Source organism: Nuphar pumila, chromosome 2 (genome assembly GCF_984573655.1).
Source record: "Nuphar pumila chromosome 2, dmNupPumi1.hap1.1, whole genome shotgun sequence".
NCBI lineage: Eukaryota > Viridiplantae > Streptophyta > Magnoliopsida > Nymphaeales > Nymphaeaceae > Nuphar > Nuphar pumila.
Genome location: NC_143250.1, coordinates 91667118 through 91728065, shown reverse-complemented (window position 1 = coordinate 91728065; position 60948 = coordinate 91667118). Strand labels below are relative to the sequence as shown.

Here is a 60948-nt window from a genome sequence, read left to right as displayed (position 1 = left end):
TGAAGAGGCTAGAAACTGGAAGATCCTTGTTTCGAGGTTCGCCAGCCCACCGCACAATTGAACCAACCTTTTTCTTTTAACAATACGATACACATTTGCTGTAAATGCAGTAAAGATGCAGAATTGCACCTCACTCACAAAATAAATTGATCCGGATGTGCTTGTCTTTGTCTTATATGGAGAAGTGGCTTTTACATTGCAGTAATTTGGGACCATTTTCAAAGGTGTGTTTGCTTTGGTCACAGATGGGGATGAACAATTACAGCTGAGAAAGCAGATGTGATTGATGGACACAGGTCAGTCTTGTGATCAATTTTCACGACCAAACAGTTACATTAGGCGATTACAATAATAAGTTGTAACTTTTTCATGTTTTCACTAACCTTGAGAAAGGTGACTGTGAAAAAAAATCAAGAAACCATAGGGCATTAATGCAAACATAATCTAAAATCGCATCGTGTGAAGTTTGTCGGTAGCATTGGCATGGCGATTTTCGAGTGAAGGATTTGACATGAGGCAACTGGGGTGCCACAAAGTGTAATAGAAGGGGGGGGGGGACCGACAATTGACATAACCATAGCGGAATGCGATTGCTTTTAGTTTCAATGCAAAGTCTTCCTTTTACACTATGATTGATACACAAGTAAATGAGCCTTCTCGCTGGAAGTTGATAATTTAACATGCATGGAGGACTGCCCTCCTCTGAGGAGCCAAGTCTGGATCTGAATGAGATTGGTGAGGTATGGTTGCATTGGGATCCGAGGAGTTGGATCAGCGCGTTAATGTGGTGGTTAGTCGTTTAACGCCCCTTCACATTCCAGAGTTCAAGGATCCAACCCCACTTATAAAAAAATAATGCCAAGGTGAATCCCAACGTACAGTCTCAATAAAAGGTTTAGAGCATCATTAAGACATCAATTACTTGAGATATATGACGAAACGTTGTAAATACGGAGTGGCTTTTTAACATTAAAAATAACAACACTACGTTATCAATTGGATTACACCAAGTCGTTTCTTAAAAAACAGATTGAATCCGTTGGGGCCACCGCTTTCGTCATCAATTTGACCATTCCCACTGGGCAATTTATTAAATGGGCACCGCGTTCACGTACCTCGATGAGGGGAAATTTTGGCGGTCGGATTAAGAACACCTAACGGTGGCGATCTCTTGCCGTCCGTATTCTTTCCTTCTTTTTTTAAGCACCAAACTCAGACGAGTTTTTATAAAATATTTTCTTTTGTATCTTGGAAAGTTGGATTCTCGTGACGCAGGCAAGAAGCCGAAAAGGCATCTAGCCAAGCCGATCCCATCCAACTGAGGCCGTGCCATCTCTCAGTTTAGGACAAAGCGACAAGTGAACACTAAGAACAAAGCCGACTTCAGGCAGCAGCACACTGTGAAGCCAAGCTGAGGTGACCAAATAGTGAAAGCACCCCACACACACACACACACACACGAAAAAAAAAAAAAACACGTATAAAGGTCTTGGTTCAAAAACTTGAAAGCTGAGAAGAAAAGGGCGACCCAAAGAAACGGCAATCTCCCTACCCCTTAATCTAAAATTCTTAGAACTGGAAATGACAAGAGGGCCCTCGGGCAACCTGTAGTAAAGACCTAAAGGTGGAAGTGCAACACAATTGACTGTGGTGTGTCTCTGAAGCTTGACAGCTTTCATTTTCTTGCTTTTTTTTTCTTTTCTTCCCGTTTCATTGTCTGGTCCCCTTCGCCTCCTCTCTCTCTCTCTCTCTAGGATTAAAGAGGGTAAAGATTCAACATAATTTCGTCAAAGGGTAAGAAGGAAGGATGGTTCACTCTGAGGTACCTTCTCTTTCTTCCAACTCTGTGCTTCTGGATCCATCTCAGATTCGAGGCTGATGTTTGATAGCGTTGATTTTTCCGCTGTTCACCTGTAAATTTCATGTCTTTTTGCCTCGATCAGGAAAATGTGTGATACATGTGATCTTTCTGTACAAACTTTTTTGAAGGTACGTTTTCTTCTTCATCATCTTATTTCTGCGCGGGTATTGGTCTAAAGATTCTTGGTTAAAGATTTGATCTTTGAGCCTTGCAGCTTTGCGTTGAGTTAACGCTTCTTAGGTTCAAGATTTCAAGAAAAAAAGAAAGAAAAGGTCCTTTTTTTTTCCTCTCCGCGTTCCTCCTCCTCCTTTTCGTTGGCCTGTTTGATTTGGAGATTAGAATGGTAGAGTGGGGGCACCCAAATTTTTTCTCTGCAATTTTAGCGTGAAAATTGTTGAAAATGTGATGGATGTGATTTTTTCATTTCACTTGATTTCGGTTGGGGGTAGTCACTGAACCTCGCCCTCCTCCTTCCTTATGGAATTCATAAATGTTTTCTTTTAATGGGATCCATTTTATTCCCATGATGATTTGAGCTGCAGATCTGAATTCATCTTTTGTTTCTTAATTTTGAAGCAAGTATCTTTCCGACAACCAACCATTGATTCTGACGGTTCTTGAGCTTGTCATGAATTATGGATTTAAGCAGGAAAAATGCTGTTAGTCGTCGGTGATTTATTATACACTTATCCAGCAATTGTTATTTTAACAAGTGTCTTTCATCTGCAAAGTTATAACGGTTTGCTTAATCTTTTCTGTTTACAGCATTCCGAATCAGCTTCTACTTTTATATAGACCAACTTCTACTTTCATATTGACAAACAAGCCCTACTCTTCTTTTCCTATAACAAGAAATAAGGGTCGAAACATCCGGATCTTTCTCTTTCCCACCCTAACATTGTCTCGTGTCTTTCTTTGAGTTTAGCACAAGAATGAGACAGCTTGTTATCAACGTTTCTTCCCAACTGATGCCTGCTTTTTTCATGAAAACAGAAGCATTGTTGACATTGATGCTTTTGACGCTTACTGGTGTTGATGTTCATGCTCACCAGTGTCATGTAATGCACACGTATCTGCTGTGAGATTGCCTGACAATGCTCTCGTGGTTGTGAGAGGAGTTACTCTTGGAGCAAATTGTTAGGCTAAGCAATATTGCAAATGGAAGCATCGACTGGTGTCAATGGGCCTCTGGATTACGTTGCTTTTAAAATTTTGCCACAAAACAATAGGTTCGTGCTACTGTTATTGTCACGAATATTGATGTTACTGTTATTATTTCCTTATTGTTGTCCTTGGAATAAGTCTCGAATTTGATTGTGGTTAAAATTATGTCCCCTTCCTGTCCTTTGAATTGGCAGCTGCGAGGTATTTCTATGTCACCAAGGGAAGGCAGAGAGGTTGGCATTAGGGCGTCTAGAACAGATAACCTCGCATATACCATCCGCAAAAGATCACTTTGACCATACAAATGAGATTTTTAAGCTGCAACCCACTCAAGGCCCCAAGCTTGCCCGTTGGTTTACTAAAGAGACATTGGACAGGTATGACTTGATTTCTCTTAGGAAGTTGCATAATTCTGTCAACCATAGCAATGTGCCCATTATTATCCATTTGACCAATTGAATTGCATTTTCATAGGTTTTTCCGTATTGTTGGTGCATCCGAATTATTGGAACATGCCTGCGAACTTGAGAATGAGATATCCCTGTTGGAGGAAGCTAGGAGGTTTCATCTTCCTCTTTATTCTGAGGTAGAGTTGCTTATGTGATTTCATTTTTACGTGTTCCTCACCCCAAGTAAAACATACTTGATGATCAGAGCATGTACTTTGTCAGGGTGATGGGGACCGTTCCTTGAGAGGATCTGCAGGTATGTTTCTTATCTCACTGCAAATGTTTGCAATTGTTTTGTGTCAATTGAATGAACCCAACGGAATCGCTTCTTTAAGTAACTTACTCGCATATACACTCTTCATCGCCATTATGTTTCCTAATAACCATGAATCCCTTTATGATGGTTTATCCATCTCATTGGAGAACAATGGTGAAACATAGGAAAACCTGGGGCAGGAGAAGTGCAGAATTGCCTATGCTTTTGTTTTGGTGGGTTTCACATGAATCGGTATTCCTGTCGTAAAAAACTTTGGTTTGTGTCAACATTATTGTTGTTTTTGTGATCCTTATTTAGAGATGGCTATGAATTAATAATATAATAGGTATACTGGAACACTTATGTTTACTTGGATATAGTTGTGTACCTCATTTATTCCTTTAATTCATAGGCATGGTAAGTGGGCTCATACATTTGAAATGAACTGCATTTTTTTGACATGTTCATCCTTTATTATAAGGAAGTTTGTAAAAGTAGCATCACAAACTGTTATCAACTTGATGCCAACAGAGCAGAAATGCCATTATAGGTGATTATGCTTCCAGTGATGATGAGAGTATGCCACATTAAGGATGGAAACATATTGTAGTCAAGATGAGAAAGCAAGCTACATCTGTTCCTCGTAAGTCTGTGGAACTGTGGATCAGAAGTATTTCAGATTGATAGCCGACTTTGCTATCAAGGTCGAAGTAGGTGCCTATGTTTGGGTTATATATGCGTCGTGAATTTGAATGACATGGTTGATTGGAACAGTTGCAGCATATTCTATTCTGAATCATGAATTGCAAACAACATGTAGTCTTACCTTTTCTGGTTCTCCATATATGCAGCAGGCATGTGTGTGTGTGTGTGTGTGTGTGTGTGTGTGTGTGTGTGTGTGTGTGTGTGTGTGATTCTTAATTTTCAATCCCATTGATTGGTTGCTGGTTAACACTTTTGAGGGATCATGCACCCAAAAGAATAGGAGGGTGCCCCCAATAGTTCACATTTAATCATAGTCCATAACCAACACAAGTATTTGTCTTTTTGGATGCATAGCTTTGGAAGTACAGAAAGACAAGGATGAAATTCCTTTCAAGGAAGGAACTGTATGTCACAAGCCATGAGTTTATGTGTTGATTAATTTAAGCTAAAGGTCTATGAGATTGTGCGTCCTACATATGTCCATGGTTGAGAGCTAGATTGTTATGACTGAAGAAACCCTTTCATGCATTCCACAAGGATGCAAACATGAAAATGGGTGTTGGTTTACAAGTGAAAAGTTTTTCATGTCCGTTTCAGCTACCCTGTCTTTGCTCTATTATATCCTTGTGTGCTTCTGCTGCAGAATTAGAGCTTAGTTTTGTTTTGTTTTGTTTTTCCATGTTCTAACAGATAGCAGCTACTTAGAAGGATTGGGGCTAACAGACAAGGTAATGTCATTTGCTTATCGCAATTATTATTATTTGCACCCTCATCTACATAGCGTCAAATTACCCGATTGATTGACATATACATGTGGTCTCGCTTACAGTCCAACATCCTGGGAGCATCTTGTGATGCAACAAAGTAAGTGCTTAAACCAGAATGTCTCAGATTTTGGCCTCACTGCTTATGCTAATCTACAAAATCAACAATGCCAGGAATGAGCTGTTGTGTGCGATGGATGTGAGACTAACAACACTGAGAGAGGAGTTAACCAGCACACTAGATCGAGCTGTGGGTGGCCCTTGCTCATTTCAGGAACTTGCTGATTTACTTAAATTCACTGAGACATTTGGGTCAACAAATCTGAAGTAACTTACCTGAACTCTCTTGAATTTTCTTATACATTTAGAGCATATTTCCTGCTAGTATTTGTTAATATCGAGATCTTTGTAATTGTGAATGTTCTCATAGTTGTGTTCCATTTTTCATTCAGTGCCACATTTCTGTGCCTCTTGTCTTCAGTCTGAACGACTTTGTCATGGACCAAACTGACTAATGTTCTACCCTTAGCGTGGTCAAATTGATGTTAGCATGTGGTAGATCTCTGCTGCACAGCTTTGGCTAATTTTACATACCAAAATATAGGCATTTATCAAGAAAATTCTTTCAGCACTTGTACCTCTCTCTCTCTCTCTCTTTTACCTGCAATGATCCAGTTGACTTGAACATTCATAGTGTTTTGAGAATTTCCCTCTAAAGGAAACCTTAAACTATGTTGGAAACTCTAAAAATGTGTTGTGTGTATCTGTGCAGTTATGCATGCTCATGACAATGGGTGTACATGTATCTATCTGTTGATTTGCCAAGTATTCCCTCAATGGCAAGATGAGGCCTTAGGTAGACAAATCTTTTTGTTTGTGTGTGTTGTAATGGAACATGGTTGCATGTGCAAGTGGATGGTTGTGTGCATGTTTCCTGCTAAATGTTGATGATCAATGAATTCTGATTTCCAGGTGCTTCCAGTATATGACAGCTTATCTTTCAACTGTATTATATAATGCTTTATGTGATTTAAGTATCCACGAGTCTAAAATTGTCAAGGACATCATTAGGATTTGCAATATTGTCTTTCATTTGTAAGCACTTACATTATGGTAATATACCAGGAATTTGTTTTCGAAGTACTTTGCTATGAGCCAACATAGTCAAGCAGCAGATGTATCAGATAACAAGCATTCAACCTCTGATGTAACGTCTGAAAGTAATGATGGAACCAGCATAAACAAAGTTCCAGATGCCAGTCTTTCAGCTTTAAGTTGCCTCAACGGAGGAAAATGCTCAAGAAATACAGTCTCTCCTGCAAAAATTGCTCAAGCTGAAAGGCAAACACCAATTGACAGTGAGGAATCATCTGATTCAAGCGATGAAAGACAAAATCCTACTGAAAGAAGTCGGTCTCTGATAAGATCAGCTTCACCAAGGAGGTCAGCATCCCCAATGCGTCGGATCCAGATTGGTAGATCTGGCTCACGCAGATCAACAACACTGACCATTAAGAGTCTAGGTTTCTATCCTGCAAGAGAAAGGATACCAGCTATAAATAGAGAAACTGAAAACAGTAGCGAGGATGTAGACCCAACAGAGGCACCTAAAAAAACTGAAAGTTCTGTGAGGAGTATGAGTGTTCAGGATGCGATAAACCTCTTTGAAAGCAAACAGAAAGACTTAAGTTTGGACTTTCAGAAAAGAAGAGCTTCTGCTGAGACAGGGGCTTCTTTTATCAACACAAAGAAGTCAGTTCTGAGGAGATGGAGTGCAGGTATGGAAGATAATTCCTTAAAATGTATGCAGGAAGGTACTTCTGACAATGCTGCTCAGAAAGTCACAGAGATTTCTGTTCAAAAGATCTTGGAAGATAAGACAGAAGGAAATCCTCCAGATTCATCCGAGATGCATTATGGTGCTGAAAATCTAAATACAGATAATGCTGTTGAGAGAGATAAGAAGGAATCTGCCAAAAATGGTGCTACTGAATTAGTTACACCCAAAGTGGATGAAACTTGTGAACATGAACTAACAGCAGCTGAATGGAATCAACAGCAGGATGCTGAGTTGAATCAAATGTTGCTTAAAATGATGGACAACAAGCCTACCAGGTACCAAAATCAACCACAAAATGGTGCAAACCAGGCAATCCTTGATTTATCAAATGCACCGAAGGGTGGCTTCTATGAACAGTACAAAGAGAAGAGGGATGCAAGGCTGCGAGGAGCAAATGCTGGAAAAAGGGCTGAGAAAGACGCCAAATTCAAGGCAATGCAGGATGATCTTGAGCGAAGGAAAGCAGAAATGTCCAGCAAGTCCAGCGGTGCTAATGTCAAACAAGATCAACTGGGGCCATCTCAAAAGGCTCTAAGAAATTCATCTCCATCAGGGTTACCAAAACGTGAAAATTCAAAACCAGTCACTTCAAAAAAAGCCCCAACCAAATCTTCACCAGTGTCTGCAACACGTAGCTCTTTTTCATCAGCAGCATCACCAAGGACCTCCACTACACCCACTAAAACTTCTGCCACTCCCACGTTCACTTCAAATGAAGTCACTCGCAAGAAACACCAACCAGCTCCCTCCCCAACCCGAACAAACCCAAGAACGGAAAGATCACAAACACAGCAGGTTAAAAACACAAAGAAAGGAGTTCAAAGTGAAGGAAAGCCTAGCTTAAAGAGCAAGGATGACAAGAAGCATAATATGATAAGAAAAAGCAGCAATGGTCCATGTGGTGCAAAAACTGGTGTTACTGCAGCCACCGATGATTCAGCAATGACTGCAGCCAAGCCAAGCTTCTACAGCAAGGTAACAAAGAAAAGCAGTGTGGTGCCATTGGAATCAAAGCCTTTCCTGCGTAAGGGGACAGGAATTGGACCTGGTGTTGGTCCTGTTGTTAAAACAAAAGCAGCACAGCTTGATGACTCATCTAAGGACGAGACAAACCTTACCCAAACCCAAGAATTGGAGACAGCCACTATAATGGTGGATGCTCCTCAGTTGCCAGAAAGCAATGAAGTGGATCAGGTGAAACTGGATGTAAAAGAATCAAGGCACTGTGAGAACTTCCCTGAGAAGCTTGGAGATGACATTGTTGAACCTGACAAGAACGATATCCCAGAGCAGTTGCATTCTAACACAGATGAGTGCTTTAAAACTGAAGCCTTATTTCCTGTAGAATCTCCTATAGATATTGGTCAAATGCATGCACAGGAGGACGTGACAGATTTGATATGGGCTGAGAAGGATCAGCAAGAGAAGCAAGTGGGGCATGAAAACACACTACTACAAGCAACAATTCCAACAGTTGCTCCAGAATTGTCTATTCAGAGTCCCCGCGTCCGCCAGTCTTTGTCACAGATGCTTCAGGCTGATAGTGGTGATGGTGAATCTGAGATAACAAGTGAGTGGGGAAATGCAGAGAATCCTCCAGCATTGGTTTATCAGAAAGATTCACCAAAGGGATTTAAAAGGCTTCTAAAGTTTGCTAGGAAGAACCGAGGTGGTGATAGTATGACAGGATGGTCCAGCTCACCAGTCTTGTCAGAAGGTGAGGATGACAACGAGGAACAAAAAGGTTTTAGCAAAAGGAATATAGATGCTCTGCTGAGGAAGTCTGCACCACATGTGAAAGGTTTTGGACAGCAGAAGACTATGCTTGGAGAAAGCTATGATGGAGGGAACTCAAGCAAAAGAAGCGTGGAGTACAATGCCCTTCATGACCACTTACCAAGTACGTATGTCACCATTTATGATTATTTAGTGCAAAAAAGGCAGCAGCAAATGTGAAAAATATGAGTCATTCAACCAATGACATATATAATAATATCAAGGTCCTCAGGCTATTCTTAAAAAGTCAATTATCTGAAGTTACTCTTTATCATTTTTGCCAAATTTATGCAATTTTTTCAATGCAATCAATTTCTGTCTCAGATCTCCCAAATGCTTTGTACAATTCTTGCAGTGTACATCAAATTATACCTAGCAGTTTTTATTACTGAACACCAAAGGAATCCAGATAGTTTCTTATTCTCATTACTTGAAACTCTGGACTCAGATTTAGGGCTATTATTTGAATGACAACATGCTTTGACTGACACAGGATCCTAAACAGTGAAACTTTTGCCATAAAAGTTGCTTTATCCTCTTCTCTTTTCTACTTTTTCCTGTTCTTTCTTTATACTTTTTCTTTCAAGATATTGCTGTGCCCTATAATTGGCTCTGAATTGATAAGGCCTTTATAGGTGTTGAATAGAACAGTTGTGTAGTATAATTCTGAGCTCTTTCAGGGTAAAAAAAAAACTTCAGGTTAGGAAAAGCTTACAATGTCCACATAGTTCATCTGGGATGGGATCCGTCTCATATGGGTTATATTCATCTCTTGATTCTTAGCTGTACAAGGTTTAGCCCATGCCTTCCCTCTGGTGATCGATCGCCTTGAGATCATCCTGCACTTCTTGGGGTTCCCAGTTTCCTTCTTTCTTGGCATTTTTGCCGATATTTTCCTAGTTTTAATTGGTAGGGTAATGAATTGATTGTGAAGTCTCTGTTCATTAATATTAGCATCTTCTTGCTGACAGATATGAGATAACCTGTGGAATCCAAAGTGTGACACTGACAATCCTGAAAGAGAATGCCCATCACTCCAACCATGAATGCTTTTACAAATGCATGGTGTTATTTTGTCCTTGATAGCCCTAACAAGGCCATAGACTAAGTGAAAATGCAGTCATTCACCATGATTGTAGATGGCCTTTTCATTCAGTTTATGTTTAACCATAATGTTTAACTACTAGTTTCCTTTCTATCTTTTTCCTATACGAAGTGTTTAGCTACTGTGTTCCTTTTATTCCGATTTCCGTAGGAAGTGTTAACACCACACTTAGCCAGCATGTAGTATTTGTGGTTTCTAAATAGGTTCCCAAAATCCTCCACTGCTGGCATTCTTTTCTCGTGTTTCTTATTTGTTTTTGTAAGCTTATGAATTTGATTGCAGGTACATTGGTCGTTATTTCCTTCTTGCTTGCTTATCTTCTTCCTGATGATTTCATTTCCCAACCCTCTCATCACTTTTCAGTGTCATTTAGAGGTGCAGGATTCTATCCATCCTTTCCTGTTTCTCTCTCTATAGTCCAGTGACAGCTGGAGAAGCACGATTTATGTTTCCGGACGAGCTGTGTATTTGGGCCTCACTGCATTAGAGCAGAGTGTGTGTATATATATATATATATATATATATATATATATATATATATATATATATATATATATATATATATATATATATATATGTGTGTGTGTGAACACCCCAAATTTTTCAAAGATTTACAAAATGACCCTTTTGCCCCTGATTCCATTTTCTGAGAAAATCAAAACAATTTCAAAGCTAAATTTCAGTCATTCTTCAGATTTTCTGAATTAAATTTCATATTAATGTATTCAAAATCAATTCCGGATCCGAATCCAGCATTTTAAACCCAAATTTCCTCAAAACCCGGATCCAAACCCATTTTTGAAGAAATTTCCTCAAAATAGCTTTAAAACTCTCAGAAAAATTCTCTTTTGTAAATATTTTACAAAAACACAAAAAAAATTAGTTTTAAATCTTTGATTTCTCGAATTTTATTCTAAAAGTATAAAAAATAGAAAAATAACATAAAAACCAAAAAAAAAAAAATCGAGAAAAGCTACAAAGAAAACAGATGATTTTCGAGCTTTTTGAAGCCATTTTTACCAAAAACCTCGCTCCTTAACCATTTTTCAGAAAATTCTTAAAAAGGGAACCACCCTTTTGAAATAGTGAAAACTGGCAACGGCCGCAGGCTCGCTCTCTCCCTCACGCAGACCTTCTTCCAGAACCATCCACCATCGCTCAACTGTCACCCCCTTTCTCAATCATCCATCGCCAACCAAATCTCCATCAGCCATTGGATCATACCCTTCATCTCTTCTCGAACTCTCCATTCCCCCTTTAAGAAGAGGCGTGCCCCTGTCTTCAAGGACCCATTACTTTTTTTTTCTGGAGATCGATCTTTCTGCAAGAGCACCTCCTCTTTACCCATTATCGATCGAGTTTTCTCGGCAAGAGTCCATTACAATCCATCTTCATCTAGTTCTCGGCTAATCCATCTTCAACATTCTCCTTTCGATCCGTTATCAACCCCCATTCTCTACCCCACGGCATCAAGGTTCCTTCAAAATCCATTATCGACTTCATTCCTCGTCCTTGAGCTTCAGCCGAACCGCAGAATCCAAACAGGCCAGATTCACTCTTTCATCTATCGGAGAAGGCAAATCCCTATAACGGAAACTTCACCAAGGTAAGCATTTCTGCTCATCCCCGTATTTTCTCCTTTTATCTTCTTCTTAAGTTCTCTTTTGAGGATTCTATAGTTTCGATTTGTCATTTTTTTTTAGCAAAAGCACCCCTGCAACATCGATTTGCTGATAGCAAAATCGATCTGTAGCTATGCAACATCAATGGAATGATTTCATTCCAACAATTTTTTTTTCTTCCTCTTTATTCTTTTCTTTCTTTCTCTCTTTTCGTTTGTTTTACCCTCTGATCCGCGGTTGATCTTATTTTCCGAGCTTACTCTGTTGCCTCAATTCTCCATTTATGCAAGAATTTTGCTTTGCTCATAGTGAATCGACCTGCATTTTTTTTCTTATTTTCTGCTAAATAATGGTAATCTATATGCATTAGACGTCATATTTTGGCAACATTGAATCTCCTACGGTCATTTTTTTTACTTATTCACCTGTCCCAATTCACATTGGGTTCTCTGTCTGTATCTTGCCCATAATATCATCATCGGCATTTTATAAAAGTTCTACATATACCCACTGCGCTAAAAGGAGAAGGGATGGAAATCGAGCAGGAGGTAAGCAACGGATATAAAGCTGGATCGTTAAGCAGTTGATTCAATGGATAGAGTGTTTTTGCAGGAAGCACATGCATGCATAGGGAAATTATTGGGATAACGAGAGTGGTTTCTCTCATAAAAGAAACCTAACTGAGGGCCAGAGGAATTCTAACAAGGATGAATCTCGAGTTGGTTGATCGAGTGAGCTTCACTGCATTCGTGTTTGGGTTATTGTACTTCTCAAGGTAAGGGATCTCATTGCGTCACGAATAGGAATTTCTGCTAGGATGCGGTTGCCAAATTAATGGAGCGCCAAGCTGCTGAGCATCATTTCATTTTTCTTTCTTTCTTTTTTTTAGCTTGTATCTCTTATGTCATCTTCATTTGTAGAAATTGGATTTTTAACTTCCTAATTTTTTTTCCTGAGGCAGCATTACATTACCTGTATTCAATACATTCCTCCATTTCCTGTTTATTGTTGCATTCTTTTTTTTTTTTTATTCTATGTATTTCTTGTTCATGGCCTGTGATTTGAGCTTTTCTGAAAAGGTTATATCTGAATTCCTGTTTTAGTTAGAGTGTAGAGGATGACTGATCAGATCTCCCATTCCATCGATATGATAACCCGATATATCTCATAAGCTTTGAATTGAGTCCCTGTATTGGGCTCATGTTCCTCAAAATGTTCGTATGCTTTGGTGTTATATGACACTCTTACCAGGGGATTCATTTTAGGTGCATTTACAAATATCCTCCAGCAACATATGACAGCAACTCTCATGCTTTGTAACTCACTAAAGTTTTCCTGTAATTGTTTCAGTCATTCTGGATTTCAGTCCATGTGCCTCTACATCGTTATTCCTGTGTGAATTTTTTTTTTACTTCCACATATTATCTTAAGGCTTTGTCATTGTTTGCAATTGCTATTTATACAAAGTAGTTTCGGGATAACCTGATACATATTTGATGCCCCTTTGACTAGCATCTCTGATTTTAGTATGGCATTCACTGTTCAAAGACCATATGATGTCTTGTTTTCATCTTACAGTAATGTCTTAGTTGCAGATGAACTCATCTTATACATTGTTTGCTATATATTCAAACCCACGTTGATGTTTTCTGTATATGGACCTCAGTCTATTCACACCACCATTCCTTTACCTATCAAACCGATACACACATCATATCTCAGCACCATTCCTGTATCATCTGCCCAGCTGTCATCCTCTCGTGTTTTCTTGCAAAAGCCCCTACAGTATCACTCGCCATTGCTGGCTTTCACTTACCTGTTGGAGGCCACAACTGTATTTATAGTGGTACCACTTGCTAAAATCCATGGTGCCACTCGCTGTAAGTAGAATGAAGATGGGATCATACAGTAACCTGGCCTTAATCCCTTCATGCAGCCCTCCTTTCACAGCCTTCCATCTTCATTCTATTCCCATCCCCATCAGGACTACAATTACTGCCTAGCAATATCTCCATCTCAACACCATTTTTTTTTTTGCATATATCTTCAGCACAGTTTTCATTCATTCACAGTATTGCACTTCTCACAAGCACCCACGTTGTCCATGCTCATAGCATAGTCTGTCTTGCCAAAGCTGGATCGACAGAGCCAGGATGTGCCATCACAGTGAATGGCAAAAGGGGGCCAGGAAGCTCACGAGATATTCAGTTGGAGGCACAGAATCCAAGCACGTTGGGCTTAAATATGTTAAGAAACAGACATGCTCTGCCAGTCTAGAGGTAGTTATAGGAGATACTGCAGGAACACTTATTAATGCTCCTTTCTTGATCAAACAACCTTAGAAAAGTGTTAGTTGAGTGCCTAAGCATTACATTATAAAACATGATACTGGAATCAAGCTTGAAGGCATCTGCACATATATACCCTGTTCACCATAGTCCATTCTTCAGCCGCCTAAGCACTGGTAACACAATATTCTCTGCTGCTGTAAGTACTTATAACAGATATCTTGTGTTGTTGTGAACACTCATAGCAAGTAGTGAGTGTTCCCAACACACATCTTTTTAGCCATACCCCCCCTGCACCTCCATTATGTATTTTCCACAAACATCATTGTGCTTACAACACCATAGCTCTCATCCACCTGTATTGAATGTATACATATATATATATATATATGACATTTCCCAATCTTTTTCATCATGTATATCTTGATATATGAGCATTTCATCATTGATATCCATATGATATATACAATTTTTTTTTTCTATGTTCATACTAATCAAGTGTTTTGCAGGGGATACATGGAAAATGTCATTACTCAAAGTTGTAAATTCAATTTTATGTATTGTAATAAGTTAGGTTTTAATGAGAATTTACATTTCCTGCTTTAGGTAGAATGAATGAGCATTGTAAATATTATGAATTACTTGTTTTTCATGCACTTTTGCTTTTATTTTTCGAATTCTCACGAATGGGAACACGAATGGCACGTGTACCATTTCGTAAGAGGTAAGTTAATTCTAAGTTGACGATTTACATCAACGGCCATAGTCGGGGTGTGAACAAAACTTAGAATTCTTATCTTTTACGAAATAACATTGGATCCACTTTCAAAATTCATAATATTTTCTCAAAATATTTTCTTTCTTTTATCAGAATTTAACTTAGGATTAACTCAAAATATATACCAATGGCCATAGTCAGGGTATATTGAGGGTTAATTTCATTTTAAATTCTATAAAAGCACAAAAAAATGTATTTTATTCTTCACTTGAATTTAAATGTGGTTATTATATAATATATTCAATGACCATAGTCAGAGATATATTATATCTTCAACCTCATTCTTAATTCATTTTAAAGAATGAAATAACTTTTCAAAAATTCAATTTCAAATTCTTCAAATTCATTCATCATATAGGGTAGAATTGCATCATATTTTCAAAAACTTCCTTTTCAAAATTCCAAGTGTTTCTTCTTCCTCATCAGATCTTATTCAAATACAATTCTATCTCATTTTTTCAAAATTCCAAGTTCAAAGCCCAATTTGACTTTGAAATTTCCAAATTCAACCTTTATATTCTTGATTCATTCCAAATTTAAAGCTTCAAATTCAAAGTCCAATTTGACTTTGAAAACTCCAAAATCACTTTATATTCAAAACCCAATTTCAAAGTTCAATTTAACTTTGAAATTATCTTCTGATTTCAAAATCAAGTTCATCCCCTTATCTTCAATCGAGGTTTGGATTTGAATCTCTAGTTTAAATTTGGGTTTCTAAAAAAACCCAGATCCATCTTTAAAGGACCTATTTGGACTTCTCAAAACCCAAATCCAAAATCAAATCCTAGTCTCAACTTGGATCCAGATTTCCAAGTATAAAACTCCATTCCACTTTGGATCTCCAATTACAGACCCAAATTCCATTTAGGATTCAAATCCTTATTCCATTTTGAATCTCCAGTTACAGATCCAAATTCCATTTAGGATCCAGATCCTCATTCCACTTTGGGTCTCAGATTCAGATCCAAATTCCAATTCTTAGGATCCAGAACCCAATCCTACATTGGATCTCAGACTTCAGATCCAAATCCATTCTAGGATCCAGATCCTCATTCTACCATTGGATCTCAGATTCGGATCTAAATTCCAATTCTTAGGATCCAGAATCCAACCCTACTTTGGGTCTCAGATTCAGATCCAAATTCCAATTCTTAGGATCCAGAACCCAATTCTACATTGGATTTCAGACTTCAGATCCAAATCCATCTTAGGATCCAGAATCCAATTCTACTTTGGATCTCAGACTTCAGATCTAATTCTATCTTAGGATCCAGAGTCCAACCCTATCTCGGATCTCAGATTTCAGATCCAAATACCATCTTGGATTCCAAATCTTGAATCCAATTCCATTCAAAATTCTGAATCCAATTCCATTCAAAATTCTGAATCCAAATTCCACTTTAATTCCAATTCTTAAAACCAATTCCATTTTCATCTCAGATTTCAAATCCAATCCCTATTTCCAAATTCTGAATCCAAAATTCAACTTCGAACTCTATTTAGAATCTAGACTTTGGATTCAAATTCCATCTTGAATTCTAAACTTTCAAATCAATTCTATTTAGATTTCCTACACTTCATTCGGATTCAATTCCATTTCATTTCTATTCTGATTCAAAGTCCATTTATGATTTTGAAAATCCCTTTTATCTCAAAACTTCAAAATCATTTTCCAAAATCCAGACTTATTTTCCCAAGCTCTTGACTATTCTAAAAACTTAGAACTTCAATCTTAACTTCTAAGTTAGAAATCATTTCTTCACTTTATCAGATTCGCTTGGAAATTCTTCAAAACATTTTTTTAAAAAAGAGCATACATCTTTGCATTTGCACAAGCATGATTCATTGTGCATTTAGACTTAGGATAAACACTTAGATAATTTCTTAGCAAAGCAAAAGGCATTAATTCGACCCTTGGTTCGATTACCCCTGGTAAAGGTGCTAGGAACGGTCGAACCTCGTACCGACGAGCGGATCCCGTCTCCCAGTTTTCTCGCAAATATTTCAAAATCGGAGGCGAGTTATTTAAAAAAATTTCAAAATTAAGGTCAAGTGAAACCCGCAAAAGAATTCCTCTTCTCTTCTCCTCTTTCTTTTCTCTTCTCTCTTTCTTTTTATATTTTATCTTTCTCCCTTCAAAAAGGAGGAAAATAAAAGGTTGGAAAGGAAAAAAGGAAGAGAGGGAATATTAAGAGAGGAAAAATTTTGCGATGATCACAATGTGTGTGTGTGTGTGTGTCATTTTACTGCAGCATCATAATTTGTAGAACCTTATCTAATGGAAAGCCAAAACGTGATGATCCTGAATTTAGTAGATAGTAGGTAGGGATACTACTTTGTGACCATGAATGCTCTTACAAATGTGTAGTTATTTTTAAACCTTGATAACTGCACAAACTTCATATAGCCAAGCAAAATGTGGTCACTGCACCTTGCTCATACATGGTGTCTTGATTCATCTTATTTAATCATGGTTCTTCTCTGACGCTCTCAAGGCCTGTAAATCAGGGGTCTTAGTGTATGTTTGCTTTGGTCTAACATACCACAACGACACGATCAGCTATTAAGATCTTGTCAAAATTCTGAAGCCCTCAAGATTCATGTCCTTGCCTTGGAGCTTGTTTCAAATTCCATTTATTTATGACATTATTTTCTTGTCGTGAGAAAAGAAGGCCATCTTTCAAGAAAACTCGGAGGATTTGGATGTTTGCTTGTATAACCTTTACTATTATATTGCAATCCCGATATCTGAGCTGCTTCATGGACCTGCCATGGTTTCCTAATCCTAATTGCACCATTCAAAGTCTACCTTTTGTATGTGCATGAAAAGTTCTCCTTAAGTTTATCTATGATTGTTGGGTACATGATGCCTGCCTTATGTTCACAAACGCATCAACAATTTTATGTCATGAATCAGTCATTTTTGCTGTGTGATTCTCATGCTTTCACTGTTTCGCTTTTCAGAACATTCAAATCTCGGCAATCTTGCTCAGTCTTCTTCCCCAAAATTAAGAGAGGACCAAGTCTCTGCAACTTCCACCTCTACCAAAGGTTAGCTTGCCAGTTGCCATAACTGCAGAAATTTGATGCTTATTCGGGCTAATTTACTTTCTGCATCAGCTTCCTTGAAAGAATCTGTTTTCACCATACTTTTACTGTTTCTTTACAGCAACAAGGTCATTCTTCTCTCTGTCTACGTTTAGGAGCAAAGGAAGCGAGACAAAGATACGTTGATGCTAGTTTTGGTGCTGAGACAGTTGCCATTTGTTGCATGAACATGAACGGGAAAGTCTTTCAACATTTGTCCTAATTTACATTTATTAGTAGCAAAAATGGTGTTTTGTGTCTTTGTAAGAGTTGTATCTGTACATACAATGTGATTATCACTGTAATATGTTGTTCCTCGAACTAAAGCTGAATGATTGCATAAAAATAGGGAAAGAAGAAGCTCTTTTACTTTGTTATGAATAGCAAAGTTGTCATTCCTAAAGTGTTTGGAGTCAAATTGCGGAGGAAATGATGCCATAACAATTTAAGGACCTTCTTTCACTGTTACTAAACAACAAAGCAATTCATGCTGGCGAAGGGAAATAGTCGTCACCCCAAGCCATTTCTTCTTTTCTAATCGGGTTGTCCCAGAGATAAATTTTCAGATCATGTACACATTCTGGTTGCATCTGCGCCAACACATACAAAGAAATGCAAACTCGGGAGGGGACTGCAAACCTTCTTCCCGTGTAAGTGATGCAGATGACAGCAGCACACTCTCCCCTCTTGTCGAAAAGCTGCATCGTTTTGTGCCATGACTGATGTCTTTTCCCTTACATTAATTGTCGCACTGGAACATTATCCTGACCTTGACGAGCTGGAAGAAGACCCGATCTTTTCCTTTCCAGGCTTAAGAATCTGAAAGGAGCAGAGGAGGTTTGTGTCGACAAGCATCATGGCTCCTGCATTATTGAATTCTCCACAGTAATTGGGAGCAGAAAATATGGTGACAAGCTGTCTATCTGCAAAGAACTCGTACCCGTCTTCCACAACCTGAACGCAGAATGTTGTTAGAATGAAACACAGATGCCTATAACTGGTATCATATCATGTATGATTTGAGAAGCACTAAAAAAGTCACCTGGTGCGCCCTACAGACGAGATCCAAGTCATGTTTCTTTAGAATCTCGGCCACCTTGTCTGCTCCAAAGGTGAAAGAGACCCCTCTGTCATTCTCCCTCCATCCTTTAATGTCTCTATCTGGATCTGCCCATAGAAGATCGCACAGCAGCCCTTGTTCCGGCACATCTATTGGCCGTTCGATCGTCTTTATCTGCTCCAGGCTATCCAATTCTGGTGATAACCCACCGTGCATGCAGATAATCTTATCGTCTATGATGGCTGCAACAGGTAAACAATTGAAGCAATCCGTGAAAGTCCTCCAGAGTCGGACGCTAAACCTGCGCTTGCATTCATCATAGAAGCCATAGATTCGGTTAATTGATGCACATTCATGGTTTCCTCGCAAGAGGAAGAAGTTCTCGGGGTACTTGATCTTGAATGCTAACAGTAGGCAAATAGTTTCTATGCTCTGTTTGCCTCTGTCTACATAGTCACCCAGGAACAGGTAGTTGGCCCGCGGAGGGTAGCCACCATACTCGAACAAGCGTAGGAGGTCTGCATACTGACCGTGGATGTCACCTGCAAGGAACACAAAAGGATCATCAGAGAGCCGCTATTCAATGCAATCCTGTAAAAGGATAACGGCATTTTGGGGAATCCTGTTAATGCTTCTGACAGCATCCATCACTTGTTCAGTAGAGGAGTTCCAAGTGTTGAGGACTATCACCTTGGGGCACTTCAAACCTGAGTGACCAATCCCTGTGGAGAGCGTCCCACAACCAACGCTCTCCATGGATTGATTGGTCAGGTGCCCGAAGTGAGTCTCCAGCACCTGATCTTTAAAAAAATTATGGTGGAAAAACCACAACCAAAAATAATATGCATCAAACCACAATCATTTACATCGGTGAAACCGATACACCTCCGAGATGGATAATAGCAGAAGCATCCCTTGCGACCAAATATGTAGCCATAATCCATACTTCAAATCTAGCATAGAAGCATTCCACAGATTCAATAGAAATATATTGCCACCGGACCCACAATGAGGATTAAAAAGGAAAAAGAGGCAAGCAACCAAGCATTGTACAGATACTGAATTCCTGAATACACTTATAGTGGGCGACATTTTGGCAGTGCAGAGGGGAACATTAATCAACTAAACTGGGTGGCATACATGCTTGGCTAGGTGGCAAAGGAATATGAGACTTGATCCTCATTCCCATTTTTCCGAAACAATCGTTGGATTTAGGCAAGATCGTGGTCCTTAACCTCCGATTGGAGATGGGCTTCCCAGTCTGTCACTTCATCGGACTTCTCGTAAAAGACTAACCATGAAAAATGTGCACAAGATTTTCTAGAAAAGAAGAGATAATCAGTGGCACAAACTGCTAAAAATAGAACCAAAGGCATGCTAAATCTACAGCAAGAGGATGAGTGTGGATGGAATATCGATACAGGGCTTGGTCTCTCATTTATTTTTTTATTGCCCAGCAATCACACAGGCCCCTATCTGAAATATGACTGCTGATGCATGCATACCATGACTATCTGATATTATAATATTTCAGAGATGCAAAAACTAAAGAGCACTTTTAGAAAGTCCGCTTTTATAGTGGTGTTAACTTTGGGATGAAAACGAAACCCATGTTGTGGATGCACTCATTCTGTCGAGGACCACCAAAACAAGAACGCACCAAGAATACCTAGATGAACACAGTTTTGTTTGAAACAGGTTAACCAGCCAACTACTTGGTCATTTTCGACGCAGCTTAATCCAAAGTGTTATATTTTCATATTTGTTCATACCTAAGCAAGCGCATGCTTCACAATTATAGAAAACACAAAAGAACTATGATGGAAACTCATGGGTCAGTCGCAATTTTTTGTGCATCTCTGTAATTTGAAAGGACTAACAAGAGTAATCAAATGTTGATAACTATGTTGGAAAAATACCAAATGAACCTTGTCGGAATCCAATGATCTAAATGCATGCAGATGTTGATATTCCACTCTTATCTGTTTTAAAGCAAATTTCCTAGAGGATCTTGAACTTCATCAAACAACAATCTTATGTTTTGAAAAAGAAGTGAAAACTTACCCTAAGATAAGAAGCCACTTAAAATAGGACATTGTGGTTTGCTTTACCGTTATGTAATCCAGAAAGCACACTTACTAATGGAAAATGTGCTTCTCAAAGACATTCCTATGTATGGAAGCCGCAATGCAAATGTCCTTGCAAATATGTGTGTGTTCAATGTTTTGCAGGCATTCTTCTTCTTCTTGGAAAAGCAGCATTCCACAATTTTCTTAAAATTTCTGCTAGTCTAAAAATCTTCATCACAATTTCCCAAAATGTAGGAGAGCAGGTCAGGTGATCTGTCAAATCATTGTTCTTCACCGTTCATTGCTTCATCACACAAAGACCTCATTGTCCTTGTGTACATTGTGGACCTTGAGGATGTCAAATCACTTTTTTCCCTATCACTTGATCTGCTCTCGACTAACACGCTTTCATAGTACCAGATGTAATCATGATCCTAAGTTAAAGGAAACGCAATAATGCGCCTGGACTAAATCGAGATAACCACGAACACACAGATGAGAAAAGGCATTAGAAATTATGTATGCATGATATTCCTTACCGTATATATGACGAACCTCCAAAACAAAAGAAAAAGAAGAAAAAAATAGGCTGAAAAGATCAAGGAATCAAAACCGCAAACAAAGTTGGAGGCAGCAGCACTTTATCAAGAATAGAGATTTCCTTCCCATCGAAATGCCGCAAAATTACGATGGCGATGGGTGTCAAAAACTTTTAAGTTTCTTTTCTTCTCAACCTTATTTTTTGTGGCCATAGCCATATTTCGCCCCCATCAATTAGGGTATTCAAAACCCAACAATGGTGATGTTATCAAGGAATAGATTTTTCAATTGGGGTGAAAAGATCATCAAGAAGGAAATTGGTTAGAGAGCCGAGAGTGACCGCAGATGTTGATGGGTGCCTCAAGCTCCAGGAGGTTGGGTTGGCTGAGGAAGATTTCCTTGGAAGCGTAGCAGAGCTGCATTATCTCCGAGTCCATCAGCTGCACCCGCTTCACCCCCGACTTGTCGTTGTTGTTGCTGATGGTGGTGTTTTTCCTGGCCTCTAACAACCGGTTTATCAATTCGTCCAACAACTTCTCCTGCATCCCCATCGCCATCCTCGTAGATCTCTCTCTCTCTCTGAATGTGGGTATATCCGTCGACTCTAGACGACGAAGAGGGGAGCTCCGTTCGTTGTTAGAGGCTCTTCCGCTGGTGTCGTGCCGCCGTCCACGCTTCCCGCCGTTTACGGAGATTTTGCCTTTTCAAAGGGAGGTGATGATATAGGTGTGTGTGTGTGTGATGGGTTCATTTGACGATCCCTTCTCTCTTACAACCAGCATTGGCAAGTGGATAGCTTCTAATTTTCGGATCTCCAACCCACCCAAGTATTGAAATACAGGGAATAAAAAACAAAATTAGGAGGAAGAGAGATGGTTGCAAAGTCAAATGGACGTGCCATCACATTCATTCGTTTTTTTTTTTTGTGGCCCAGTTTGTTACGCTAAAAAAGACATCCCACAACCACCTAGGTGGTATCCCCTGTGGTAAGCTGAAGGCCCAGGTTCGAATCCCTCTTCCACGTGGGGCTTAAGAGATATCTGGTAGGGGGTGGCTCCGCGTGGTTGCACGCCTCCCTGTTGTGGGACGTTGCAGGTTCAAAACCCCCCGTGTTACATTGAATAATAACTGGTGGGGTCTGCCTAACCCCATGTTGCCTTTAAAAAAAAAAAGCCATCCCACGTAGTTGACACGTTGTCCCGACAGTTGAGACATTCCGAAATTACTCGCATATCAAATCCAGCTACCAATCGATAAATGCCAACGAGGGCAATGACCTCATTTTCAAAGAAATTTTTTTGTCTTATTACGTCCTTGCATACCCTGTGCTTGTACCCTCATTTTGTTTTCTCATTCCTTGCATTTCAAACTTGCACGAACGAACCAACCAACTGCAAATTCTGATGATATGAAGTGATGGACATATCAGCATTTTTGTCGTCCAAGAAGCTCCTGATTGTTATGGCTTAATCTCTAACGGAGAAAACAACAAATGCCATCATCTCCAATACATAGAATATTTAACTGCATATCACTTCAATTACTTCTAAAGGGCAACCAAATTGCCACTGTCGACAACCAAATGGACGTTTTCTGGAATTTTGAATTTCAGACATCATGTAACATCACATTTTTTCGTGGGTTATTGGCAAAATATAAACAGTACTTAAGAAACCATGGCCCAGAGAGAAAAAAAGAAAAAACTTGGCAGCTATTTATAAATAACCATCAAAATTTTCAGTATTACATCTGCATGGTTGAAATTTATTTAATTAACAAGCGGTTGAAGAGCAAAAAAAGTGAACAATTTTTATGGACGGAGCGAACAAATAACTTCATACTTTAAGCAAATATTTGAAATGCATTAAAGAAAAAAGCGATTGAATCTAATAACTGAAAGGTTTTTATTCAAAGGGCTACAACAACTATACCAATGGGTTTTGAACCTGCCAACATAATGTGACTTGCACTAGCTGCCAACAACAGACAAGCGGAGCCTCCATTGGTAATAATAATTGAAAAGTTACATATAAATGACTAATCAAGTTACACATAAATGACTAATCAGTGTGTGTTTTTGGTGATTTACCCAAAAGTATATTAGTCCTACATAACAAGTCAGTATGCAAAAAGCACCAGCCTCGGACCTTATTTGCTAGTGATTGCAATACTTCCACAAGAAAGTTGCATAGTTTATCAAGTAAGAAAATAGCATCGTCCATAAGTCTCTTCAGAGTTTCAAACTCTTTCACACGAAGGAACAGTGTGAAACCATGGTTTTAGTTTAAGACATTTCAAGGTACAAGGCATACCTTTCAAAACAGACTAGATTTATTTTTTAACAAGACCGGGAAAGTGAAAATTACTTCACAGAAGAACGCATGAAGAACACAGATGCTCAAAGGTCCACAGAAACAGATACGTTACAAAGTATCCAGTCCAAGACCATCGAGAGAGGTATCCAGGTCTCCAATACACAGCATTCTGATGGTAAAAGAAAAATGATCAAGTAGCAGCAGTAGAAGAAGAATTCACGGAAGATGATTTTGACATATTAACATCAGCCTGATTATCAAGAGCACTAGCAGCCGACTCCACATGCTGAATCAGGAATCCATAAATCTTCCTTTTCAACTGATCTGTCTTCTTAGACAAGGAATCCTCAACTTTATTTGAGAATACCAGATCCAACCATGCAAAAACACGTTTCAACTGTGACAAGATAACAGCAACCTCACTGCCTTCATGTTGGAAGCTTTTCCTATGACCATGGTTTTCCCCAAACACTCGAAAACCAGCCTCTAGTGCATCCTCTACAAACTGCAGAAACCAAAGCTGCATCTCCCGCCTCAAGTCCCTTGCAAAATCAGTAGTCTCTTTCACTCCACTACCCCTAGTCCATACTCCAAATGACTGGGTAGAATTACTCTTGGAAGCCGTACATGTGGAGAGCCTCTTCATGGTGCCAGACTTCGGTGGAGAGGGAGGTTTTGAATTAACCTTGTCAGAATTTCCTGCCTGATGCTTTTCTACAGAAGCTTGGTTAAATGCTGAAAGCAAGTGGGTTGCTACTTCATTCTGCTCGTTTAACAATGTGATGGACTCAAGATCAACAGCCAATGCAGTTTCAACCCAAGCAGATATTGACTTTGATCTATCACTATACACCAAACTCAGCTTGTGTGGTGATGCATCTGGGGCATTATCATTACTACGACAAACGGAAAGACCTTCTGCAATTGTTACCGACTTTGCAGCAATGTCATACACTTCAAAAAACTGATCAAGGGAAGGAAGTGGATCAACAGCATTGGCAGAAGCGCATAACTCAGAAAACATGCTGCACAAAGCAACAGATCAGGAAGATCAATGTACCAAAGAAGGGCGAAAGTTCATCTTCCAGAAAGAGACTTTGCAGCTGAATGCATCAGCAATTAGGGGGCATTTGTCTTTCGCGTAAAGCTGGGGCTTTCCACGGAAACGTGTGCCCGTCGATGTGTTTCCGTGGGGCCCCACAGCGGCAACACAAACGCTGGGTTCCCTTTCATAGGGAACCCCGAAATCAACGCTGGACCTGCCCCACCTTACCCCACCCCTTTCAGCAGAAAGGTTTCCTGTTGGGGGATGGGTGTCCGATTCCTTTTCAGTGGAAGACGAGTCCGTGGAAGAAGCGCACCGGCACCTTCTTCCGTGACAAGCAAACGCCCGCTTAGGAGGCGTTTGTGTGTCGCAGAAAGCTGGGACTTTACACGGAAGCACACGCCCATCGATGAGTTTCTGAGGGGCCAACAGGGGCAACATAAACGTCGGGTTCCCTTTGCGAGAAAGTGTGAAGCTTTACTCAAATACTAAAACATCACCATACATTGAAAGCAGAAAAATGTCTTAAGGAAAACCAAATGCACTAGACAAAACTAAATGAAAGAAAAAGAGAAGGATCATAGGACTATAATAATGAAAACACATTGACAACGAACGAGATAGCTGGAAGTTTAGGTTGCACTATCATAACCAAGGGGTATCAGGCTCGAATCACACAGGGGTTATCCCCCAGCTTGTTTATCAGAAAAAAAAAACTTATTACTGGCAAAAACCATCAGCAGACAAGTAGAGGGAACAACTATGAAGGGGGAAGTATACCTTAGGCTTCTAATCAAGGATTCATTAACACATGCCTCTTCTAGAGCTTCGGCAGCAGCCATGGATGCCATAAATCTCCTTCGTGCAGCCTCCTAGCAGTGCAGAACGAGAAAATCATCAGCACGTCCGGTAATGGACCCTTAAAGCAGGTGGAAAGGAAAAAGGGGGGAAAAGTAAGGAAAGGTTGAACCACCTTTCCACACTTTGCCAGATTAGGATGAACAGAATCCAAGGAAATGCTACCGTCAGTCCACTTCCGATCATGCACAATGATTCTTGGAACAACATGGCCCGGCTTCTCCACCACCGAGTAAGAATCATTCTTCCAAGCTAACTTTGGTTTCTCAAAGGAAGCAGAATCATCATCATGCAGCACATTAGCATCACTCAATCTCCGGGACATCGCTTCCTGCAGTCTCATCAGGGTGAATCACAAAAGATAACAAGCCTAACATTCGGAATTAAAAAAACTAGAAGCTCCAATAACTGCCATATAAAACCAAATGCAATGATTTGAGGAGGAAAAGCTGTATAAATAACACTGAAGATTAATCATGAAAGGATATAATTGGTCAAAAGAAAAAAAAATGAACATAATTTGGTCCCATAATCCAAAACGTGTTGGATAATAACATCAAAGAAGTTGGAAATCAAGAGGGGTGGCCCAAAGGATAGCATAGAGGAATGGTCAATCATCTCTACACAACTGATGGTTTCTAATTACCAAGAAAGAAAACATACCTGAGTTCGCAAGATCGCTTTCGCGTCTGGCTTGTTTTTGGGGACGCCCTTCTCTTTCTTCTCCATTCCAGGAAGAGGTTCCTCCCAACTCTTCCTTAGCGCTCTCCCAGAAGCCGAATCCCCGTCCGAAGCTTTAGAGATTCCCACGCCAGCCAACTTCTTCTTTGCCGATTCGACAGCCGCCAGCGCCGCTGAAACCTTGAGTCCACCAGAAAGCCTTCGCCCTGGCGACAATGAGCAACGCCTAGACGACGCCGATGCTTGCACAGTCCTTCGGCCTGGGGAGCACTGCACCGTCCTCCGGTTACTTGGTGAAGGTTGCCTATACCTTGACGGGACGACGATCGCCAGCTCCCTGCTCGTCTTCTTGTTCTCTTCTTCTGCAGCGACCAAGCTCGGCACGACGCACTTGGAAGGCACGGGCGACGCGGACCGCGAGTTCGCTTTCCCGGACGCCGACCTCCTCCCGGCCACCGGCGATGGGAGCCGCTTCTCAGTCTTAGGCTCATCCCTTTTCCCGACGGAAGGTGTCGGAGAGGGAGCCCGTTTTCTGGCATCTTCAGGTTTCCCGGAAGGCAGATTCTCCTGGGCCGCGAAGACGGGGCGGGAAACCCCACCGTTCTCTGACTGAAGCGGCTCTGATTTCTTCAAGGAAGAGACGTAGGCGAGGATCGGTTCCATGGACTGTTTTGGGTCGGAAACCGGTTGGATGACGAAGCCGGTCTTGGAGATCCTGGCTATGAGGGGCTCCGGGTTGCCTATGCAGGGGTGGCGGCCAGGGATAGGTCGGATTCCGGCGACCCGGGGAACGGGCGAGGCGAAATCGAGCTTTTCGACGTAGGCGAACTGGCCGAGCTGCAACTTGTTGGTGAGGATGAGGTCGTTGTCCCGGTCGGAGAGGGAGACGTAGGTGGAGTGGGAGGAGTCGGAGACCTGGAGGTAGTAGCCATGGTTGGGCCAGAGGTCGGCTCCGGTGAGAGCAGGGACGATGCTGATCACCTGGAGGAGCACGGAACGGTGCTCCCCGGCAACCTTCACGTCGGAGTTTATGGATTGCAGGAGCTTCAGCAGGGTTCCCGGCGTGAGAGAAGCCATGGTAGGCCGTCGGAATCACTGGATTTTTTCTTCTATTTTTTAATCTTCTCTTCTCAGTTTGATTGATCTCTCCCTCTCCTTTTTTTTTGGTTAGGGTTGGTTTTTTGGTAAAGAGAAGAGAGAAAACAGTGAATACTGGTGGTGGTGTGGTCAAGGATGAATGGTTAAGGGAGTTGGTTTGATCGTGGGGGTTCGAAATTTGAATTTCTCCCGCCCACTGAGCGTGGGAGACGGACATGAATTGACGTGGTCACGTGAGCCGTTGGATGAAGAGCGGACGGAGGAGTGGGCTGAGACTGAGAAGCGTAAGCGAGCTTTTTCCCGTTGGTTCGTTGTAGTAGAGTCATTGTCACCGGCAGCACCTCCGCCGCAGCCCTGCTCCTCGTCGTCGTCAGTTCACCAATCAGCATGGCAGTAAGAAAGGCGGTCATGCCAACTTTGAGGTCTCCAAATCTGACAGAGTGATCACGTCTGTATGTTTCATGGTGGACCACCCGTCCGCTAGCGTCTCGTCAATCACCGGCTCCCTCGGCCAAACAGCCACTGCCGGAGCTAGCCCTTTTTCTTTCTCTTCTCCCACCACAGGAGCTGGCTAAACAGTCGTCAGATGGAGGTTGCACCCTCACCGGATTTGTCATCACTGGGGGTGGATGGTGATGGTGAGATGTGCTGAGATGGGTTGTGAGGAATGTGTAAAATAAATTTTCTCTTGTCCTCCACCCCCCTCTCCCAATGGAGAATGTTTCCTATCAAAAATTATATTTTTTTTTAGAAAAACTCACTCAGAGAAAAAGTCACTCTTTTGAAAGGGCTGAAATTTTTGTATTAATTTTTTTTTGTTTTGTATCACTTTTCCTAAGTATTTCTTGCTTTCAAACATACCCTTAATGTTGTGTCCATATGAAAACCCATCGGGTTTAAAATAATGACTTCATACCCTAATAGTTTTCAATAAACAGTCTCGATATTTGAAGTCAAACCCTAATGTCTATTTTTCTACTTTTCAATTCTATATGGGCATGATCTCCCTCGAAAGATCTCACAGTGGTCACCATTTGTCTAACACCCCAAATTTTTTGACTTTAAAAATGTAAAATTTTAACCTTTTTTATTTTTTGAAATAGTGCAACAGATATAATTTGCTTATAGAAATGAAATAATTGTATGAGGCTAGACTTTGTTCTTTTTAGAATTTGGTTCATCCCTAACTCACAAAATTGGAAGAAATGATTTTCATTCTATCTTTCTCACATAGTTTGGAATATTAAAATTATAATTTATCAAATAACATCAAAACATCTCATTTAAAATGAGACTCAAAAGTTTGTCCAAGGATCGCCAAGACTATTAGGAAAGGATAGTTCATGGTTTTGCCGCACACCGCACTTTTACACCTATATATCTTCATTCATCACCTACGCCCCATGAAACTGGGTCAAAACTCTTGCGAGTTGATAAATAAATCCATATAATATGCATCATGACAATTAATCAAACATCTATCATAGATATCATAACATGATTCATAAAAATCATATAATTACAGATAATTCATCATGTAAATCTAAACTTTATAGCATAGAATCTCAAGTAAATAAACATCATGGATAACATGAAGAAGCAATAACTATGTTAGTCAGTTAGCTGTGTTAGTAACTTTAGTTTTGATAGGCTTACACTTTCGGGTACACAGAAGTAATTGTCATTGTGCCAGCTAGAGTATATTACGGTGTTCATTATGCAAATTATATATTTGTCGTAGTACCTACTCGCCAGATAAACAAACCTAAGCCTGTGGTCCATAACCGAGAGATCTTCGGTGCAAGGGCAAACCAGATTGCAATCTCCTACTACTGCAGTAGCTGAGGTATACCACTTTTGGGCAACCTTGACCTCCCTAACTCCGAGTAACTGAAGGTCCAAGAATGCCTTTGGTCCTTAATTCAAGTCGGTATGATATGTAATTCAAACTTACATGCAACATCATCACTCGGGGTTATACCATTTCACCCTCTCTAAGGTAAACCATGGTGTGAATGGATTACGTGGGTGATTTCATCTTTATTAGGGTAGTTAGTATTCAATGTTCTTGCTTCATGAGGCAAATAAGCTTAATAGCCCGCATACTTCCCTCAAGACAGTATAGATGTCATGATATGGTTTTGTCCAACCCAATTCACGTGCTCGGGCGCCTTTAACCCATATGAGCATCGCACCGGTGAAGGCAACAACAAAGATCTTTAATGTACGATTTTTTTCATATAAAGTGAGATTTTCTCTTACAATTGTGGGGTCACAACCTATCCAAGCTCACAAGAGAGCATCATTCAGCAATACATTTCAACAATTAATTCATTTTTCAGACAATATTCATGCACACAAGTCCAATGATGTTCATACATGCCTCAATGTGTCATAACATAGCATAGCAAAACATATCATTTAAATGCATATAGATATATCCCTACAACATGCTATGTACGTCATTAATGTGTGAGCATCATAAACAATTCGTGAGGCAACTATTTATGTCAGAAACAAGAACATCATTATCACATGCTTCTATGCATCATATGCTACTTATGTGAGCTTATGCAAATTCTTTGAAACAAGTATAGCATTCATGTTATATGTATATTTTTCTTCTTGTATTTTTCGCATAGCCTTAGAATTTCATAGGCAATTTGCATTTAGCATAAACATGAACAATTATTGTCATAAGGCACTCAACACTAGCATAGACATTCCTTATGCATTTTTGACACATTGCATTTGTCTTAAGCATAAGCATATTTATTTCATATACAATATCAAATTGCATTTATTACAAGCATAAGCATAGGTAACATGATTTTTCCATGTGCAATATCATATTGCAATTATCATAAATAATAGCATAGACAAACATATTGATTTCATATGCAATGTCATATTGCATTGATTATAAATGTATGCATAGGCAAAATATGTTGATTCCATGTTCAATGTCATATTGCATTGATCATAAATGTATGCATAGGAAAAACATGTTGATTCCATTTGCAATGTCATATTGCATGGGTCAAACACATGCAAAGACAAATATAATTATTCCGTGTGCAATGTCATATTGCATTTATCATGAACACATGCATAGGCAAACATGTTGATCATGTGCAATGTCATATTGCATTGATCATAACCATACGCAAAAATATAATAATTGTTATAAGACATTCAAATTGTCATTTTCGAACACTCATGTGTATGAGCATTTAGTACCCTAGCCCACTAAGCACTCACATGATAATATTCCAACATTTCACGTGTGGAAATTTAAACCTATGCATAATTTTTTCAAGTATGTGTGTAAGCGTATTTTGGCTAAGTCGTTTGCTTAGGTAGCATATTTAATAATTAGACAAACGGGCATGTATTTGTAGCTATAGGAATTCATCTTACCTGTTGTAACAAAAATTAATTTAAAATGATTTAAATCTTCTTCTTCTCTCTTTTTTTTCATTGTTTTCTTTCTTCTTCTTCTTTTCTTTGTTGTCATTATGATTGACGGCTGGTCTGCCCAACCAGCTTAGACTAGGTCTGGGTCATACTAGTTGATAAGGCCTAGGTTCAGACCTTGGTTGGACCAAGCCACTCGATACAGTCGGTCTGAACCAGCCCAGCACAGACCACCCGAACCGATCAGCTTAGTTCAAGGTTGGTCTGGGCCGACCCACCTGAACCAGGTATGAGGCATGGTCCAGACCTGGTTTGGACCGTGACTGGGTCTGTCCAGCCAATGAGCACATTTTTTTTTTGTTCTTTCTTTTAATAAGGCATGTAAAGTTGTGGTATTTGAAACTTGAGAATAAATCAGTGTCTCAAGCTTTCAAAGAATTAAGTCTCAAGGATTAAGAAGAATTGAAAGACTATATGTATATGTATATGTATATGTATATATATATATATATATATATATATATATATATATATATATATATATATATATATATATATAATTTTTCCTTTTAGAATAAAACTTCTTTTCTACCACGTACTTCCGTGTGAGACCATTTTTTTTTCTTTGCGTGCTTTTTCATTTCTTTATTCCTCAAAATTTAAATATTACATATGAAATACCTTTGGGACCACGGATGCTTTTGCAAAATTGCCAACACTTGAGGTTTTTATGTTTTCTATCCACAAGACATTTTGAACTATATGAACTAGACATAAGGATCCTTTTTTTCTTGTAACTTGTGAAATACATATCTTAAATGTGAAATTTATCATGTTCACACGAGTTTTTCTAAAATATTACATACATGGAAAAATTGTATATTCACTTTGTAAAAATTTCATAAAAAATGAGAAATCTTATTTTCAAATATGAATGTGTCAGAGGAAGAAAATATAATTCATGAAATACACATTTATTACTTCAAAAATGATAAATAACTCAACCATGAAATTGCTAATCACTTAACTTAATTGAAGTATGGTATAAAGTGATGAAATACCGTTAGAGTTGGTGAACATCATTTTTTACCATGGATTTTTGTCAAATTTGTATGTGAGTCAAGAGAGTGTACACATATATGCAAAAATCATTGTTCAAACCATAAAAATTTCTTCTCCATGCCCACATGCATTATGAAATGCATGTTTGTACGGTTGGAAAGAAAGAGAGAAGAGAAGAGTTTGAACAATAAAAAATGCATAAAATAAAGATTAATTTACCTCTTTTGTTTTTGCAAAGAGGTTTGAATCGATTTACACCTTGTTCTTCAACCACAAAGTGGTATATAATAGAGTTCCTGAAGGGCACCCTACACTACACTCAAGTTGAAGAAGAGAGAGAGACACCAAAATCATGGATGAGGGAGAGAGAAAAGACTCTTTAATGCATATCTTCTACTTTTTGAGTGGTATTTAGAGACAAAAATTCATGAGTAGATGAGATGTGTGGTTTAGATTACATGTAAGATGATGGATGGTTGAGATTGGTCTAACCCTTTTTTCATTTTTTTTTTCAAATATGACCCTTGACTTTCATTAGTCATGTGAAGACTTTCACCAATTTTGTAATCTACAAGAATGTTATGGTTTCTGGCCTTTTCCATGAAGATTTTTCTTAATTTAAATTCATAGTTTAGAGAATAATTAAATTATAATTATTCACTTAAGGTTAATTAAACATAGTTTCTAATTAATTGTGATTAATTAATAATTAAACACTACTTTAATTATTTTGGATAATTAATACTTTAATTTCTAATTCTAAAAATATGAGTAATCTTAATTTGCTAAGATAAAAATTAAATCAATATTTTCACAACTTAATTTTTTTACATTAAAATTTCTTTTTTTTTATTAAGATCTCAAAAATTTTGTGGGTATTACAATAAATTCAAACATGCACTCTAGGGCCTCTTTATTGATAAAAGTTTGTCGTAACTAGGGGTGGGCATCAGGCTGGCCCGAGCCCGTTTAGAGCTCGGGCCGTCGGGCTTTAAGTGCAACTTGGCCTGGAGATGTTCCGACCCATTTACTAACGGGTCGGGCTTTGGCCCAATTCTTAACGGGGTCGAGTTTGAAGAGCAGCCCATAGCCTAACCCACTGGTATAGTGGGCCCAGCCCAAACCCAACTAATTAGTGCAACTAATTAGGTAAATAATAAATAATTAATAAGTTCCAATGAATCCAACTAATTATCATTCTAGTTTTCATAAAATTAGTGCAACTAATCACATAAATAATAATAGTTACCAAGTTACTATGCAAATGATTATTTTTTAAAATTTTATATTATTAAAATTTAATAAATATTTTTTTATTTAAGTTTAAGCTCTTGATACATTCTCTCTAATGCTGTCTATTTTTAATCTTTGATTGTAACTTTTCATTTTGAGTGCTTGAAATTGTTCTTCAATTATTCATTTTCTCTCACTTTTACAAAATCCATGGTCCTTTTGGAGATAGTGTTGTACTTAGGTGCAACAAGGAATTGTATATCTGAATTTTTAGATGTTGAAACTAGATTTTTCTTTAAGTTGCTCCTGATACATTTTCTCTAATGCTGTTTATTTTTAATCTTTGATTGTAAGTTTTCATTTTCAGTGCTTGAAATCGGTCCTCTTCAATTATTCATTTGCTCTCACTTTTACAAAATCCATGGTCCTTTTGGAGATAGTGTTGTACTTAGGTGCAGCAGGGAATTGTATATCTGAATTTTTAGATGCTGAAACTAGGATTCCTCAGTGCTAAATATTTAGCAACCACAAGGAAATTCTAGAAGTGCCTATAAGTTCAATTTTTAAACTTGCAGTCTATAACAAGGAGAAGCTAGTAAAGTTCCAAAGGGAAAAAAAAAATCCTTGTGAACAACCAAAAAAATCATGACATTGTCATAACAAAACCAGACACACATCACTCCTGGTGATAAATAAATTTCTGACAAACTACTGTGTTAACAATGACTATCAAACATAAAACAAAAAAACCACATTAACATCATACAACTGTGATAAACATTACAAAAGAAAGTAACAAAATTATTACAAGTGGCAATGTTAATGCCTACATGCATGGATGCTGAATACAAATCCAATTGTGTTCAGACAATCAAATAATTCACATACTAACAAACTATTTCTTACAAAAAACAAACCAATTATCAATAGATCAAATATTGAAATACTCTAAATAGATTGAAAAAAATAAGGTACCTCATAGCGGTCCATGGTGACATACATTCAGCCCCCACCAAATGCAATCTGTGCATCAATTACACCTTTCTCTGATAATTTTAGCAAGTTCATTCTCAACAGTTTCTATGAAACAAACACTTGTCCCATGCAACACGTCACGACCATCAGTGAGAATGTGGACATGGATTCTTTTAGCACCATGCTCACTAGCTAGTACCTTTCAGGAATGTTTGTAACAATACCATACCAACGACATGCATCCTTCAAATTCAAGCGTTAACAAATGACGCACCAAGCAAACAGTCTAAACTTGGAAAATGATATATCTTAGGTTTAGAGGTAGGGATGGTAATAAACAAACCTAGCAGCTTGGGACTCCGGCTCGATTCAACTCATCGTGAATTCGTTTGTGATCGGTTCTTATAGCAGATGAGCTGAGCCATGAGCAGTTCATTTAGCTTAAATGAGTCGAGCCCGAATCCAAGGTGTTTGGTTCGGATTGGAAGAGTTTGAATAGAAAGAATATATCTATTATATATGCGTACTATATATATATATATATTTTAAGTGTATTATATAAATAAAATGCATAAAATATAAATACAAAAAGAAATATACATAAAATATATATGAACTATTAAGTGTAATATATAAAAAAATGCATAAAATGTATATATAAAGAGAAATATACATAAAAATATGAACTATTAAGTGTAATATATAATATATAAATTTCATGTAGGGATAACATAAAATGTGTTTAATTACACGAGCCAGCTCATGTTCTGATCGACTAAACATGAACACGAGCCGATCCCAAACATGCCATGTTCGGTTCGTTCAGACCACCCTGCTTAGAGGTCAAAATGTCAAAAGCCATAGGAGTTTATCCAAATCCTTATAACTGGAATGGATTGACTGATGGCTCAAAAGTTCAACATGCAGCTTAAGAGGTGCCCATAGGCCATCGTGCCTCATACGGTTAACTACTTTGTGCCTGTCTGAGTCAATGAGGATGCAGTTGGTTTTACCTTATGCTTGGCCCAGCCTTACCAGTCAAGGGTTGATTACAATGAGCATGCGACTAGCTAGGATAACTCCCGAGCCTACATAAGACCCATGTTTGCCGGCAATCATCCATGGATGCTAACCAGTCGCACATGGCTGAAGCCTCGTGATAACATGAGTGTACTTTGGCTTGTAAATCTCTAAGTACGACATTTATTGGCGTCCCCGTCAAAGATGTATTAGGATAAAGAAACTAAATTTTATAAAGACTATCCGCTTGGGGATGTAGCTCAGATGGTAGAGCGCTCGCTTAGCATGCGAGAGGTACGGGGATCGATACCCCGCATCTCCAAGTCTACTTAATTAATTTTTGCTTTTTTAACTGTCCTACACCATCCGAATGATCAGCGAGCCGTTGGGGAGCTGTAGCTAGCGGATATATTATATATATGATTTTGTCTACTTAATTAAACATCAGAATTGTGTTATCTCAAGAGACCGTTCAGGGATTGTTTAATAACTCCCTCTCTCGCCCCGACCTCAACTCCCATCTTGCCTCTCTCCCAAATGGGAAGTCCTCTCTCTAGCTCACACTAGAAGGAGCTGGAAGGATCATAAAAGCTTATTTTCTATAAAAGGATAAAAAAAATAAGAAAGAGAGAAAAAAAGAGAAAGAGAGAGGAAAAAAGAGAAAAAGAGAGAAGGAAAGGAGGAGAGAGAAGGAGAAAGAAGAAGAGGAGATCCTCTTCCTCTCCAACCATCCCATGTTTTATCCATCTCCCTTTTCGAACGTCAAAAGGTATGGGTTTGTTCTTTTGATTCAAATAGGAAAAAAGAGTCTAAATCTGGTTCAGGCGATATTTTTGAACGAAACCATGAACCTGGTTCATTTTTCCATGCTCGAATTAGGGAAAAAATAATATATGTGCATGGTATGGATGTATATTTTCAGATTTAGGATTTTGTTTCGTCTAAATGTGCCTTATTTACCATTTGCACACTTAAAGAACATAGCAAATTGTCATTTGTATATTAGAATGATCAGTGATTACCATTTTTTTTCTGTTGGCCAGCTATTGTGTGATAGCAAATTTTTTTCCTTCTGCTTTATCAAATGTTAATATTTATCCAGGTGTTGTTATCATCGATATTGATTTCCAGCATTTCTCCCCTGAAAATTTTCTGTAAGAGCTTGTGATCTTATTTATTTGGGACCTCTGTGTGCTGCATAGGTTTGCTTTCTCTTTGTTGTGTTTATGAATTTTTCTGCCTTCACTCTCTAGGCCACAACCTTCTGTTTGAGTGGGTATTTTGGCATTTTTATCGAATTATTGGTTGTCCATAAGATCTGTTTTTAAAATTATGATGTTTGTAATTTATGATATATTTTTTCATTGAAATGGTTTGGACTAGATTCAACATCAATCAACACCGACTTTTATAAAAAACACCCAATTCACCAGATTTAAGGCGAAAAAGGAAAAGCCTGTGTCATGCATGAATGAACTTCAAGAAATATACCTCATACCACATCCCTGCATAAGACAAAGATGCTGCCGCTAAAAAATGGCTGCTGGGAAAATTTTGTTTTCTTTTTCTATTTTGGCAACTTCTGAGGTGATGAATACGTCCTGATATTAGTGTAACTGAGACCACCTCTGCTGGGATCATATACTACAGTGAAGATCAAATGATTGAGATACTAGAATACTCAGGTCTTAGGGGTATTGTTTCTTTTTTTTAGTGCAGATACCATATAATGTATGAGCATGAGAATGAAATTAAATTTGAACTGTGAAATGAGGAATACCATGCTTTTATACATATTAAGAATTCAAAAAGATTAAAAGGCAAAAATTTCTATAGAAAATGAATATCTACAAATGCATGGGACACAGCACATATATTAACATGTAAAATAGGCAAGAAATAAAATGTAAACATAGCTACATGATCATTAATGAAATGCGGGAGAATACCTTCCTAAATTATATACAAGAATAGAAAATTATGTAAGTAATGATACACTCATTTTCTTCTTTTTGATCTAATATTTATGCTAGTGATGATTGTGGCAAATTTCTGTAAGATGAGAATTTTGTCATTTTTCAAGCATCACAATTTTATCATGATGTTTTTAATATTTCAATTTAAAAGGTTTTTCTTTTTTTTAATGGATAAGCTACACCAAGCTTCTTACACGATTTAAAATCCAGGTGACAATAGTCCTTTCTCTGTGTCTTATTTGTTGATATTTTTTGTACTGTAATTGAAGTTCGAAAACATGAATAAATGAATACAGTCCTCTTGAATTTGATATGCATACATTCACACAGTTTCACTTGCACATGTGCACTGCACACTTATTCTTCAGTAATAAGGTGAACACAGTTATATGTTTTTGTAGGTTCAATATGAACAAGGGTGGTAGCGGAGTTGGTCTTGGAGGTGTCGGTAGTGGTGCGCTTGCTGCAGGCCCTACTACAGCAGCAGCTCAGAAGCAAAAGAATTTGTTGCAGCGTTTGGAGGCTGACATTGCTAATATTGTTGACAATTTCAGTGTCTTGGTAAATGTGGCACTGGTAATTCACTTTTTTCTTTCTTGTGTAAATAGATTAAATTGACACTGCTTATTGTTTGCATCTATAAAATTTTCTCTTGCTAAATGTTCTGTTGGTTGTCTGTAATATTTTCTCTTTGTATGTATTACTTGATAAATTGACTTCTATATTTTGATTTTTGACCATGACATAAGCCAACCAAGATACAGATGAATCATTGTGGGGAAGAATGAGGCTGGGGAGTAGTTCTTGTCCCATGGCAAGGCTGAAACAAGGACTTCATTTTGTCTGTCTAGGATCCCAACACCATAGTTAAATGCTAGTGTCTTGTTGCTTAGTCCGTAGGGAGTTGCCTGGCCTAGTCCCTGTCAAGGATAGATAATAGGCTGTTGCTACTCAAACCAGGCGAGGGCCAAGTTCAGCTAGGAGATGTGTTTCCTTGCTCACCTAAAGCCTGACACTACAGAATGAGTCTGAAATATGGATGGTTCTCTCTCTCTCTCTCTCTCTCTCTCTCTCTCTCTGCATAGTTTGTGAGAAACTCCCTCAAAAAAGAAATGTTCCCCATTGAGACATAATAACAAATGAATGCAGTGCCTCTTGTACTCATTTAATGCAATCAACATTGCTAATCAATTTCCCTCACAATGCTCCCAGTATTTTAGGCCATGGGGACATGTAAAAAGATGAGAGAGAGAGAGAGCGCACATTCATTTGCACAGGAAGTATATGATTGTGGCTTTAACAAACAGAAAACACTGTCCTTGTTTCAGTGTATTAATTTCAAAAGACTAGAAATGTTCTAAAAGAAATTGAGTTTTATGGAACAAATGTCAGTGTTCCAAAGTTTGTTGATATGATTGCATATTATGATAGAAAATCTATGGTTGGTTGACTCCATGTCGTTAGGACAAGGGAAAATCTATTGTTGGTTGACTCGATGTAGTTGGGACAAGGCTTGATTACGACAATGACATTTTTTTCTGGGGGTACTGATTATTAATCATACAATGTTGAAAAAAAAAATATTGTACTGATTGCCTCATATCTGCTCCTCGTTTTGGTCAAGTGGCATCCCCTTGGCTTTAGCCATTGCAATGTCCAAACAACTTCTGAATATCTTGTGTGTCTTTCAAAAGGGAGTAGTTTTACCTTGGAGATTTAGAGTCTTGGCATTGATATTACTTCGGGTTCTTGTTATAGTCTTGTTGAAAGTGAAGTCTATCTTCCTGTAGGTCAATGACCCACCCTACAGGAACTCACAGGAAGCATTCCAGATGGAGGTCCGCGCAGCTAGAGTGGTAATACCAGAATGCATTTTTTTATCAGATTAATTCAATCTTTGTACTTGTTTTGGCCTAGTTCTATCGGTCTGCTATATTTAATTATTTCTGCTAGTTTTGGTCTAGTTTATTGAGTCTACTGTATTTTTCTATAGGGTTCACTTAGATGACACTGCTTTCGGCTTATCTGTATATGTTGCATTAGTTTTTATGCGTTTGATCCGTTTGCTGCAAGCAGGTTCAAGCAGCCGACTCACTACTAAAATTAATTTCAGAACTGAAGCAGACAGCGATCTTCTCAGGCTTTGCATCTCTGAGTGACCATGTCAAGCAACGCAAGCATGAACTTGGCCAACAATCAGAAAGAACAGAGCGTTTACTGGCAACATTTAGTGAGCAAGTAACTGCGAGTTTGAAAGAAATCGAATCTCATTATTATTCCTCTGTTGTAAAGACCGATCAACCACAAGTATGAACACTGGGTTCCTGTAAACGCATATGATGGCTTTGTCTTGATGGTGTTATTATCATCACGTTCATCTTCTGCTTCGTCTTCATCTTTTCTGAATAAGAAAGTTAAAAGGTCGCGATTGCTGAATGGTTGGCAGAAGATTCTCTCAAGGCTGATGATGGAACTGTTTGTTGCATTGCTTTTGCAGCTGTTGGAAGTTTGCAATGTTGTTGGGAACAAATAATTTTTCAGCTCCACATATATTGATTTTTTGACTAATTTACTATGATGATTTTTGTGCGTTTGCAATCGGGTCTGAGTCGAGCCAGGATCAGGTGAAGAGTGCTGCTGCACCTGATGCCCTCCATCTTTGGCTGAGAGTATGTCAGTTGTGGGGCCCAAAAGTAGATGGAGGGCAGCCAGGTGCAGCGGCACACTCAAAGTGTGCCATGTGATGGCACCTGATCCTCGCTCGTCTGAGTTCGGTGCTTTTGAATTTGTCTGGCTTTCACGTGTACAAAATATTTTACAAAGCTAGAACGACAGCAAAAAAATAAATTCCCTTGGACAGGTTCAACCGGGACCAGTAGCTTTATTTGACCAGTTATGTGTGATCCAGTTGGTTTTGGGCATATGAGTTCCAACTTATGTATGAACCAGAACATTTCACCACGACTTAGCCCTTTCAAGACGTTTGAGATGTTGCAAACCTTGCTTCAAGATACTTGGATATAAGATTGATAATAATTGAGACTCCAAGGGGTTGCCCACGTTGTCTGGGGCATGTGGATAAGAAGGTATCCTCCTATCTCGAGTTCGAACTCCTTGCGGTAGCGGTAAGTGAAGCAGGAGGCTCCCTAGGGTTGAAGGAGACGACGCCATGGTTTCATGCCGATCCTGAAGCTGGGTGAACTACCCAGTGGGCAGATGGGACCTCAAGGGTTTTTTCTTTTTTTACCAACCATAGGCCAGAAAATGTATGGTGGGTGATGGGATAGTTTTTCCTTGGCCTGAAAAAGAAGAAGAAGAATAAGAGGTTGCGTCGTGGCACAGCACCTGTGTGCGTCGGATTCCAAATCCTACTCTGAACGGGCCGACTGATGCTTCAAGAGTTCACCATGCACCTCCCCTTCGTCTCCCATGCATGGAGCTGGTTAAGAGGTGCCATATATAGGCGCCATACCTCCAACCGTTGACTATACATAGGTCTGTCTGAGTCAATGAGGACATAGTTGGTCTCAGGTTATGCTTGATCCAGCCCAACCAGTCAAGTCAAGGGTTGAGTACCGCGAACATGCGACTAGGATAACTCATCCACGTGTTGTGATGCCCGTGAAATAACCAACTTATCAAAATAATTGATTCTTATTTAATCTTCAAGTTCGGGGATGTAGCTCAGATGGTAGAGCGCTCGCTTAGCATGCGAGAGGTACGGGGATCGATACCCCGCATCTCCATCTTTAGTTTTTTGTATTATCCTTTTTTTTTTCCTCTAAGGCCTTTTCAACATCACCATCCGAATGAGAAGCGAGCCATCGGAGCACTGTAGCCTATAGGCCTAGACGATATTTTTTGAGGACCTGGTCATCAGCAAGTGATCACGTTACACGTAGTCTCTGAGTTTTCTTTTAAAGTTCAAATAAAGTTGACGAACAACATTGGGTTTTCTTCGTTACCTGAATCATGGGACTTTTGTTTGCACGATGAACGGTGGTGATGAAGGAACGTATTTGACCATCTCAGACCACCAACAATTGATGATTTGGCAGATCAGTCGCAAAAAAAAAAAGAGATGTCATTTTTCTTCAAATCCATTGGCCATCCATCCAATCATTTCGATCTAAAATATCGACCTATTTAGAAAAACATGCGCAGCGATTTTACATTTACATGGGCTCCGGTCCGGATCTATCCATTCCGTGGACACTAAAACGGGGAACAATTTCGAGGATCCTGATTTACCATTGGTTCAATCAAAGATTTGTTCCCTTCGTTAGCATGAATGGATGCATGTACGCAATTCGTGCATAAAGATCTTTGTTTTTTTTCTTTCTTTCTTTCTTTTTTTTAAAATTATCGATGCAACACCAGAGATCAGAGAGAATTATACGAGGGAAGATTGGCTTGATCATTCTCCTCCCCTTGCCTTGATTAGTCTTTTAACTTCATGAATCACGATTCTCTGTCTCCTCCTCTACTAAAGTTACGATTGCTTTGTGGAAACCGCAAAGAGAAACATCTTTTCAGTTTTCCTTTCAACTTACGAAACACAATAAAGTGAAATTCTAAATAAGTGATCCCCGAAAGCATTTTTTATTGGCTCCCAACTTGGATTATACATTGTTTCTATGTAGCTTGCCAATGAATAATACCAGTGGCCTCACTCAACATCCTTCACTTGTGCTTGACGAAAACGATTCGTGGCACAGGGACACATCTTTAGGTACACATAAACTACAGCAATAAATAAATACATAAATGGATGGAACGTAGGAAAAAAAACTTGATCAAATGGACTTTGACACATGCGGTCAGAGTAGTGGATATATCGAGGAGTGCATTTTCCATTAGAACGGCCAAGTTCATTCATAGGCCATGGATTGGTGGCTCATGAGACTGTGATGCAGACCTGAAAATCTTGTAAAACCGCATCCATTTTGTTTGTCAGCCCTTTGATAGGGGTGGGTTGCTTGATTATTAAGTAAAATCGGCACCATGAAAGAAAGATGTGGATGGTCAATCTCACCAATGTAATCCCATCGTTAGCACCATGATCTTTTAGCACTACACACACACACACGGTCCTATCATTCACATAGCCTTGAGAATTGACCTTTGGTCTATTGTTCCGGTGATCCGTACGAATACGAATAAAAATGGAATGCTGTATTTGTTTTAGATGGACAATTTCGCTTCCCTTTTTTTTTTTCTTTTCTTTTTTGCCTTTTTTCCAACATCCGTTTCTGTTGCTGGCCAATACGCCAACCTTCCAACTCTTCCAACCATAACTGGTATCGTTCGTTTGTCGGTCGGTAATATAAAAAATCAAATCAATTTCTAATGGTAGATGGTGGATCAACAAAATTTCTCACAAGTTAATTTTGTAAAGTAGCAGCAATTTGAACGATCTAATCATCCATGAATAGAGAGAAGAAAAAAGATTCATTCGTGATTCTTTAAATGTCAAATCTTTATATATACAAAAGGAACCAAATCTTCCTTGTCAAGCATGCTTAACCAGACCTCAAGGGGCAAGAAAGCAAGAAATTAAATCCTACCAAAACTTGATCGAGAGAGCCCTAGAGTGCTAAACCAAAAACAAACAGCACCACAAGAAGAAATCAAGGAAAGTGCAAAATGTGGGGAGACAAAAAAAAAAGGAAAAAGAAAGACGCCACCAGATCCTCTGTCGTCTCGTCACCGAATACATGAGAGAAGCACCCTTATTCCCTCAAGGAGATCATCTCAACCCTGTATGAGGCTGAAGCCACCAACTCGTCTCTGATGATGAACACACACACATATATATATATATATACTCGCATGATATATACGAGCCACCATCACCATCGTCATAAACACATTGTTGATAAGTTTCTTCATGATCATCTTCGTTGCGTGTAGGTGTAAAGAAAGATAAAGATCAGGGAGAGGAGGAGGACCATCTGGAGGAGAACATCTGGTCGAGCAGGAGCACAAAGGCCATGGCGTCGGCGGTGTCCATCTCTGGCTCAACGATAAGCCGGAAGACGTCTGCTCCGAAGGCCACCCCTCCGGACGAGGCCTCCTTCCGTTTGATCTCCGCCACCTTTCTCCGGTTCACGTCGTAGACGGAGCAGGACCGCTGGGAGTAGGAGCCTTGGATCTCGTAGAGGGCAGCCTTGGAGGAGCAGGAGCAGACGTAGGCAATGGTCTTCGACCCCAGGAAGTTGCCGTGCTTCTTCACGGTGAACTTGGGCCGCCTCGTCGGCGACCCTCCTCCTGATGCCACCTCCCCCTCGTACACCATCCACTGGTCCCCCAGGCTCAGCCTCTGCTCATCAATAAGTCACTCAGTCAGTCAGTTTCGGAAAATGATGATTGAGAGAGAGAAGGAAAAGGTCGAGTGAGTCCGTCTGTCTAACCTTTCGGCGGAGGGTGAGGAGTGGTTTGCCGGAGGCGTCCATGAGAACGATCTCACCCTTGTGTTCCGAGGCGTAGTTGTCCACCCGGAATAGCAGGTTCCCCTTTGAATCGAACACCGTGAAGCCGCTGCAATTGAAGAGCAGCGACTTCCTCCACACGGTCAGCGTCGTTGACTCCGATCGACCCGAGTAGGAGGAGGAGATGGCTTCTCTCACCACCTCGGCTGCATTCGGGTGCACCTTCGTCATGGCTATCACCTCTTGCTTGATCTATTTCGCTGATTCTTCGGTTACTCTTCAGTCTCTCTCTTCCCCGTGTGACGATTGACATGGTTTGGTTGGGGGAATATTTATAGTTCCCTCGCACGTACCTCATATCTCGACGCGTGCCAAGGGCTCTTTAATTTCTTTACTTCAAATGTAAACAGAACTTGTGGTTGTGCTTTGATTGACACGCGTCCAACTACAGAGCGCACCCTCGCATTATAAAATCAGGATAATCATCCTTATTCTTGTCTTTGGAGGGGCCCCAAACCAATAGTAATATGCTCTAAGTCCAATTAATTAACTACGCAATTATTTCTATTTTATTCATCTAATTAATCTCTTTTTTTTAATTTTATTCAATGATGAAAGCGACTAAAAGCGCTCTTGTGACATTTATGACAATCATGCGATTATAATAAGCATTGTTCTGACGGAGTGTTGCGAAATAAAACCTTTTTTCTTAAGCATTTAGAAACCCACGATTTCCTGTTTCCCATTGACATAATTAAATTACTTAATTTTTTTAGTTGTCTTAAAATAATTATAAGACACAAACGAACAATATCATCCTTTTGATTATATGCGTTCTCATTCGAAAGCAAAACATTAAATGAAAAGAAATGCACGCTCCGCATCACTCCTTAATTTATAAGTCGTTGCATCCTAAACAAAGAGAGTCGTCCACCTGTATTAACTAAATCGGGGCTGCTGCTTTGTTCGATCGATAATGGTGGTTAACTTTTTAGTATTATTTTTTGTTTTTTTGCACCTTATATGATATTATATTTTCCGTTTCAAGATTGGCAACTAAAAGGGTATAATGGATTTACTCCAGTCATCTTAATTAGTCTATTGAATGAGTAACACAAAAATAATATTACGGTTCTGGGAATGACTGAACCCCACCCCCACCCCCACCCCCCATCGGTATGATACACGTAAACAACTAAAGCCCAAGAAGGTGTTGGCTTTCAAGAATCATTTATTTACTTGGCAATTCTAAACAGCAATATTCCAAAGATATCATGTTCATCCACCATGTGCTATTGGTATCATCCTCTTCGGCAACCGTTGGATTCTTGCAGCCTCTATTACAAAAAAAATATCGTCCTACCTTGAAATGAAGCAAAGGAATCCATCAGCAGACTCATGGTCCAGGCAAGAGGGACCATATGCCATCACTCATGATGCATATACTCCAAGTTGATGTAGGGCCAACGAAGGGGTCTTTTGCATTAAGAAGCGGAGATTGATGGGAGCTTCTGGTTTATGGCATGAATCGAATCAATCATCTGCTGGGACGTCGACAGCCTATAATGATTCGGACATCTGTTTTGCTATCGGGTTGACATGTATTTCGGTATTCGATCGACCAAAGCCAACAAATTAAATGGAGTCCAGGCCTAGCGTTTCCATATATATCCACCAACATATGGGTAACAGTTTTGTAAAACCCAAACCACGACCCGCATTCAAAGGAGAAAAGAATTTTCATTGCAAGTCTCCTAAAATGAGTTTTATGGTGCAGTGGCTACTGTTTATAAGTGGGGGGTGGGCCTTGGCAGTTTAGATACTGGTCCCAGTTTTAGATATTTATGCTGCCGGTAGTTTTGACAAGCTGAACCAGCGTGATCAGGTCTTCGTTGCAGGGTGCGGTTTCTTCGGGTTATAAATAAAAAAAAAAAAAAGAGAGTCTCCTAATATACATATATACACATATAATTAATCCCTTGAACTCCAAAGTCTCTGTAGGGGGCGGTTGGGCATGGGTTCGACGTGGGGGAGGCCTACTCACGTGTAACATGATGATTGGATATGTCAATAAAATGATGCAAAGAGAAAGACGGAATAGTTAAAAGGGATGGAGAGATGTGACAAGCACGAGGCCGACCCAATCTCCCAAATGATGCTGTTTCTTCCTCCCACTCACAACCACTCTCTTCCATTATTTATTTCCCATAATGAATTTACCTAAACCCTCAGAGTTTGAGGTGACAAAGGGTTTACTCGTCGTCTACTATGAGTTTTGGACTGTATGCCGCCCAAAGGGGACTTGTGCTATATTCCTTTTTTTTATTCCCTTAACGTGCAATCTTTACAAGATGATGGTCATGTACATAAATGATCAATAGCCAGCTAGGCTCTAGAGAAGTAAGCATTAGATTCAACATATATCCTTATGTGAAGATACGAAGGGAAAGATCAACGTATTCCAAAGATACTGTTTTTAGACAATTTTAATTTTTGGGTGGATACTTCTGTGGTCTTGATGAAAAAGTTGACAAAATAAATTAAGGTGGACGAATATGGTCTATGACCGCAACACAAGGGAATGTCACTGTTTGTTAATTACTGGTTGTGTTGGCTACACCAGTGTGATATATTAGTGGCGGCCCTCTATTTCGCAGTTGGAAAGATGTATGAAAGAGATTAATGGGATTGGATTGGATTGGATTGGAGGAAGGCCAGAATGCAGTGCTGATTTTTGTCTTAAAAAGTTGAATGCCGTCCATGCTCTTCTGCCTCTTCCTACTTGTAATTTTGGCCTTCCGCTTATACGTTGAGGAAAAGTAGATGCCTCTCCCAGGAGAGTAGGAGTCAGTAGACGGGGCAGGTGGGAGGGCGGCACGTGGACGGCCATTACAGTCTGAGACTTAAGACCTTGATTTGTATTCCCCTTTCCTCACTCACTTACGTGCATCACGTTTACAACATGGTTTTCCCGTCCACCACGTCATCCCAGAATAAGAAAAACGCACGCCACAGTTTTGTTTTTCCAGTTAAGGCAATCTCCAACTTTAAAATTGATGAGAGGCAAAGTTCTCAAGTAACACCTCCCTTTTATTCTTTTATATATATATATATATATATATATATATATATATATATATATATATATATATATAGAGAGAGAGAGAGAGAGAGAGAGAGAGAGAGGGGAGAGACTACACGAAAAATGTTATTTAGCGATGAAAATAATATGTTGTAAAGTTGTGATGGATTAGCAAGAGAAAACTATTCATCTCTAAAATTAAAATTAGTTGCGGAATTAGCGACAAAAAAATTCTGTCGCAAATTTATGACGGCTTAGCGACAAAAAAATTTCGTCTCAAACTCCGTTGCAACTTCACAACGGATGAACGATAATTTTTTTTCGTCGTTACTCTGTCTCAAATTTACAATAATGTTTCTGACAAAATTTTTCTGTCGCTAATCCGTCGTTAAATTTCTCGTAAAACCCTAATGCGAGCCCCTTTCTTTTCTCTTTCTGTTTCATCCTGTCGCCCGCCGCCCTCTCCTTCACCTCCTCCTTCCGTCACTCTATCTCTCTTGCCACCGTGTGCCGTCGACCCCTAAGCACTCTCCATCTCGTCGCCACCCTTTGGTTGAAAGACTTTAAAAATGCATTTATATAACGTCTATGAGGCATTGTGACTGTTGAATAATTTTCAAGTGTGACTCCAAACACAAAATTACGTGTAGAGTTTCTTTAAAAAATCACAATAACTAAAAAGAAGAGAAACTCCGTAGTTTTAACCATTAAGATTTAATGGGTAGTTGTAGAACTTACACGCATTTAGATGAGGTAAGAAGGAGACGAGGACAATGAGGAAGAAAACAAAAAACATGAAAAGGGAACCCAAAGTTTTGGATGGATATATAAGAGTAGCGGCAGCTACTGCCTTTGATGACTTGTCAGCTATTCATTGGTGGTCCCTGGAAGGTGCGGACCCACCAATTCATTTTGAGCTAATGAAGCTCTTTCATAGAGGAGGATATGGTTTCCCATCTTTTATTGGTCTATATATCCTTGTATTTGTAAACAGTTTGTAATCTTTTTGTACCTCTGCCCACTTGTGAACACATTGAATCAAATCCTGTGCACATTCACAAGTGTAAGAGCTTGTTCCCACCCACATTAATTACATGCTTTTATATGAAGAAGAAAAAAAACATTGAAGCCAAAGGAAAGGTGTTTCTTTATTAATAATTGATGTTTCACAAACACTTGCTCCGTTCAATAAAAAAAAAAAAACATCAAATCATAAATTACAAATGGGTCGAATTAATTTCAAATCATCAAATCGTAAATCACAAACACTTGTTAATATGGAAAATCAGAGCTAGCTGTAGGTGATCCGATGTTACTGATCACCTAAGTTCCGGATCCAACAGAGGTTGGGACCTGGAGTGGTAATATGGATCAGATCCAGTGTTAGGATCCAACACACTTGCACCAATATGAAATGAAAGGACAGTGCTGTTGGGATACTAGCACAAATTAATTTCAAAGCAACTGATGGCAACCCCACATGGGCATGCTTAATTACCACCGGGCAAGCCGACCAGCAGGTGCTTTCTAATTAACATTGCTTTTTACCAACATTTGACCCACCTAATCAACGAATGAACAAGAGAGCAGCGCCAAATAATTAAAGCATCATTGGTGGTGAAATTCCATAATCTCAAACAACGCACACAATTTTATCTGTCTCTCATCACTTAGTCTAAGACATTTAATTAGTTGCAGCGAGAACAGGCCCGACATGATCCCACTGCATGCCCCCCCATCACATTCAAGATGTGTCCAAATGGACACTAAAATGTTACAGCTAGCCATCACAATGTAAGCGTACATGAACTGAGTTCCAAGGATCTGATGACAGCATCACATGCTAAAAGGGTTGCCCCCATCCCCACCCAGTGGGATTGGAACCTGAAACACAATGCAGCTCCAACCATCTTATTCCCCACCCCCCATCACATGCCATGTTAAGCTCTCGACGCACACGACACGCGAGAGTGTCTCGATGGAATCCCATGCGGTTATGTTTGCTTATCCAAAAGAACTGTATATGACACTAACTAAACCAACAAATCCATAGCATCTGCAAACAAGGACGTGTTGGTCATAGGCTGTCTTACCTGTGCTGTCTAAGCTCATCAGTGAATCAGCATGATCAGCCATGTATGTAACTTAGCTTGGTACAACTTAATGCAACCTTTCATATTTTTGGGCTTTGCAAATGCGTTACTATCCTGTCCGCAGCCCAAATGAATCCACCTGTTTTATAAGGCCCCCCTGATAGTTGAGCAATGGTAACATAACATCCATGCTACTACGGTTAGAAATGCACTAGGCATGTTATGTTGTTGGTTGTGAAGCAGTGTTGGAACGCGGCATTGAGTACGACAGTAGTAAATGTTGCGCTACTGACAAAAGCCACACAAAAGATGTGTAGCCATGTGCAATTGCTAACACAACGCATAGCAGTAGCCAACAGCAACAACTGGCTTGACAAAGGATGCTTATAATTCACAAAGCTTAGTTACCTCAGGCAATTCACTCCCCTATCGTCACACCCCCTTCCTGTGATCTTACTGTTGCAAGTTGTTTTCATCAAATTACGACCCCATAGATGTGATGTTTATGGTCCATTAGTGAATCTCGGCATTTGAAATGCTAGAATCTGACCTGTGTGCAAGATTTTCGATCTGTTAAAATGTCAAAAAAAAAAAATTTAATTATATTTTTGTCAAAAAACACAAATCAAGGGTCAGTTCTTATCAAATCGACCATGTTGAATCAATCTATTTAGTCAGTTTCGATCAAAGCAACCTGCAGGTCGTACCTTGGGTTTCATTCTATTTTACGATGACAATAGGGGTGACACAGACATAGAATTTTTTGCAAACCCGCAACGCGCCAGACTGCATAGTCTGAACAGCCCAACGACAAAAGGTCACGCCACAACACTTTCCTATGTGCTGAATCATTTTCATTGGCCCTGTGCACCACCTCGTGCGCAACTGCCTAGCAAAAGCTGATCAAGCGCATCTTCAAGTGCGCATTCCATGTAGTCCATGCCGTTTAATGCATAATCGTCTCATATCAGCTATCACTTTTGAAAGAGGCACAAACTTTGCCTTAACCTTGCATGCCATGAAGTGTCTTGCGACCCCATGCACATGACATAGCAAAACCCCACCACTAAAGGGACAAGACCTTGTGGCCCCCAGTCTGAAGACCAGTTGATGATTGAACACCATAGCAAAGAGCACCACTCAGACTCATTCGTTGGTGCCTAGGCATTCACTCGCCTAGCCCCGAGTCATCATACTCGGTTGGAATCACCTAAGGTGATTCCTGAGGGAATTAGCTCTAACCCACACGCACCTCCGTGCATCCAACCGCTACGCGTGAAAAACTCCAAGTCGAGAGGTCCATAACAAAATCTTCAAAGGCAACATCCTCTGATCCGTTGACACTGCATATCCAACCAACGCTCTACGTTTGAGCCATCACCCAAAGGTGCACTAACACCAATATCGTTGCTTATCGCGTGTGGTGCTATCACTGATCAAGCCAACGCATATTGCGCACTGCACATGCCTCATTTTGAAGGCTCAGCCCAGGACAAGGGGAGTCTTCATCTAAAACATTTAAGAAGACTACAATTGGCAATACATATAGTACAAGCGATGTGAGCTTCCCCCTCCTCTCATTCAGTGCAAAGGGTGCACAAGAACAACAAATACCACTAAAGGGTATCATCAGCAAGTACACCACATTCCTGACTTGGTTGTGCTGTCACTGTGCAGGAAAACTCTGGAATGCGGATCGGGTGAAGGGGTCCCCTAGTAAAAAATCGATGGTTAATCACGGGTGCATGTCTCTATGCAGAAGCAATTCTTGAGTGCATCATTGTACTTGTCCTCACCGAAAAATCGCCAGTCAATCACAATTGTCTATGAGGCCAAATTTTGGTTCTCTTTGATTAATCCCTACAAAAACTGCAACTAATTGACAAGTTTTCTCAATAATATTTTCTTTCTTTACATTGTACTGAGCCTACCTTCTTTCGGTTTTTGCAAATGATCCAAAAAAGCTTTTCTCATTGCTTTCTTTTTGCACCAAAAGAAGGGATTGGAAACGAGCATTAGGGCTTGAATGACAGACATAAAGAACCTCATTTCTTTTGGTTTTCTATCTTTTTCTGGAGGACTCACAATCACTTTCTCAATGTAATTTTTGTTTTGGCTATCTTAAGGTAAGGATCTATAGGATGTAATCCCCATTCAAGAGTATTGTCTGCCGTGCTGAAAATTTTGAGTTTGGTTTTTGCCAGCCAACTGTTCCATAAAATGCCCAAGAAAGCATTGGATCGTGAATTAAAAAAATTAATGGTTATTCACATGGTCGGTGAGCTCAATTCGAAGTAGTAAATATATGTTGATTAGTAATTTAAGGCCCATGCAAGCATGCCACTACAACTGGTTCAAGAAATGATTCTAACCAAATTGAAGCAACAACTTGGCTTGACAAATCTGATTTATCATGTTTCTTATCATTTTTTTTACTTGTATATGGTTTGAATGACCATGCCAATAGCATTCTTATTATTTTAAATATTTAAAATTTGCCGTTGGCATTACTAATGCATATTGACAATTTAATTTCTGCCATTGGCATACTGGTGCATTTGGTTAACATCAAAATCCTGTGAAGCATTCAATAGTCACGACTGCAATTAAGAGACATGCTATTTGTTTGATCCAATTAAGATATATTTTCTACATTACTGTTTTAACTTTATTTCCATTTGTTTGAATTTGTGTAAATACATCTATACACTTTGGTGATTATTTATGTTACTTTGAAGATAATTGCAATGAGCCGAATACAGTAATTAGTGCACCAAAAAATATCTAATTTGACCCATAAAAGGCCCTCTTTTGCAAGTTACTTTTTCATAAAATTTTCACTCATTTGAATCAGTTTTTGCTCTTTGGTTAGCTGGTGCATCTCTTCTTTATTTGGTTTTTCATGTATTTGTAGCAAGAAATCTGGAGTCAGTCAAATGCAAAATAATGATACCAGGGCAGGTTACAACACCCAAAAAGCACTCAATGGCAAATCTTAGCATACAAATGATGTCTAGGTGGTATCCCATGTGGTAAGAGGAGTCCTGTGCCAAGCTGAAGCCGCAGGTTCGAATCCCTCTGCCACATGGGGTTGAATAGATATCTGGTAGGGGGCTGCGGCGTCGGTCTAACCCCAGCTAGACTTAAAAAAAAAAAAACGTGCTTCCACAATGTGTATCACAATGGTCTGTTGATTTAACGGAAAAAAAAATCCCACACTCAAAACATGACATAAAAATTCTCGTGGATGATTCGTAGATCGTTTGGCCTTCGTTCTATTATACAAACAATTTATTGGCACATCATGAAATTCTTTAAATAAACAAAAAGTTATGTTCAGGCCATGGATTTAAAGCGTTAGGATCATGTGCCTCGTATACGAATGAGTTGGCCTAATTCCACCCTTTTAATGTTTCAAATGGAATTACATAAGCTTAGTGGTTACATAGCCATTTCCAGGCTCCAGCATAAGGCCATTAACTATTAGCAGCTAGGGGACCCCTGAATGCACTTAGGCTCTGTTTGGGAGGGGTAACGGGGGATTCACCGATTCCCAAGCATCCCAATCGATTGAAGCCACAGTTTTGAGTGGGATTGGGGATGGTGTTATACATGGGCAGATTTCGACAACATGCTCACGAGGATGTTGTTGCCAAATCCACCGATTTCATCACTGCTCCAACAATGGCTCCCAAACAGAGCCTTAACAACCCTCTTGTGGCAACATATAAAAGTGGACGTCGTTTAGGGGTCCCTCTGATGCCATTCACCCCTTTGATTAACATATCCACAACACACCATGATTGCATTTACAATGGTGTTTGGCATGTCGTTCATCACATGGATGAACAGCATCAGAGGAAACTCTACCCCTGACCTGATCCACTCTCATAAGATACACTTCTGTGTGCCTGTGCATCCGCAGAATGCAAAAAAAATGGGAACATCTTGGTCGGGCACGCAAAAATGCACATGCATGGGGGCGGGCACTAGCACACATTTCTGTGATTAGCATCAGAATGAGACGTTATTGAGGCAGCTCCCACAGAGCTGCCCTTGGATACGATGAACACGGCAACCTGAACCCCATGAATAAATAGCTTGCTGCTTAGATGGGTCCCACAAATTTTTTTGAAGCCATTTATGTTTTTAGATGAGTGGCATCTACAGTGCAAAGAAATGAACGGTTAAAAACAAAGCAAACTGATGGTGTTCATGGCATCCAAGGCAGCTCTGATGGTACAATCAGAGCTGCCTCTGACCCGATCTTAACTCTTATTTGGCAGTAACATCAAGCAAAGAAGATTTCCGGGCAAAATCTTACAGGACCATCAAACACAGAACGTCCACTGGAGTAAAATCACCTCAAGAAGTTGGCCATAGTGCATAGCGCATTTTGGTTAAAAACTTACCACAAGAATCAAAAAGCAAAAGGAGAAGCGTTCTTCCAGCATCGTCAAGAGGAACAAGCACCCTGCAAAATCAGACAAATACAAGTGGCACGCTCCCTACGCAGGTGTTACCCTGTTCAGGTTCAAAGGGACTTTCTCAGCCTGCTCCTGTCTCTTCTCCGGCCCATAAGCCAAGGAAGACAGTCCAAGCACCCCTGGTGCCCGCTCATATCAGCGTTTGCGACAAAACATAGTAAACAACAGTAAACATCTGCTCATAAAGCATGTAAAGTCACACACATATTGCTACGTCTAACAACGTAAGCAGAGGCATTTCTTACATTGACAATTGGTGCAGTAGTAGCAAGGAGGTGCTTCAATGGATCACAGAATTCGGGAAAAAACAAGAGGAAAAAATTAGAAAGTGTGCCCTGAAAAATTCTCACACTTTCCAGGCTCATCGTGGTTGAACTTGATCTAGATACCTTTATCCAAATCTTACTCTCTTGAAAACCCACCCAGACAAATGAACCGCAACCCTGTGCAGAAAGAAAAGAGAAAAGATGCACACTCCCTACGCAGGCATTATCCTGTTCAGGTTCGAAGGGACTTTCTCAGCCTGCACTGCCCAGCAACAGGCTGGGGAAAAAGCAGATGCAGACACCCCCGGTGCAATTCAAAATTAATGAAGGCCAATATAACATTATAAGTAGATAACAAGAAGATTGTTTTTGTTCCTCAAGACAACAATTCTACCAACGGAATAAAGACAACGAATGGCTTGGCTTTATTTTTTAAACCATAACTTACCCACAAGCCAGATAAACAAAAAGGACCATCAATATGTGGAACTTAGCCCCGATCCTTCATGATTCCAATCAGTTTCCTGCAGAGATAAGACACAGAGGATTGACATAAGAAAATAGCATATGTGCCATCAATGGAGACAAAGCATAAACATGGACGACACAGCAGATAAACAATAACTGATTTACTAAATTGAACAGGTGCACGTTGTGTGCGTGAGCGGAAGGGTTTCACAGCCTTCAGTAGACTACTAGACTCTAACAAGTTCACAAGACCCTTTTCTGGCCTAAACAAATTATGCAATACCATTGTCTCAGATATTAAGTGTAACTTGACAAGGTCCACTACAAGATATCGATATCAACACACTGCATGACTGCGTGTATGTGCACATGTGGTGCCTCTTATTTTTCATTGGATTAGTAAACCATTTAGTATTGATGCCTGCATAGTATCAGGGCTAAAAGAAATCTTAAAATACTTTGAAAAGGGAAAAGCTAAATTCTGAAAAAACAAACAGATTTGGAAATTTTAAAACTTAAAATAGTCCAAACATCCACAAGAATGTCACACGGACATAACATTATTGTGAGGTAAATTCCAGCAGGCTAGAAGACGAATCACTCTTGTAGTACTTGAATAAAATCTTATCTAAATACTGCAATCAAGAGGAGATTCAACAAAAGTTAACGGATACCCACATCAGGGTCACGTATACTGGTATCAGCCACATCCTCACAATTGAAAAGAATACAGAAAAACAGTTATGAAAAAACCTAGATTCCATTTAAAAAATGATAGAAACCTAAATTTCCTAAAAAATTTAAAACATTTACTTCCAATTCAAAAGGTCCCAAAAACATCTCATTTTAAGAATTGAATGGGATTTGCACTTTTAGAAATTATCAGGATTTTGATGTACTTTCTTGGTCTAAAAAATTGGGTCGTTAAGCCTCCAATATTGAAAATTTGTCTATATTTTCCTGATATTTTCAAACATCATAACAATATTATCATATGATATTATTGCAAAGTACCACTCTATTTCTTTCATCAATATTTTGAATATATCATGATACGCTACCTTTTAAATAGGATTTTGAATTTATAGTAATAGCATCATTATGAATGCAAAAATGTTAGTGATATGTGTGACATAGGTGTACCAACCTTCATCTCTCTGTGTTTCCTGAAACATAGCTCCTTGGCAGGTAGATTTCCCCACCAACTTCACCATGTTGCTCCCCGCTGACGGTTTTCTTTGCAGCTAAAAACTCCTTACTCATAGCATCCATACCCTCCTGAACAGCTTCCTCCAAAGTACCATAACCATACTCCTCAGCATATTTGCGCACATCCTCTGTTATCTTCATTGAGCAAAACTTGGGCCCACACATAGAACAGAAATGTGCAACTTTAGCACCTTCTGATGGCAAGGTCTCATCGTGGAAAGCCATTGCAGTCATGGGATCTAAGGACAATGCAAACTGATCCATCCATCTGAATTCAAATCTTGCTTTGCTCAATGCATCATCCCATTCTTGGGCATGTGGGTGACCTTTTGCCAAGTCAGCAGCATGTGCAGCGATTTTGTATGCTATAACACCAGCCTTCACATCATCCCTGTTCGGTAGTCCCAGATGTTCCTTAGGAGTCACATAACATAGCAAAGCAGTACCAAGTGCTCCTATATTGGCAGCACCAATAGCCGAAGTGATATGATCATATCCTGGTGCAATATCCGTTGTCAATGGACCAAGGGTATAGAAAGGTGCCTCGTTGCACCACTCCAACTGTTTTTCCATATTTTCAGGAATTTTGTGCATTGGAATATGCCCAGGCCCCTCATTCATTACCTGAAAAACAACAATCAATCACTAAGCTACTGATCATGTCGTCATAACTACAATATTGAATTACTTATTTCGAGTTCATTCAAGCATTATGAATAAAAAAAAGAATGAAAGAAAAAGATATCATGCTGTGAGAGGGAATTTTACCTGCACATCTTTTTCCCATGCCCGGCGTGTCAGTTCACCTTGTGTGAGAAGCTCTGCAAACTGTGCAGTATCATTGGCATCAAAAATTGACCCAGGTCTCAGCCCATCACCAATGGAAAGTGCTACATCATATTGATTACAGATGTCAAGGATGTCATCCCAGTGCTCATAAGCAAAATTTTCCTTGTGATAAGCCAGGCACCATTTTGCATGAATTGAACCACCACGAGAAACAATACCAGTCATCCGATTTGCAGTTAATGGGATATAACGTAGCAGCACTCCAGCATGGATGGTGAAGTAATCCACACCTTGTTCTGCTTGTTCAATCAAGGTATCTTTAAAAACTTCCCAGCTCAGGTTTTCTGCAATTCCATTGACTTTCTCAAGGGCCTGGTAGATCGGCACAGTACCTACTGGCACAGCTGAATTACGAAGGATCCATTCACGGGTTTCATGTATGTGCCGACCAGTTGAGAGGTCCATAACTGTGTCAGCACCCCACATGGTAGCCCATTGTAGCTTATGCACCTCATCTTCAATGGAGCTAACCACAGCTGAATTCCCAATATTTGCATTAACTTTGACCAGGCTGTTTCTCCCAACCAGCATAGGTTCCAGCTCCAGGTGCTTCTTGTTGGAAGGGATGATGGCTCTGCCACGTGCAACCTCTGAACGCACAAATTCTGGATCAAGCTTCTCACGTGCAGCACAGAATAGCATCTCTTCAGTTATAATTCCCTGTTTAGCATAGAACATTTGGGTGTACCTTGGCATTCCCAGCTGTTCTCTTCTTTCAACCCAGTCTTTCCGTATCTTAGGCAGCCCTGACCAAACAAATAATCTTCAAATAAGAATAACGTGGATTAATTCAGACTACTCATCAAGAGACAACAAAGTAACATTAGCAGTTTAATGGCAAATAATGAGTTCAGAAACTAGAAAAAAACAACAGAACAAGGAACAGCAATATCAATATGATATCTGCTTGCATCTTTCAAATGTGCCACATAACTAGTAGCCTGTATTGAATCCCACAGATAAGCTATCAAACTATAGGTGCATAGAGAGGCAGCTTGAGGACAGGTCCATAAATCTGGACTCAGCTTCCGACATTCTCTTGCTACAACTTGACTAAGATACTACAGGAACATCAATTCATAAGTTCCCCAACACATACCAACACGTGGGTCTACATTTTGAGGGCCACTGGTATCATATGCATCAAAATAAGTCTCATCTCCAGATAAGTGGACCCGACGAAAAGGGACCCTGAGGACATGGCCGGATTCTTCATGAACAACTTCCCTGTGAAAATAAAAAAAGCATCTAGCAGTTCAGACTCATCATTTTTCAAAAAAAAAAGTCCTTTAATGGACTTGTTAAAATAATTTTAACTTTAAAACAGGAGAATGAAACAAGATTTTTACCTGTATTCTTTGGTACTCCTAGGAAAACACTGCTCAAAGGAGGGAAGTGGGAGAAAATCAGGGGCAGCTGGATTTACTGTGTGTTTGCTGTGCTTTTTCGTGTCCGAACCAATGGTTGGACTGCCCAAAGTCAATGAGGCTTTAGGTCCCAAGCTCATGAGGTCATTGGACAAGCCTGCCTTTCGTACATGTGAAATGTTCCCTATTTCCTCAATTCCATGTAAAAATTTTCTTGGTAACTTGTATGAAGCCAAAAGAGCAGTATTTGGTTGTTTGCAAATAGACGTAGTCAGTGCTGGGTTTATGGATGCCATCACTGTAACAACATGAGTACTGATTAACAGCCATACGTAGGTGTTCAGTATTACTTGCAATAAAAAGGACATATAATTATCACCATGCAAAGTTAATGAACTCAATGATGAAGAGAATCCATGCAATAAAAATCACCGTCTCCAGTTACACTACCCACATACTAAATTGCAGCTCTGAGAGAAGGAATTTATATAGCAAAAGCTCATAACTGGGATGAAAGTTATATATGATTGTTTTTAATGAAAGTATGCAAATAAATGAAAATTATGAAATAAAAATGCAACTTGCGAGTTACCAGGTATATTCTCCTGTGTTTGAATTCATAGTTTCCTGTTTTCTGTTTCTCTGTTGAACGTTCAAGAAAAATGCAAAAAAGGTGGTATATTATTGTGCAGTGTATATAAGCATGTCAACACAATGCTCTTTGGAAAGGGGCAAGAACATGTAAGTCTATTTTCCATTCACCAACAGGTGATTATGCAAATTTGTAAGTGCATAAAATATGCCACCTCATGAACAAAAAGACAAGGAACCAGTTACCCAACCATCATTTTCTTTCTGATGACTTTCTCATGTAAATGTCTAAGGTGTCAATAAATAAACAAATTATATATATATATATAGGTTCAATGTCAAGTGATTCAACAAAATAACTGGAACCTAAACTATGACCACTGAATGCAGAGCTTTGGTCATCTTATTAGGGTTATCACACTTTAATGGCTAATCTTTCAGACCATAAATTTCGCCTTGGAAGTGACAATTTTCATGGCAAAGACATCTATGTCTTTGAGCTCTCATCCCACATACGTGAAAAGCATATTCAAGATGGCAGTCATTGTGCACATTTTTTAAATTTTTATAGGTTGTGTATTTAGTCAATTTTGTCAGTATCGGCACTATCAACGATTCAGTGAATCAACTGACTCCAATTCTGCTCTGAATTGGTCTGAATCGGCCAGTTTTCAACCAGGAGATAACACGTGCCAGTAAAAATATTAAAATAATATTAAAAAATATTTTAACTATTGTTAAGCATTTTTGAAAAATAAGCCGAATCAGCCATATTTCATATCGATTTTTGGCTGATACATACAAATTGGTCATTTCAGGACTATTGTTGCGAATACTGAAAACATTGTATCTAGTGACTGGTCAAATTGAATCCAAGATGATGACAAATCCTGGAGTCTTATTTGGAAGAAGATATCTTTTTTAGGTCAAGAGCATTAAAAATTAATAACACAAAGCAAGTGTGATCATGTTGGAAGAAGTTGTCATGTAGTTTACAAGAAACCTCAAAAACAAACATGACATATTTGTGCAAACAAAAAAAAAACTGAAAAGGGACATCACTGAGAAAACAATGAAAGCACTGACAAGTTCACAATGAAGGAGCTTATTCAATCTTGGGGACATCAGCTAATGCTACATGAGAAACAGTCTAAGAATTATTATTTTAGGAATGATCCCTAATGGAGATCTAGTTGATAAGAAAGCTTAAAAAGAATTTATCTGTTTAAGGTACTAGAAGTGAACAACAGGATAACAGGCAAAAAATTGGGTTATGCTGGAATATGCTAAAGCATCACACAGCATCACTTGGGATATATTCATATGTAAATCTCGATATTTAGTATTTAGTTGAAAATCTTTTTTTAAGTTTTGAAAGCATGTAGTTTCTCTATGCACCTGAAATCTAGAAAAGAACAATCCAGACATTAGTTATATGCATGTTCGGTTGATTTTTGTTGACAATTTTGGCTTATAGTTACTACTGAAAAAGAATAAAATGATAGACAGAGACAACAGAGAGAGAGAGAGAGAGATTTGGGCCTCCTAATATGGACTCTCTGCTTCATGTATAAAGGATGTTTCTCCAGTTTTGAAGAAGACTCTCATAAGAGAGTGAAATTATAAATCTGGAGCACGGAAATTGTGGTGTTTAGAGCTAACCAAAAATATAATAGTGAAGGTATACAGTCGATTACTAATAGCATAACTGCAAATGGAGCTTCAAGAGTATCATCAAGACAAACAATGAGAACAAGATGAACCAATAAGATTGTAATTTATGTCACGCAACAGGATAAGGTATGGGTTTAAGGAAAGGATGAACGATGTCCTAATTCCTAAGATCAAGCATGCTTTAACCACCACAAACTAAGCCGTACCAACAGGTGCTCTGTTCATTGAAGATAAGATCTTTGTTGGACACTTGGCTGTCTTTTGGTCTTTACTTGAATGTGTTTCTTATCATCCTTAGGCAAGATAATTTTCCTAGGAAAAATACTGCATAAAACCAGTCTCTTGGTTATGCCATAAGATTATTGCCATAGTCTACACCTTATGGAATTTATGAATGAAGAACATATGCTAGAACTGATGGAATATCAGGGATTAATCAAATGGAACAGGTTGGAACCTGGTCGCCATTAGCTAGCAAGGGTAAGGAGTCTACTACTTTGAGTAATTCTATGTTTCCATTTGTATCAAATTACTATGGATTCGCCAAGATGGGTGCGAACGCTGCTTCCCTATTGTTGATATGGTAAAATTTATACTTTGTATATATCTTGAGTTAATTGAAAATAGAGAAATGAATAAATAAAACAACAAAAGAAAAGGTTGGCTTCATATTTGCAAACCTTCAATAAATAAGAAGACGCCATAGTTGCAGTTTAGTATTCCTAGAAGGCTGAAAACCGCTTCAATTCATATTTAACTAGTTCAAGTTGAGCTCAACACAGAGAAGGAGGGTGAGGGTTTAAATTAATGTGTATACCGTCATTTGATCCACAAGGTTAACCACTATGATGAAATTGCAGATTTACAGATCCTTCAAGTCCAGATCACACACACACACATACAAAGTAAAGTAGACAGAGCCCTGATGCAATTTGGCCTTACCCATTTCCACATGATGTCGTAGAAAAAAAGGGAACTCTAAACGTACAAACATGATTACAAAAAACTTGGACAAATGGAATGAGGAAAAAAGTATAATGAAATAAGACGAAAACATGGAGAAGAAAAAGGAAAAATGGATCCATTCAATAACAGTTTCCGTAAGTAGAAGCAAAAATGACAATATAACAAGGATCCGGCACATAATTTAGCAATGATAAAGAAAAAAAAAAAAAGAAAACCCCATAAAATCAAAAAGAGAAAAAAAAGGAGGGATCCAAGTGGGTTAAAGGACTTCTCTTTTTCCATGCAAGACCACGAGCAAGCAATCCATCAAAGCGAACACATGCGTTATATCACGATAGGAGGAGGATTAATCATTAGCTTACAAACAAATAAACTCCCACGAGAGTGATGAAGCGAAGAAAGGAAACCTCTGTGAAGACAC

At 39.2% G+C, this 60948-nt stretch overlaps 6 protein-coding genes and 2 non-coding genes across 14 annotated transcripts in view; 4 read left to right on the top strand and 4 right to left on the bottom strand.

The window, feature by feature from the left end:
* Nucleotides 1-1785: 1785 nt before the first annotated feature.
* On the top strand, nucleotides 1786-18072 carry LOC149846094 (uncharacterized). Of its 3 annotated transcripts, none has more exons than XM_089996167.1 (12): nucleotides 1786-1822; nucleotides 1944-1989; nucleotides 2914-3090; nucleotides 3220-3402; nucleotides 3500-3611; nucleotides 3697-3730; nucleotides 5126-5163; nucleotides 5265-5299; nucleotides 5374-5526; nucleotides 6325-8939; nucleotides 17573-17659; nucleotides 17778-18072. In XM_089996167.1, the coding sequence occupies exons 3-12, from the start codon at nucleotides 3020-3022 to the stop codon at nucleotides 17840-17842; spliced, it is 3393 nt and encodes a 1130-aa protein (XP_089852293.1). In that variant the 5' UTR covers nucleotides 1786-1822; nucleotides 1944-1989; nucleotides 2914-3019; the 3' UTR covers nucleotides 17843-18072. The 3 variants fall into 3 exon arrangements, with proteins under 3 accessions (XP_089852293.1, XP_089852294.1, XP_089852295.1); XM_089996168.1 differs by having other exon boundaries at nucleotides 1787-1822; nucleotides 2855-3090; XM_089996169.1 differs by lacking the exon at nucleotides 1786-1822 and having other exon boundaries at nucleotides 1852-1989; nucleotides 2855-3090.
* Nucleotides 18073-18342: 270 nt separating this feature from the next.
* Nucleotides 18343-21909, bottom strand: LOC149846093 (serine/threonine-protein phosphatase PP1 isozyme 2-like). The gene is made up of 3 exons (XM_089996171.1): nucleotides 21705-21909; nucleotides 18738-19297; nucleotides 18343-18649 (listed from the first exon to the last, which is right to left on the bottom strand). The coding sequence occupies exons 1-3, from the start codon at nucleotides 21907-21909 to the stop codon at nucleotides 18455-18457; spliced, it is 960 nt and encodes a 319-aa protein (XP_089852297.1). The 3' UTR covers nucleotides 18343-18454.
* A 1960-nt stretch (nucleotides 21910-23869) lies between these two features.
* LOC149846092 (protein CORTICAL MICROTUBULE DISORDERING 3-like) lies at nucleotides 23870-27340 on the bottom strand. Its single transcript, XM_089990461.1, has 5 exons — nucleotides 26246-27340; nucleotides 25698-25913; nucleotides 25505-25596; nucleotides 24740-25199; nucleotides 23870-24643 (listed from the first exon to the last, which is right to left on the bottom strand). Exons 1-5 carry the CDS (start codon nucleotides 27338-27340, stop codon nucleotides 23870-23872), a joined length of 2637 nt encoding a protein of 878 aa, XP_089846587.1.
* A 160-nt stretch (nucleotides 27341-27500) lies between these two features.
* LOC149846090 (mediator of RNA polymerase II transcription subunit 22a-like) lies at nucleotides 27501-39480 on the top strand. Its single transcript, XM_089990452.1, has 4 exons — nucleotides 27501-27754; nucleotides 37446-37620; nucleotides 38835-38900; nucleotides 39121-39480. The coding sequence occupies exons 1-4, from the start codon at nucleotides 27501-27503 to the stop codon at nucleotides 39355-39357; spliced, it is 732 nt and encodes a 243-aa protein (XP_089846578.1). The 3' UTR covers nucleotides 39358-39480.
* TRNAA-AGC (transfer RNA alanine (anticodon AGC)) lies at nucleotides 35318-35390 on the top strand. Its single transcript has one exon. It is a non-coding gene; the product is annotated as a tRNA-Ala (tRNA).
* A 1237-nt stretch (nucleotides 39481-40717) lies between the features above and the next one.
* Nucleotides 40718-40790, top strand: TRNAA-AGC (transfer RNA alanine (anticodon AGC)). Its single transcript has one exon. It is a non-coding gene; the product is annotated as a tRNA-Ala (tRNA).
* A 1686-nt stretch (nucleotides 40791-42476) lies between these two features.
* Nucleotides 42477-43779, bottom strand: LOC149846088 (protein LURP-one-related 8-like). The gene is made up of 2 exons (XM_089997843.1): nucleotides 43458-43779; nucleotides 42477-43366 (listed from the first exon to the last, which is right to left on the bottom strand). The coding sequence occupies exons 1-2, from the start codon at nucleotides 43704-43706 to the stop codon at nucleotides 42977-42979; spliced, it is 639 nt and encodes a 212-aa protein (XP_089853969.1). The 5' UTR covers nucleotides 43707-43779; the 3' UTR covers nucleotides 42477-42976.
* Nucleotides 43780-52860: 9081 nt separating this feature from the next.
* The window catches only part of LOC149846087 (phosphomethylpyrimidine synthase, chloroplastic-like), an 8158-nt gene continuing 70 nt past the window's right edge, over nucleotides 52861-60948 (bottom strand). The window contains exons 1-9 of one of the 5 annotated variants that reach the window (XR_016430243.1): nucleotides 60890-60948; nucleotides 57279-57594; nucleotides 57029-57156; nucleotides 55849-56675; nucleotides 55019-55704; nucleotides 53852-53927; nucleotides 53527-53680; nucleotides 53383-53415; nucleotides 52861-53256 (exon numbers count right to left, since the gene is read on the bottom strand). The exon at nucleotides 60890-60948 is cut by the window's right edge and continues 70 nt beyond it. Coding sequence is in view for 2 of the 5 variants with exons in the window: in XM_089996172.1 (XP_089852298.1) it covers nucleotides 55021-55704; nucleotides 55849-56675; nucleotides 57029-57156; nucleotides 57279-57592 (1953 nt within the window). In the remaining 3 variants the exon portion in view is untranslated. Of the gene's footprint in view, nucleotides 53257-53382; nucleotides 53681-53723; nucleotides 53928-55018; nucleotides 55705-55848; nucleotides 56676-57028; nucleotides 57157-57278; nucleotides 57595-60889 lie in introns of those variants that run through there. The other 4 variants (XR_016430242.1, XR_016430244.1, XM_089996172.1 and 1 more) reach the window with 4 other exon arrangements.

Excerpts from the sequence above, each read along its gene's own strand:
- LOC149846088 (XM_089997843.1), bottom strand. The coding sequence starts at position 43,706 with ATGACGAAGGTGCACCCGAATGCAGCCGAGGTGGTGAGAGAAGCCATC. Across the intron at positions 43,367-43,457 it reads TCCTCACCCTCCGCCGAAAG|AGGCTGAGCCTGGGGGACCA; the intron begins GTTAGACAGACG and ends ATTGATGAGCAG.
- LOC149846092 (XM_089990461.1), bottom strand. The coding sequence starts at position 27,340 with ATGGCTTCTCTCACGCCGGGAACCCTGCTGAAGCTCCTGCAATCCATA. Across the intron at positions 25,597-25,697 it reads ATCTGGCAAAGTGTGGAAAG|GAGGCTGCACGAAGGAGATT; the intron begins GTGGTTCAACCT and ends CTGCACTGCTAG. Across the intron at positions 25,200-25,504 it reads TCCTTGATTAGAAGCCTAAG|CTTCACACTTTCTCGCAAAG; the intron begins GTATACTTCCCC and ends ATTTGAGTAAAG.
- LOC149846090 (XM_089990452.1), top strand. The coding sequence starts at position 27,501 with ATGGTTAAGGGAGTTGGTTTGATCGTGGGGGTTCGAAATTTGAATTTC. Across the intron at positions 37,621-38,834 it reads TCTTGGTAAATGTGGCACTG|GTCAATGACCCACCCTACAG; the intron begins GTAATTCACTTT and ends ATCTTCCTGTAG. Across the intron at positions 38,901-39,120 it reads AGGTCCGCGCAGCTAGAGTG|GTTCAAGCAGCCGACTCACT; the intron begins GTAATACCAGAA and ends TGCTGCAAGCAG.
- LOC149846094 (XM_089996167.1), top strand. The coding sequence starts at position 3,020 with ATGGAAGCATCGACTGGTGTCAATGGGCCTCTGGATTACGTTGCTTTT. Across the intron at positions 5,300-5,373 it reads GCATCTTGTGATGCAACAAA|GAATGAGCTGTTGTGTGCGA; the intron begins GTAAGTGCTTAA and ends CAACAATGCCAG. Across the intron at positions 17,660-17,777 it reads AACTTCCACCTCTACCAAAG|CAACAAGGTCATTCTTCTCT; the intron begins GTTAGCTTGCCA and ends GTTTCTTTACAG.
- LOC149846093 (XM_089996171.1), bottom strand. The coding sequence starts at position 21,909 with ATGCAGGAGAAGTTGTTGGACGAATTGATAAACCGGTTGTTAGAGGCC. Across the intron at positions 19,298-21,704 it reads GGCACCCATCAACATCTGCG|GTGACATCCACGGTCAGTAT; the intron begins GTCACTCTCGGC and ends TGTTCCTTGCAG. Across the intron at positions 18,650-18,737 it reads TCGTCTGTAGGGCGCACCAG|GTTGTGGAAGACGGGTACGA; the intron begins GTGACTTTTTTA and ends TTCTGCGTTCAG.